The following is a 72,089-nucleotide window of genomic DNA, read 5'->3' on the forward strand; positions in this document are numbered from 1 at the left end:
TACAGCAGTTGTAGCATTTGCAATAATTGTTGTATCGAAAATGGACAGTAATGTACATGTATTACTTGCTTGGTATATGGGTTAAATGAGGAAAATCTTTCAATTTTTATTCTTTAAGGTAATCACTGTTAAAATGAAAACACAATATTATTTGTATAAAAAAATTCAAGGGAGAGAACCACATAAAATTACAAGGAGACAGAATGCCTGGCCAGGACTTATTCTTTGGGGATGAAATTTACATACCGTCGATAGATGCCCAAAAATACGAAAAACTATCCCAGATTTTCTCTGATGCCTCCCATTTTTCAACTCAGATCGTTCTCCCCATATGGGGAAGGTGGGGGGGGGGGGGTGGGGGGGGGGGTTCACCTCTCAACATGACACACACACACACACACACACACACACACACACAGTACTTAAAATTTTTCCTCCTGAAGGCAAGTACTTGTCAGCTATTTTGTCTCCCTGTAACAAAATTATTTTGTAATTATACTTACATTTATTAAACTATTTAATGCAAGATCTAAATCATTAAGAAATGTTGCACGAGTGCTGCTAGCTGAACTGTGCATATTAATGAAAAATGGTAATGTATTCTGCATTATTTACTACAGTTTTAATGGGTGAACACTCAGTTTTTTTAATTGTTGTGTTGTACTAGGTTAGCTTTATTCTACCCCAAGTTTATCCATCTCTCCCGTACATATTAACAATTACCATTATTTTTATAAACTGATCTACAAAAGTCGTATGATAGTTATAGTTTTATTGCCAAAATGAGCAAAAGGTGCTAATTACAAAGAAAGTAAATACTCTGATAAAAAAATATAAATTTATTTCCATATTACTGGTTTTACAATATGATCAGCACAAAAGTTTGTTAAAGCTTCACAATAATGATTTGTTTAACAGAACAAAATCCTTATTTGGTGGCTGAAAGATCTTACGATTTGCTTGGAAGTTTCACAGACACAGTCTTTACCTGCAGATATTCCTGCAGTGTGTCTTCTCCCCTGAAAAATATTAGGCATTGTAGCATAATCAAAAATTGTTTTACTAGTTATGTCATTTTACTTTTTAATCTATACTATTTACTTACAGTTCCCTGCCAATTCCAGACTGCTTGTAGCCACCAAATGGTGCTTGCGGTGTAATGACGTTGTAGCAGTTAATCCTATAAAAAAAAGGGAGTAGGTAAACCTTCAATTATTGAAGCTAAATTAATTACACAACTAAATGAAGAAAGTGGGTAGTGTAGTACAACACCTATCATTTCTTACTGATTTAATACGCTACAGTGGATGAACAGAGCAATGATGGTATGTCAAGAAAGTAGTATCTCTAATGCTAATCAACTATTTTACAAACAGTTTGTGCAATTACAATTTTAAGAAGTGATGGGAACACCTTAGTATTTCATCTCTTTAAGTCTATCACAGCCAGCTCTTATTTATTTCTTTATTTTTGAGTCATCAGTCTTCTGACTGGTATTATGCAGCCAGCCATGAATTCTTCTTTTGTGCCACCCTCTTCATCTGAGATTAGCACTCGCACCATATGTCACCAGTTATTCTTGTCATATAGTTTTTACCTTCTGCACCTCCTCCTAGAGCTACGTAAGAATTCCCTGATGTCTAATCACAAGTCCTATTATCTCGTTACTTCCTCTTATCAGTGTTTTTCATACATTCCTTTCTTTGCCATTTTGTTGAGAACCTCTTCATTCTTTATCAGTCCATCTAATTTTTAACAACTTTCTATAGCATCGCATCTCAAACACTTCGATTATTTTCTTTTCCAGTTTTCCCACAGTCCATGTTTCCCTAGCATACAATGCTGCGCACCAAATGTATGTTTTCAGAAATTATTTCCTCAAATGAAGGCTGACGTTTGAAACAAGTAAACTTTTTTTTGTCAAGAAATGCACTCATTGCCTGTTCTAGTCTACTTTTCCTGTCCTCCTTGCTTCATCCACCATGTGTTATTTTGCTCCCAAGGTAGCAGAGTTCTTTAACTTCATCTACTTTATGGTCACCAATTCCATTTACTCTGAATTCATTTTCTTGACTCTAAGACTGTTCATTGCAATAAACAGATCCCATAGTAATTCTTCACCTGTACTAAGAACGGTGATGTCATCAGTGAATCTTATCGCTCATATGCTTTCACCCAGATTTTCAAACCCACGCTTAAAACTTTCTTTTATTTCCATCATTTCTTCTTCAATGTATAGAGTGAACATTAGGAGAGAAACATTGCACCCCCATCGTAGATCCTATCTGTGCTCTTTGTTCTTGATCTTCTATTCATATTCTTCCAGCTTGATTCTTGTGTACACATATTGTATATCATCCATCTTTCCTCGAAGCTTGCTCGTATTTTTCACAGAATTTTGAGCCTATTGCACTATTTTAAATTGACAAATGCTTTTTCTAGGTCAACAAATTCTATGAATGAGTCTTGATATTTGTGAAGTCTTGCTTTCATTTTCAATCATAACATCATAACTGCCTCTCTTGTGCCATTACCTTTCCTCACATAGAACTAATCAACATCGAAGTTATCCTCAATTACCTTTTTCATTCATCTGTATATTATTCTTGCCAGCAACTTGGATGCATGAGCTGTTAAGGTGATTGTGTACTAGTTCCTGCACTTATCTGCCGTTGTTATCTTCAGAAATGTGTGGATGATATTTTTCAAGAAGTCTGTTAGTGGGTCTCCAGTTTCATTGATTCTACACACTTAGTTCAATACATCAATTACAGACATTAGAATGGAACTCTTGTTATTAAATTATTCATTTAACTTTTCTTTTTTTGTTTCCGTGTTTTTTATTGAATCTCAATTCTAGCCAATTCATGGACTATTTGATTGCAGGATCACAGCTACAGATTATTTGCAGTGAATTAGTTGTAGGGCCTGAAAGCATACATGCGTGGCTCAACCCTATGACTAAATTGAACTATTCTTTTTCAACAAAGCCATGCACAGCCCAGTACCTAAAGTACACCTAACTGCAGGTAAAGATGCAACTGGTTTGCTCGTATGGGATGCTGCTTGGAAGAGCAATGATACTAGCAGTAACCATTAAGTACCATCACACTTCTCATTGCTCTTAAAGTGGTGTTCACTCACCCAAACGTAACATCCTAGTCCATACTTATGATACTCCCAATCCAATCTCCTTGCCACGGCAATCGTATCTCTGTGGAAGACCAGGTTCAAGACCTATCCAGTCCAACCTGTGCTTCCTATTCCAATCCTGACACAAGCTTATCCAATCAGAGGTCGGGCCACCTGTGAAAGCAGCCATGTAATACCTGCTCTGCTGCAAACATAGCACAGCTTTTTATATTGGTATGACTACCAAGCAACTGTCCACCTGGAGTAACAGCCACTGCCAAATTGTGACCAAGAGCAAAGTGGACCACCCTGTGACACACCATGTAGTTGAACATAACATCCCTGTTCCAATGGCTGCTTTAGAAACTGAGCCATCTGGATCCTCCCCTCCACCACCAACTTTCTGAACTGCACAGATGTGAGTTCTTACAACCCATTCTCCATTCCCAAAATTATCCCGGCCTCCACTATTATCCCCAAACCCTCCACCCAACAGTTTCTGCCCCCTGTGTCATATCACCTTCTCCCATTTTATGTCCCCTCATCCTCACTGTGTGCCATTACCTGTCAACACATCCACCGGTCATTTCTCTTTCTCTACTCCTCTTATTTTCGGCTCCCAGTTTCCCACTCCCACACAGCCTCCCAACACTGTGCCTGGTGGTCTTGTCCCTTGTCCTGCTGACATTTAATCCCTGCAGGCTCCACCAGACAAATGTTCTTCTCTCCTGGTGTCAGTACCCTGCTGCCCCAACCATCTTCCCCACCCTACTTAGGATTGCTGCTTTCCAGCAATGCAACAGTTGCATTCTGGCCAGAGCAGCGAATTGTCTGTGTGTGTGTGTGTGTGTGTGTGTGTGTGTGTGTGATTTTCTGAAGAAGGTTTTGGCCAAAAGTTCAATATGTGACAGTCTTTTCATTTTGCCTATCTGTAACTCAATGTGTCATCCTTATGATGGGTAACAATCTATTCTTTTCATAATATTGCAGTTATGTTTTATTATTTAATACACAAAATAATCTATACCATGTTAATTAAAAAAATAAAAAACTTTAGAACTGTTCAGCATGTAGCCATATTTAAAAATTAAGTTGTGATATGTATGTAAAATGACTTGTCATTATGATTCATTGTGCAAATGAGCCATGGAGCGTATAACTAACTAACTTCTAAAGTAGAGGCCTGTTGTTACCAGCAAGACCAGTTAGTCAGTGCCAAGACTTGTCAAAAACAAACAAACACTGGGTAGATCTCAATCTCATAACAACCTGTTTATCACTCAAGGTCACGCAGAAAGAAGTGAATAAAACTGCCTGTCATGATAATATTAATAAATAACATAATCAACATCACCATTTTTGACAAGAACAGCATTCATTCATTATATCAACAGATACTGATAGTGAGAATAAGACTAACCAGACATTGCCAGCTTCCAAAGCATTTGCATACACCAGGGCATTATTAATATTTTTAGTCACAATTCCAGATGCCAATCCATAAGTCGTATTGTTAGCTCTTTCAATAGCTTCTTCCAGAGTTTTGAATTTTAGAATACTTTGTACAGGGCCAAATATCTGAAACATTTTTTGTAAAGCACTGTACTCAAACATAAAAGATACAAAGATCAAATGTAAAACATTTAATATTTTTGTTGAACTTTCTATAGTGTCTTGTAAATATTCATGTGTTAGAATTTATGAAAACCTATAGATTAATTGTTTGAAAAGGGAAAAATTGGCAATAATAAACAGAACATATTTTAGCAGTCCACACACAAGCAAATTTCATCTAGTAAAAAGGATAATGTTATAAAGTTCTTACCTCCTCTTTCGCAATTTTCATGTCATCAGTAACATTTGAGAACACTGTTGGCTTGATAAAGTAGCCAGCTGTACCTATACGTTCTCCACCACATTCAACACGAGCTCCTTCTTCCTTTCCTGCCTTGATGTAGCTCAGAACTTTATTCATCATCTTTTCATTAATCTGAAAAGAATTTATTTTTTAGGAAACAATGTTTCTATCAAACATAATTTTTTATCAAAAAAGTTCACCTTAAATTGTGTTTTTTTCTCAGTTTCCATATTACAATTTGTGATAATTTTTCTTGATATTTTAAAAATACATTGCACTGTACTGAAACAGGGCACAAATATTATGCCCAATTATGATACAAACTACAGTATTTGGCAAAACTAAGTGATTATTACAGTGGTAAAACCCAGATATATTTAACTAAAAGTGTGCATCATATCATAAGAAACGTGATTTACGTATCTCACAATATATGCAAGACAAATAAAGTGAAATGGTCTATTCAAAAATACATCAACATTTACTTCAAAGTTAAAGTATTTTCTGAATCGCTACTTACCATAAAGAAGACACATCAAATTGCAGACAGGCACAGTTACACACAAAAGCATCATGCACACACAACCGCCAACTCCAGCATCTCGGCATTTTGGCCCTAAATGCTGGAGTTGGGAGTCGTGTGCGTGAGGTGTGCTTGCTTGTATGTGTAAATGGTGTGTGTGTGTGTGTGTGTGTGTGTGTGTGTGTGTGTGGTGTGCGTTTTACTGATGAAGGATGTGTCCAAAAGCTTTATGTAAGTGTCTTTTAATTGTGCCTGTCTACAACTTGAAATGTCTTCTTTACAATAAGTAGCAATCTGTCTTTCCCTACATTGTTGGTATTCCTAGCTGAAATTTCCATTGTTTGTGTTTTCTGAATCGCTTCACTACTTGCAGCAGTAGTTAACTTTTCTCTGGAAAGAGCTAAAAAGATATGTACGTGTCAGAAATTATAATAACATTCAGTTTAACATTCACACAAAGATAATGAAAATGCCATAGAATAAGATGATGTGGAAGGATCCCATCTGCACACATCGAAAAAAAGTTTTGCATCACACCGGTTCCCAGAACTCCTGATGATAGACATTGACTGTGGATATTGTATCACAGACACAATCCCTCTGACTGTTCAGAGATGTCACTAAGCCCGCTGAAAGATGTAAACAACCATGCATGATGGAGGGGGTCTGACAGCCGAACAGTTCCAGTCATTCCACCTGGAAGGAGGTACATGGCTCATGTTGTCTGTAGTTCAACCATACCTAAACGGTCAGTACCATGTCTCGATCACATCCACGTTATCACTTTGTGCCAGGAAGGGCTCTCAACAAGGGAAGTGTCCAGGTGTCTCAGAGTGAGCCAAAGCGATGTTTTTCGGGCATGGAGGAGATACAGAGAGACAGGAACTGTCGATCACATGCCACACTCAGGCCACCCAAGGGCTACTACTGCAGTGGATGACCACTACCTACGGATAATGGCTCAGAGGAACCCTGGCAGCAACGTCATCATGTTGAATAATACTTTTGCGCACCCACAGGATGTCATGTTATGACTCAAACTTTGTGCAACAGGCTGCATGATGTACAACTTCACTCTCGACGTCCATGGTGAGGTCCATCTTTGCAACCACAACACCATGCAGCACAGTAGAGATGGGCCCAACAACATGCCAAACGGACCGCTCAGGATTGGCATCACGTTCTCTTCATCAATGAGTGTCGCATATGCCTTCAACCAGACAATTGTGGGAGATGTATTTGGAGGCGACCCAGTCAGGCTGAATGCCTTAGACACACTGTCCAGCGAGTGCAGCAAGGTGGAGATTCCCTTACGTTTTGGGGTGGCATTATGTGGGATACGATACGTGAATGTCAGCCTCCAACCGACAGTGCAACCATATCAGCAGCATATTGGTGAGGCCTTTGTCTTCATGGATGACAATTCGCGCCCGCATCACGCACGTCTTATGAATGACTTCATTCAGGAAGACGACATCACGCGAACAGAGTGGCCAGCATGTTCTCCAGACATGAACCTTATCGAACATGCCTGGCATAGGTTGAAAAGGGCTGTTTATGGATGATGTGACCCACCAACCACTCCGAGGTATCTACGGTGAATTGCTATTGAGGAGGGGGACAGTCTGGACCAACAGTGCCTCAATGAACTTGTGGATAGTATGCCACAATGAATACAGGCATGCATCAGTGCGAGAGGATGTACCACTGGGTGTTAGAGGTACCGGTGTGTACAGCAATCTGGACCACCGCCTCTGAAGGTCTCACTGTATGGTGGTATAACATGCAATGTGTGGTTTTCATGAGCAATAAAAAGGGCAGAAATAATGTTTAGGTTGAACTCTATTCCAATTTTCTGTACAGGTTCCGGAACTCTCGGAAGCAAGGTGATGCAAAACTTTTTTTTGGTGTGTGTAGGAAGTCTCCCCTGAAATGAGGTTCCAGTAAAATTTCCATCACTCCTCCCATTTCTTCAACCTCACTAAAGCTTTTCCTGCATCCCTCTTCTTTTCCCTTCCACCCTGCTGCCAGAAGAAGAAGCGACGCTCTGAAAGGTCACACATTTTTTTTTCTTTGTGTGTGTTTTTGTCCTGCTGCAAGTTGATGATCAAATTTTTTATCTGTCCATATCATACAGTGTTTTCAAGTATTGATAATTTTAATATTTGCATCGAAGGCACAATTCACTGATGAAACTGTTAACTTACATGGAAGATAAGTATTGGTCAGCTATTCATTGTTCTTGCAATTTTATTGTATTATTTATTAGAACTTAATGTTCCTCATTGTAAAAATATGTATTTGTTGTCCAAAAGGTGGATGAAATTCACAGGGAGTTCCAGAATGTAATGCTATACTTATTCTATATCATTGTTCATGTAATACAATTATTTGTTACCTGAGGACCTTGAAGAATGCCATCTGCCAGAGGATCACCAACTTTCTTTTCTTCAGCTCTTGCTTTTGCTTTCTTAACGAATTCGTCATATATATCTTCGTGCACAAAAGTTCTTGTTCCTGCACAGCAGACTTGTCCTTGGTTGATGAACAGTGCATCATGTGCTATCTGTACTGCTTCATCAACTGAAACATATGGTTATTGTGTTATTACTACTACTATTACAGTTTTTATTTTATTTTATTTTTTTTTTTTTACATTACAAGTCTCAGTTTTATCAGCAAAAGGCAATCTGAAAAATGTAACAGTACACCTGAAGTATACATGGAAGAACCCTGGAGATACTAAAAGGTATCAGATACATTATATAATGGTAAGACAGAGATTTAGGAACCAGGTTTTAAATTGTAAGACATATCCAGGGGCAGATGTGGACTCTGACCACAATCTATTGGTTATGACCTGTAGATTAAAACTGAAGAAACTGCAAAAAGGTGGGAATTTAAGGAGATGGGACCTGGATTAACTGAAAGAACCAGAGGTTGTACAGAGTTTCAGGGAGAGCATAAGGGACAAATTGACAGGAATGGGGGAAAGAAAGACAGTAGAAGAAGAATGGGCAGCTTTGAGGGATGAAGTAGTGAAGGCAGCAAAGGATCAAGTAGGTAAAAAGACGAGGGCTGGTAGAAATCCTTGGGTAAGAGAAGAAAGGAGAAAATATAAAAATGCAGTAAATGAAGCAGGCAAAAAGGAATACAAACGTCTCAAAAATGACATCGACAGGAAGTGCAAAATGGCTAAGCAGGGATGGCTAGAGGACAAATGTAAGGATGTAGAGGCCTATCTCACTAGGGGTAAGACAGATACTGCCTACAGGAAAATTAAAGAGACCTTTGGAGATAAGAGAACGACTTGTATGAATATCAAGAGCTCAGATGGAAACCCAGTTCTAAGCAAAGAAGGGAAAGCAGAAAGGTGGAAGGAGTATATAGAGGGTCTATACAAGGGCGATGTACTTGAGGACAATATTATGGAAATGGAAGAGGATGTAGATGAAGATGAAATGGGAGATATGATACTGCGTGAAGAGTTTGACAGAGCACTGAAAGACCTGAGTCGAAACAAGGCCCCCGGAGTAGACAATATTCCATTGGAACTACTGACGGCCTCGGGAGAGCCAGTCCTGACAAAACTCTACCATCTGGTGAGCAAGATGTATGAAACAGGCGAAATACCCTCAGACTTCAAGAAGAATATAATAATTCCAATCCCAACGAAAGCAGGTGTTGACAGATGTGAAAATTACCGAACTATCAGTTTAATAAGTCACAGCTGCAAAATACTAACACGAATTCTTTACAGACGAACGGAAAAACTAGTAGAAGCCAACCTCGGGGAAGACCAGTTTGGATTCCGTAGAAACACTGGAACACGTGAGGCGATACTGACCTTACGGCTTATCTTAGAAGAAAGATTAAGGAAAGGCAAACCTACGTTTCTAGCATTTGTAGACTTAGAGAAAGCTTTTGACAATGTTGACTGGAATACTCTCTTTCAAATTCTAAAGGTGGCAGGGGTAAAATACAGGGAGCGAAAGGCTATTTACAATTTGTACAGAAAGCAGATGGCAGTTATAAGAGTCGAGGGGCATGAAAGGGAAGCAGTGGTTGGGAAGGGAGTAAGACAGGGTTGTAGCCTCTCCCCGATGTTGTTCAATCTGTATATTGAGCGAGCAGTAAAGGAAACAAAAGAAAAATTCGGAGTAGGTATTAAAATTCATGGAGAAGAAATAAAAACTTTGAGGTTCGCCGATGACATTGTAATTCTGTCAGAGACAGCAAAGGACCTGGAAGAGCAGTTGAATGGAATGGACAGTGTCTTGAAAGGAGGATATAAGATGAACATCAACAAAAGCAAAACAAGGGTAATGGAATGTAGTCAAATTAAGTCGGGTGATGCTGAGGGAATTAGATTAGAAAATGAGACACTTAAAGTAGTAAAGGAGTTTTGCTATTTGGGGAGCAAAATTACTGATGATGGTCGAAGTAGAGAGGATATAAAATGTAGACTGGCAATGGCAAGGAAAGCGTTTCTGAAGAAGAGAAATTTGTTAACATCGAGTATAGATTTAAGTGTCAGGAAGTCATTTCTCAAAGTATTTGTATGGAGTGTAGCCATGTATGGAAGTGAAACATGGACGATAAATAGTTTGGACAAGAAGAGAATAGAAGCTTTCGAAATGTGGTGCTACAGAAGAATGCTGAAGATTAGATGGGAGATCACATAACTAATGAGGAAGTATTGAATAGGATTGGGGAGAAGAGAAGTTTGTGGCACAACTTGACCAGAAGAAGGGATCGGTTGGTAGGACATGTTCTGAGGCATCAAGGCATCACCAATTTAGTATTGGAGGGCAGCGTGGAGGGTAAAAATCGTAGAGGGAGACCAAGAGATGAATACACTAAGCAGATTCAGAAGGATGTAGGTTGCAGTAGGTACTGGGAGATGAAAAAGCTTGCACAGGATAGAGTAGCAGGGAGAGCTGCATCAAACCAGTCTCAGGACTGAAGACCACAACAACAACAACAACAACATACCTGAAGTCATATTACAAAAGAGATAAATGAAATCACTACTGGGTTGTACAAACAATTAGCTTTACCACAACTGGGAGAGAATTTCTTCAGTAGCCAAACTTACTGTTTGTCAAAACATAAAACTGTGATAGAATACACAAAGATAAAAGTTGCAAATAATGCAGTAACAGTCAACTTCACTCAATGATATCTCATTGGTCATTGATAAGTAGATACTTGGAACCTGATATGCAAACTTCATACAAACAGAAGTTACATTCATCTATTGATGTTTCTTATTTTACAGAAAATGGGGGCAGCCACACATCATTTCGGAGACAAAGTTATTTCCCTACTATTGTATGGGGGTAGAAGAAATACATGCTTTTGCAGCACACAACTTAATTTTTATGCAAGATAAAACATTTATGTATGTAAACTAATCTATCTTTTGGCTTCTCTACACTAACTATTTTAAGAGAGAAATCCGGAAACTTATCTGGAAATCATGTTTCCTCTGCAGTGCTCCTTGCAAGGTAGCAGGAGGTCTTTCCTTATTAAATTTCAATGATGCGATGCTCACAATGAATGTCTTTAAACTACTTGTATCATTTGTATTTAGGTATTTCTATTTGAATTAAATAGTTTACTTACTGTCAGCATCAGGAAGTATTATCAGTGGACTCTTCCCACCCAGCTCCAGTGAAACTTTCTTCAAGTTTGACTGTGCAGCCGCTGCCATAACTGCTTTTCCAACCTGGACACAATTTTAATACTTCCTAATACTCAGTTATTACTACAACATATCAGGCATAAAAGAAAGATTTGTTTTATTTTCCAGTGTGAAGGGCGATCAGAAGTTCATGTTGATGGACTGGTGGATCCTGTCACCAAAGTAAGATATTTCTCACAGTGCAAAGCATGCTGAGCTGTTTCTTGAACAGCTGATCAATTTCCTCATTCAGTTTTAACTGACTGCCCATCTGGATGCCTAGGAATTTTATTATGTGTGGTTTCATTAATTTTCTGATTGTTAATATTCATTTCAGGAATATGAAGTTTATTTGTTCTGTGGAACTGTAAAATAATTGGTTTTGAAAAATTTAGGAGTAGGCTATTGCTGTGAACTATTTGCAGGTACATAGTCCAATATGGTTACAAATAATTCTCATGTTTAGCGGATTTTTGATAAAATTTTATGTAACTGCATAAATGTTCATATAATACTGGCATATTATCAACATGCTCCTAAATACTGTGTATGCCATTATTTATTCACAGTTACACATTAATGAAGTTTGCTCAGAATTCCTATATTTGCTGATGGAGTGAAAGCAGTAGTGTGATGTTTAATATTTTCAAAATAATTTGTAAGATTTTATTTCCTCTTTTGAGAGAGATTTTGCTCTAAAGTTTTATTTATAGATGAGGTGTATTATCGACATATCTTATCAATGTTGCCTGTTATGCATGCATTATTTTGTGTCTCTTATAGGGACAGTTTCTCAGTTATTATTATTGCAATTAATAAAATGAAACAAAAACAATGAAAAAGTATTGGTAATGATTGCATGTGGCCAACAGTAGAATACCAAAGCCAGTATGACTTCTGTCAGTAAATGTTCATTATGACTAATCTGTCACGGCAACAAACAGCTGTTAGTCAAATTATTCAAGTCTTCTAACTAAACATAAAAAAGAGAGAGAGAGAGAGAGAGAGAGAGAGAGAAGAAGAATAAGAAGAAGATCCACCAGGGAAACAGCTTTCATCTCTCCTGTATTGTTGCCCAGACATGATTATGAGTGCAGTAAATGGTACTTTTTTTTGGTGGGGTGGGGGTGGGGAGGTTCTTTTCAGAAATGGAATGAGCTCACCAGCTCTAAAGGAATAGACCATGAATGTTATGTATACCTTTAGATACCTGTACACCATGCACTCCAATACTTAGGTGGTGCCATATGTTCACACGTCATCTCATTGTTGTCATGTCTTCAATCTGAAAACTGGTTTGATGTGCATCTTCATGCTAGCCTATCCTTTGCAAGCCACTTCATCTCTGCCCCTGCCTAACAACTGCAATCTACATCCATTTGAACCTGCTTACTGTTTTCAAACCTTAGTCTCCCTTTAAACCACCTTCCTTCCCTTCTCTCTCTGTCTCTGTCTCTCTCTGTCTCTCTCTCTCTCTCTCTCTCCCCCCCCCCCTCTCTCTCTCTCTCTCTCTCTCTCTCTCTCTCTCTCACACACACACACACACACACACACACACACACACACACACATAGGCTTCCTTTCACAACCGAATTGAAATTTTGGTGATGCCTCAGTATGTGCCCTATCATTCAATCTGTTCACTTAGGCAAGTTGGGCCAATCTGACTCATTACCTCATCAGTTATTCAATCTATTCATCTAATACGTTTAGTATTATTATGTCAAAAGCTTCTACTTTCTTCTTGGCTGAATTGCATATTGCCCATATTTCACTTCCATACAACATTTCACACAAATACCTTCAGAGAAGACTGTTGGGGGCAAAATTGTATCAGATGTTCACAAATTCCCCTTTTTCTGACATTCTTTTGTTGCTAATGCCAGTCTGCATTTTATATCTTCCCTAAGTCAGTCATCTTAAGTCTTTTTGCTGCCTAAATAATAAAACTCTTCTACTACTTTCAATGTGCCATTTCTTCATTTATGGTAATTACTTTGGCATTGCCTGGTGTACTTCGACCCCTTACCATTACCCTTATTTTTTTCTTATTGATGTTCATGTTACAACCTCTTTTCAGGGTGATATCTGTTCCATTCAACTGTTTTTCAGTCCTTTGCTTTCTCTGACAATTACAATGTCATTGGCAAATATCAAAGTTTTTATTTGTTCTCCATGAACTTTAATTCCTTTTCCACACTTCTCATTCATTCTCTGTGAGGCCAGTAGGCTTATTAACTTTCACTGCTGTTGTGGGTTTTGGCTTCACATCCATTTGGCTTCGATAATGCATTTGCTATGCTGTTCATAGTCGCTTACCTGCACTGCTGTTTTCTTACTCATAATTAGGCTTACTCTTACAGTACTCCTATTTTATTTTGTGATGATAACGCTATACTGACCCAATCAAAAGTCTTTCTTTCTGCCAGCACACTATGCTAATTCCCACTGTATCCAACTTCAACCTATCCATTTCCCTTTTTAAATTCTCTAATCTATGGAGGGATGTAACATTCCACACTCCAACTTGTGGTATGTCAGTCTTTATTTTCCTGATGAAGACATCCTCCTGAGTAATCCTCACCCAGTGATGTAATGGGGGACTATTTTTAACTCCAAAATATTTTACACAAGAAGGTGCCATTGTAATTAAGCCATAAATTAGAGCTGCATGCCCTCAGGAAAAAGCTCATGGCAGTAGTTTCCCCTAGCTTTCAGCTTTTTGCAGTTCCAGCACATCAAAGCTGTGTAGGGCAATGTTACAAGGCTGTATCATCCAGCCTGTTGCTTTAAGTGTTCGTGTATGTTTTCAACAACAGTGTCAGTGTTCCAATGATTTTCCAAACTCTTAGAAAAAACTTATTATGATATTTTTAATCAGACTTCCACTCAAATATTAGCACTCATATATTAAATTATGTTCTAGAAATAATTTTCTTACCGCAACAGAACCAGTGAATGCCACTTTTGAAATTTCAGGGTGTGATGCAATGGCAGATCCTGCAGTTGGCCCATATCCTGGGACAACATTGACAACTCCAGCAGGAAATCCAGCCTACAAAAGAAATTATGGTTGGCACCTGCTGATTTGATTTCTTCTTAGTCCTATTGATTACATGTTATACACGTAGTGTGCCAATAATACATGCCACATCAAGTGAAACAATGCAGTATTACATGAGCATTTTACATATCATATGCACAATATTTGTCTTATTTTATAAGAGGAATTAGTTGCATATAACATTGCAACTTGCAGTTTATTCACATACATTTAAATGAGTTCTTAAAAAGTAAGATGCAATGAAAGAACACAACCTTATCCTAATGACATAAATAAATAATAAAATTACATTTTTAACATCATAATTCAAATTAAAATACAATGCTTTTGCTTTTATGGGATGAGTGGAAGTATCATATCTTTTTCTTTTAAGAGTGTTTTTACCTACATGGTTTTTCTCTATTCTTACTCTAAGGGATTCCTTGTAACTCGAAGAATTACTTCTTTACTTCATTTTATAGCAGGTTCATCTATGAGGAATATTTGTTAGTTTTCTTTTGGATACCTGTAAATTATTAATTCCTTTTCTACATTGATGGAAAGCTTATTGCCTACTTCTATACCTGGCGCGCGAACTCCCTTGTGTACTTTCGTGAGAGTTGAGGAGCCCCCGGTGGTAGTTTTTCACCTGTCTTGTGACCTGGTTGTCAATGTCACACTTTATCTTAAACAGTTCCTTGTTATTGGCTGCAGAGACCATCAGTGAGTATATATACTGAGATACTTGAAAAGATCCCTATACATATGTTCATCTCACCACTCATTTTTAATTTTAAAATTGTTTTTCAATTTTGACTTTATTCCCCAGAAGATTATACCACAGGCAATTATAGAATGGAAAAAAGGCAAGATGTGACAATAGCATTATTTCTGTATCACCAAAGTAAGAAATTATTTACAGTGCAAAGCATGCTGAGTTAAGTTTCTTGAGCAGCTGATCAATTTGCACATTCCATCTTAACTTAATGTCCCTCTGGGTGCCTAGGAATTTTTGTGTGTGTGTTTCATTAATTTTGTGATTGTTAATGCCCATTGCAGGAACTTTAAGTTTATATTTATTGTCTGAAACTGTATATATTAGTATTTGGAGAAAAAAAACCAGGTTAAGCTATTTGTTGGAGCCATTTTACACTTTATTAGTGACTGATTATGCTGTATACTGCACTTTGGAGATAGACCCTCTGATCAGAATACTTGTATCATCAGCAGATGTTTTATTAATTGTAATTGGTAGATAATCAATGTAGATTAAGAAAATCAGTGGCTCCAGTCTGAATTTATTGTTACACCCGTCTCCATTAACAAAACTCTGTTTCCTGTTGTGTGAGTGAGACTCTAGCCAAGCCAAAGGTTTGTTGTTGATGCCTAGTGTGGAAGCTTTCAAAGTTCGTGTTAATGTGCACAGCCTACTGTCTTAGCAAGGTCACAGAAGATCCACATTGGATACCTTATGAAATGTTGTTCACCTAGAATTTCATCTGTTGAGGCTAAATATGGCTCACTCAGTGAAGAATCCTGTATGTAAGCTAAACTGTGTAGGTGTCAGTAAGCCATATTATGTAGTGTAGCCATAAACCCTATCATATAGTATTCCCTCGAATACCTTTGAGAACATACAGCAGAGAACTGGGCTGACAGTTAAATATTACATGCCTCAGGCGTCACTACTGCATGTTTTAGTCCATCTCAAAATACCATGCTTTTCATTGCATAGTAGCACATGTAACTGATTAAGCCTGCACATAATTTGAAAATCCTATTTAATCTACCATCACACACAGAGGATTGAGTGCTATTAAGTAATTTTACGATTTTTACAATTTCTTTAGAAGTTCTGCTTTTTTGAAATAAAGTCCTATGTCTGGCGTGTTTTCCATGTGTTTAAGCAGTTCTATGGGTTCTGTGGGAGACTGATTATTATGGTTCCCTGTATTTCAGTTACAGTGAGAAGAAATTTATTGAATTCTGAGGTTGGAACTTTTTGTTTATTCTAATGAGTGCCATTACCACACAGCTGTGGTCTTCCTGTTTGTTCTGATTTCATGTTCCTATTTGTCTCACTTTTTATGGTTTTTACTTTATTGTTTGGCTTGCTTTTTTGTGAATAATGCAATCATCCTGATTACACATGTATAAAGTATTTTGCAGTACTTCTTGTGATTTAATCGCTTGGTTTGTACTAGTCCTGTATTCTATATACAGATCCTCGCAAGTGCTATTTTAATGTCATTTGTTAACCACTTTCTGCTTCCAATACAGGTTGCTTTGATTTTAATTTGTCCTTGAGGGAAGTAGGTTTCAAAGTGTTTGACGAATATGTTCTAGAATGAATTCAATTTCTCATACACTGTGTCTGCCTGATATATTTCATCCTGTTGTTCCTGATGTAAACTATTTATAAACAATTGAGTAGATTCAAAATTTATTGTTCTAACATGTTTAACTTAGGTACGACCATGCACTGTTTATTCCGCAGGCAAGTTTCGAAGCTCTCATTTTAACATTGTGGTCAGACAGTCACTTATTACAGTCTGTGTTTTTACTGCACTTTAATCTGTGGGGTTGAGGAACACATCGTCAATCGTGATCTTGCTATATCCATATATTCTTGTTGGAAATGTTGTCCTACAGAGTATGTTGAAAGTAAACAATGATTCAAATTGCTTATGATTGTTATTATTTGAATGAAAATTTATGTTAGAATTACTGCATACCATAAAATTACTGTTATTACTTTATAGTTTTGTAAAAACTGATTCTAGCGGGGAAAGAAACTTATGAATGTTTCCCACAGGTGTCCTGTAAACTGTTAATATTATGAGGGATGGCTTTTCCAGTTTTAATTCGACAGCACAGCATTCAAAATGCTGCTCAATACAGTACTGAAAGATAAAAGTCTAAGACCAAAGAAAATAAAGCTATCAATCTAGATACATTTTTACATACAAAAGATGATGAGCATATCTGAACCTGACCTGAAACTTGCTGTCAAAATGAGATGGAGGTCTATTTCCTTTACAGCTGTGTAACATAAACTTTATAGCCATCTGACTTTATGAAATTCTCTGTCCTCATGGTCAAAGAAGCAAATTTTCATGTTTCTGGCTGGGTAAACTGCAGTGAACCATAACAAACTGCACAAAAAGCACTTGCACTCTCCTAAAGTGACTGATCTGGAGTTGGTGCTTTTGGAATTGTACACCTCTATTTCTTTGAAAATGAACAGACAGTGACCATTGATTCAGAAAGTACGTGACTATATTGGAAGGCTTTGTTGAAATAAAGGTAAGGTAGCTTGGCAGTGATCCTAAAAACCTATATTTCCAACAGGATGGAGCAACAGCCTACATCACATAATACAATATGTCTGTAGTTCGTAAAATGTTTGGAACTGTTCTCTCATTTCGGTGAACTTACTTGGCCTGTGGATGTTTCTGACCATGCATTCCAAAGGCACATCATGGGTATTAAAGAACTCAGGCAAGCCACTGGTGACAAAGTTGCAGCAATTGATGAGGACCTATGGAGGCATGTGTACAACTTCAAGAAACATTTTCATTTTCAAGAAAGGACTGATTTAGTTATAAAAAATAATAATAATAAAACTTTGTAATCAGTGGTAAATAAATGGCATCCTCCATTGTATTTACAGAGAGTTTTACTTATTTTTTCCCCTTCTTCCGTATATAATATATGAGTAGCTGAAAAACGTCAATCGACAATGCACCCATACTCTTACATAGAATGGCACAGCATGTATCATGATGTGCAACCACACTAGATGTCTTTATAAATCCATACTCTAACACAGGGAATTAGTATTCAGCTTGGGACAGTTTTTTTTATTTTTTTCCATATGTGTGGCATATTAATTGTTATTCAGCCTTGTGAACTGCCTTGTCTAACAATAATTAGCGTTACGAATAAATCCCAATACAATGGGCAAAACCATGAGTGTAAGATGGGAAGAATAATTATTAGTTTTTCAAAATAACTCTCTCTAGTTTTCGAAAACAGAGTTAGTTCTTCATGTCATTTACAGAAAGTTAATGGAGTGAGAATACCACCCCATTTACAGAAAAAAGTAATAGAGTCAATTATGAAAGGAAGAGTAATGATCTGTATGAATAAATACAATATTTTCAACAAAGCACTCTTTGGCATACAAAGCAAGTAAGTACAATTTAGACCACTACAGATTTTACAAAAGTAGTCTTGAAGATCTCGACAGGGATAACTGTGTACAGGCACATTTCTATAGCTGTCCAAGGTGTTTAACACTGTTGCCTATAAAAGACTACTAAATGAAGTGTTAGTTCTAGATATAAGATGTTACAACAGTAGGTATAAGGCTAATGAGTAGTGCCACTTTAACCTGGAAAATTAGACTGCAAAAGATAGAGATAACCCACACTTGAGATACTAATTTTTTTGTGAAGCAAGCATCAAACCCAAAACATGTTAACACAGCTGTCCCTAAGGATATTATATTAGGAAAAGTCTGCTCTTAATGTGTATAAATGAATATCTAGACAAGACAAGACATGAAAAAAAATTCTCCTTGCTCATGCTAGCAAGATTATAGTTGTTGATAAAACATCATAACTCTTAGTTTAGAAGGTACATGAAACCCTTAAGGATGTTTACAGTTGGGGTTGCATGTAATAAATTAACTCCGATCATAGCAAACAAACAGCATAAACTTCAGTGTAAAGACAGAAAACTGTTCCATCACATTAAACATGCATGAAAATCTATAGATTGTGTAGCAAAAACAAAGTTTTTATATTGATTGTCATCTGACATGGAATGAATGTCTGAAGATATTGTCAAAGAGAATGCTACAGAATGTTCCGTCTATAGGACCCTATCACCACTGTATAACAGGAAGTGACTTATGGCAACATACTGTTCCTATGTACACTAAATTCTTACCTATGGACTTCTTTTCTGGGTATCAAATGCATGCAAAATGGGAAAATCTGCTAAAACAGGCTATACAAATAATGAAAAAGTAGTAGTCAGGCTCACTGTAAGGAAATGCCTTTTTTTATGTCTTATGGTGCCAAGTGAGTTAATCTATCAGTCTTGTCACATGAGAAGAAAAATTAGTAGTATCATAAATAGTTCTACCCTTGCTCATGGAGCAAGAACCATTTACTAAGTAAAATCAAACATAAGAACTCTTTAATAGTATTTTCTATCAGAGATTGCCCCAGGAAACAAAAGAGATAACTAAAATACTTGTATTTAGAAAGGCAGAGTGTAGGACTTAAATAGTACACACTACACAATTTAAGATTAGCTACAGAACTGTGAGTATGGGTTCATAAAAAATAGTAATAACTAAATAATATCTTTCACACCATATTACACATCTAAAACTTAATGCTCTTTGCAGGAAAACCACACACACAAGTTAGGCAGTACATAATGCTAATGTCCCATCATTCTTACGAACTTAAAATTTCACTCAAGTTGTTTAGCTTTTCAGAAAGATAGAAAGAAAGGCAAAGATGTTACACAGACATGACAACATGATCATGGGCCTAAAGTCAGCTGCAACACTGTGTGGTGTGTCCTGCTGATAATGGCCAAGTGACTGAATGAACAGCTTACAATTATATTTTTCTGTTATCAAAATAACTTGTTCCAGGTATGTATGAAAGCCATCATTATAAGCTAGACATAAATGAATCAGGTACTGCATTTTTTATAATACTGGCCTCAGATTTACAAGGATGGAGGCTCATGCTCTGTGCAGCCATTCTGATAAAGGTTTTCCATTGTGCTCCTAAATCACTTCAAGAAATACCAAGATGATGCCTTCAAGGACTGGGCTGACCAACTCTACTCTCGTCATTAAAAACTTGTATATACTTTCATACATCTGTGTTTATGACTAATGTTTTTCTTTTGCATCAACCTGCCAAACACTAATTCATCATAGAATTATCCTTGCATGAATAAATTACTAGCACTAGCAATATTACACATAACCAAACAGATAGATTGCTGTTCACCACATAGAGGAGGTATTGAGTCACAGGCAGGCCCAATAAAAAGACTGCTAAAAAGTCCTAATTCAAAAATAGAAAACATGCACACACATAGCCACTATCTCCAGCCACAACAGCCAGAGATGGTGGTCATGTGTGTGTGCGTGTGTGTGTGTGTGTGTGTGTGTGTGTGTGTGTGTGTTGAGCTTGTGTGAATATGTGCATGTACTATGACTGTTTTGTCCGAAAGTTTAAATGTTTAGCAGTGTTTTCACTGGGCCTGTCTGTGACTCAGTGCCTCCTCTATGTGGTTAGTAACAATTTGTCCTTGTCATAATATTGTTATTCCATCCTGGACTTTCCACTGCTTAATACTAACACTAGCCATGGCTTTGCAAGAAATGGAGTCTGCAGTCAATAAGTGATTTAAGAAATCATGAATGGCCATCTCCAGATGTGAACTTCAGTTTTCTGATTAGAAATCATAATCACTGTACCCTGACAGTCAATTTCATTTTTTTCACTCACTCTATATTAAAATGTGAGCCTGGTCAGTGGTTTGGTCACAAACATTATATCATAATTTCCGTTTGCTATGACATCAGAAATATTTCACCTGGTTGTGATTAGTGGCACATAAATACCTCAAACTGACGTATTTTGTCTGTGAGAAGCCATCTCCTAATCTAATTGGGAGTCCCTGAGTTTGGCAAGCTATTGCTTCATTGTGACTGCAGATACTACTAGGAATTTTGCTCAGCAAGTGACACCAATGTCTCTATTCATATATGCTGTAATAGTATCCAGATAGTTTCAACCACTGTATGTATCTCAAAGAAAGACAAAGAAGCAAACAGACTCACTTCTTTGCACAGAGCTGCAATGTATAAAGCATTGATAGGCGTATCTTCAGCAGGCTTCAGTACTACAGTGCACCCAGTAGCGAAAGCTGGAGCTAATTTCCATACAGCCATCAGTACAGGAGCATTCCATGGTATTATCTGCCCAACTACTCCAACAGGCTCTTTCCGTGTGTAGGTGAAGTAAGGGCCATCTGAAATTTAAAAGACCATAACTGTCTTATTTTATCTTTATCCTTTGATCAACTGAAATATAGTACTAATTGATATGAGAAACACTATTACAAGTGTTAACGATGCCTGGGCAGAAGATAAACATTTATTTATGCAACTGCTTAAACTTTCATGGCCATTTCTTGATGTACAGCCTGTTGGCACTTATCTTGGGGTCTCAATTTCTCCAGCATGAGTGGGTAATATTGTTAAAGGTTCACCTTCTAGTCTACCACCAGCAATTCTGGATGATTATTTGACAGTGCTAACCACTCATTCTGGAAAAATGACAAAAAACACAAAATGACCATCAGTGGAAGATCCTAGGATGAGTGCCAAAGGCAACATGTCAAAAATTTCTTTCTTTCTTATTGGAACAATATCAGCTGATATATGGCTAAAAAATACAGGAAAGAAACAGAAATATGCTAAATCTACAGATTTCAGAGACTTTTTTTTCAAAAGTTCATCTTTTAGAAAGAAGCAGTAGATAAGAAAGAGGAAGGAGGATAAAAGGAATGATTTATAGATGTTGAGTTAGGAAAGTTGTTCTATGCCATGGACTGAGATAACTTCATGGTACATAAAAGCTGTTGTAGAAACAGCAGTAGTAAGGCCCTGGAATATTTTTAGCCTCAGGAGCAACAGTCATTTTTACTTCTGACTCTTTCTTTCATGTCTGTTTCCTCTTCCCAGTTATGGAGACAGTTAACCCTCTTCCATCTTGTTGTGCAGGTACTGTAACATGTTGCCAGAGGCATTAAAAATTGTGCAGCTTGTTGTTGGTATAGAGGAGTATTGTGTGGTAATTTGTTTTCTGCAATTGAAGAAGATCGATTGAGAAATAATTCTTGCTGAGTTGGTGTAAATGTATGGCTAACAATGCACTATAGGACAAATGTTAAATGGCACAGACACTTCAATTAAGGCAAAAAAGCCTGAAAGGCAAAGACGAGTTGAGAATCACAGGACAAGTGGAGGCCCATGTGCTGTAAAACCATCATACCACAATCAAGGTGTCAATGGAAAAACTGAAAACAGGTCCTAGTTTAGACTTCAGTGTCTGGCACAACATTATGAGCATGACAAAGATCACTGAACACTATGTTCCGTGATTGCCCAACCCCATTCAGAAAGCCCACCTAATTGTGGCAGCAGCAGAAATGTTGCAGCTGTGTTAGGCCACTCAAGATTACTTCTTTAGCTTCCTAATCACCAGTAAAGCATGTTGCACATGGATTCATCACCACTGAAAATGGTGAACAACCAATCATCTCCGGAGTAGTCTATAATGAGTTTTTTGGGATTGCCATGCTGTGATGTTAACTGAGTATGCTCGTTACTACCATAATTTCCAGGCTACTTACAGGAGATTGCCAAGGGAGTCTTTTTGGCTCATGACAATGCCCCAGTTAAGTCTGCACTGGCACGGCCACACATGCAGTGTATCTGAGCTATCAAATTGTACCTCTACCCCCTCCCAATTCTCTTTCTCCCTTCTTCTGAAATAATTAGTCATTTGCATATAACAATGGTGTTCTGTCTCTCTCTCTCTCTCTCTCTCTGTCTATGTATGTGTGTGTGTGTGTGTGTGTGTGTGTGTGTGTGTGTGTGTGTAGGGCAGGTACTACTAAAGTTTATCTTTTATGGGCAAAACACAGCAATTAAATGTTGCATTTGGCCTATTACACTGGTATGCAGTTATCATTCACTACTCTAGTTAAAGATATGAACTCTCATTACCTGTAGGTATGGTGTGACCATGGATTTTGTCAGCCCAGCCAGCAAGGTAACGTAAACAGTTGGCAGAAAATATGATTTCACCATATGAAGCTGGGAATATCTTCCCTCCTTCCATGCTCTGCAGTACAGCCAAATAGTGAATATCCCTTTCTATCAAGCCTGCTAGCTATAAACAGAATAAAAAACAAAAAACTAGATTAAGTGTGAATCATAAACTTGCATCTTTTAATGGCCCAGTGGAGGGAACATAGTACTCTGAAGTAAAACAAAAACTGTAATACTCCTTATCTTTTGCAACAATGACAAGAAACACACTATCTTCAGTTAGTTGGTGTTATTATATTGCATTACATGGTACATGACACCTCAGTAAGAAGAGCTGTGACATACAAAGCCTAATAATATAATCTAAGAATGGTAGGACCCTCTCACTATCTACCAAAACAGGAATAAATGGAGCAAGGCCACCACATGGCACAATTTTTTTTTTTCTTTCCTACTTCGGTAGTTCGTTTCTCTTGTGTATGTGTGTGTGTGTGTGTGTGTGTGTGTGTGTGTGGATGTGTGGATGTGTGTGAAATTAATGATAGTATTCCCATAAAGAAATGCAAAGTAATTAACAAAGGTTTCAAAACTAAGTTTCCGAACAGACAAAGTCCATGGTATACTAAACATCTTATTGATTTGCAAAACAAGGCTACATTGTTATCCAAACAGCTAAACAAAAATCAGGCAGATCTTATGTACTAATAGATAGGGAGCATTGAGAATCGCAGAAGGTGGTTTTAAAAAATTGCATGACATCAGCAGAAGGAATCCATCATGAGGTCCAAAGTGTTACCAGTAGCTCAGTTAGCAAAATGGGGTAGAACGATTGAGCAATAAGCGACACATTTCTGTAGTCGTTACTAACTGACACTTGAGACTGAGTAAAGAGCAATGCCACTGAGAAAGAGGAAGGAAAAAGAAAGACTAGACTGGAGTTTATTGTCCCATCGGACAGCAAAGTCAGGACAGATGGAACACAAGCTCAGATTATGAAAGGATGGGGAAGGAAATCGGCCATAGCCCTCTGAAAGAAACCATCCCAGCATTTTCCTGGAGCAATTTAGGGAAATCACTGAAAACCTAAATCATGACAGCTAGACACAGATCTGAACTGTCATCCCCCTGAATGCAAGTCCAACATGCTACCCAGTGTGCCACTTCACTCTGTGACACCAGTGCACCATGACTAATCAGAAATGAGTGATGAATCACACTATACCTTCAGGCAATCCGATGAAAGGGTTTGTGTTTGGCAAATGAACGGACACTGTTACTTGCCACCATGTGTAGTACCAACAAAGAAGTATGGAGGATGTAACATTACAGTTAGTATGGGAGTGTTTTCCGTGGTTGGTGTGTGGTCATCTTACAGCACTTAAGAAAATGCTAAATCTGCATCTATACCTATACTCTGCAAACCACTGCGAAGTGCGTGGCAGAGGATATGTCCCATTGTACCAATTATCAGCCTTTCTTCCCATTCCATTCGTGTTTGGAGCGTGGGAAGAGCGAATGTCTGAATGCCTCTGTGCATGCTGTAATTATTCTATCTTATCCTCAAAATACCTATGCATACATACCTACACACATACATACATACATACATACATATGTACATACATTAATCCTTGTTCCACAGATCATGAATACAACATTTCGTAATGTTGGGGAATGTGTCCTTTAACATAAGTTTTTTTACACAAAATAATTAATCATTTTTTTTTTTATTTTTTTTTTTTATAGTTACTACTTCATATCTAAGAATTCATGTGTTGAGTAGAAAGAGTTGTCATTCAGAAATTATTTTAATTTGCTTTTAAATACTGGTTGGCTCTCTGTCAGACTTTTAATACTATTTGGCAAATGACAAAATATTTTTGTGGCAGCATAATTCATCCCTTTCTGTGCTAAAGTGAGATTTAATCCAGAATAGTGAATATCATCCTTTCTTCTAGTGTTGTAGCTATGCACTTCACTGCCATTTTTGAATTGGGATGGGTTATTAACGACAAATTTCATAAGTGAATATATGTATTGCAAAGGTACTGTGAATATCCCGAGTTCCTTAAATAAATGTCTGCAAGATGATCTTAGGTGGGCTCCAGCTATTATTCTGACTACACACTTTTGTGCAATGAATACTTTCTCTCTTAATGACAAATTTCCCCAAAATATGATGCCATATGAAAGCAGTGAATGAAAATAGGCATAGTAGGCTAATTTACTGATATGTTTATCACAAAAATTTGCAATAACCCTAATAGCATAAGTAGCTGAGCCGAACCGTTTCAGCACATGATCAATGTGTTTCTTCCAATTCAATTTCTCATCAATCCGCACACCCAGGAATTTTGAGTATACTACCGTAACAACAGACTTCTGTTCATAGTCTATATTTATCAATGGTGTTATGCTATTTACTGTGCATAATGGTATAAACTGTGTTTTCTCAAAATTTTGTGAGAGTCTATTTGCAGAGAACCACTCAATAATTTTCTGAAAGGCGTTATTTGCAATTTCCTCAGCTGAATCTTGCTCCTTGGGTGTGATTATTAGACTTGTATCATCAGCAAAAAGAACTAACTTTGCATCTTCATGAATATAGGGTGGAAAGTCGTTAATATATATTAAGAACAAAAAGGAACCAAGACTGAACCCTGTGGGACACCATTCTTAATACCTCCCCAGTTAGAGGACTCTGCTGGTTTCTGTAGACTATCTGTACTGTTAATTTCAACCTTCTGCATTCTTCCAGTTAAGTAGGAATTAAACCATTTGTGCACTGTCCCACTCATACCACAATACTTAAGCTTATCTAGAAGAATTTCATGATTCACACAATCAAAAGCCTTTGAGAGATCACAAAATATCCCAATGGGTTCAGTTATCCATTGCATTTAATATTTGATCAGTGAAAGCATATATAGCATTTTCTGTTGAAAAGCCTTTCCGAAAACCAAATTGACATTTTGTCAGTACTTCACTTTTACAAATATGTGACGCTACTCTTGAAATACATCACTTTTTCAAGAATTTTGTATAAAGCTGTCAGAAGTGAGATTGGGCAGTAGTTGTTAGCATCAGATCTATCCCATTTTTATGCAATGTTTTAACAATAGCATATTTCAGTCTATCTGGAAACAGGGCAACCGAGAGCTACTACATATGTGGCTGAGAATCCTACTTATTTGTTGGGAACAAGCTTTTAGTACTCTGTTGGAAATGCCATAAATTCCATGTAAGCTTTTACATTTGAGTGAATTTATTATTTTCGTAATTTCAGTAGGAGAGGCGGGTTGAATTTCAATTTTATCAAATTGCGTAGGTAATGCCTCTTCCATAAACTGCCTAGCATTTTCTAATGAATAGCTGGAACCTATTTTCTCTACAACACTTAAAAATGATTATTAAAAATGTTATCTACTTCTGACTTCTTGTTAACAAACTTTTCATTGTGTTTGGTAGAATTACAGTCTTCCTGTGCTCTCGGTTGCCATGTTTCCCTTTTCAAAATATTCCAAATTGTTTTAATTTTATTATCAGATGCGCTAATCTTAGACATAATACACATACTTCTGAACTTTTTAATAACTTTTATTAGTACAGTGCACTAGTTTTTATAATGTGTCATTGTTTTGGGATCATTACTCCTCCTAGCTATAAGATACATTTCCCTTTTCTGTTTACAAGATATTTTTATCCCTTTAGTAAACCATGGCGTTTTACATGGTTTCTTACAATTATATTTCACTGTTTTCTTAGGGAAACTGTTTTCAAATATACTCACAAAGGTATCATGAAATAGGTTAAATTTTAAATTAGCATCATGTTCCCTGTACACCTCATCCCAGTGCAACTGTTGCAAGCTTTTCCCTAAAATTATGAAGTGTTAAATTGTTAATGGAATGCACTATATTGGAGGACTGTTTTGCATTACTGTATGGAGCTATATCATATACTGTAACTAGCTGTGCAGCATGATCAGACAGACCATTCTTCACAGGAAAAGTTTTTATTTGATCAAATTTATCTTGGTCTATGAAAACATTATATGTCGGTGTGCTGCTTTCCTGTAACACATGAGTAGGAAAAATAATAACTGATGTCAAATTGAAAGAACCAAGTAATACTTCAAGGTCAAGATTTCTATCTGACTCTCTCACAAAATCTGTTCAAATCCCCACAAACAATAATTTGTTTTCCTTTGTCTGACAGGTAGCACAACAAAGCATTCAAGTTTTTCAGAAATAGATGAAAATTTCCCAATGGGGATCTATACAAGGCTGCAATTATAAAAGTACCTTTATTTGGTTTAAGCTCACATGCACATGCTTCTATGTGTTGCTCTACGCAAAATTTTTTAGTTTCCAAATTTTTCACACTACGACTGATTTTAAAATATGTGGCAACTCCTCCTCTCTCAACAACGTCTCTACGTACATGAGCTGAATGCTTATATCCACCTACATTTACCATTTCCATACCTATGACTATATGATGTTCAGACAGGCATAGTACAGCTATTCCACCCTCAGTTTCTAAATCTTCTATACAAAGAAGCAGCTCATCTACTTTGTTTTTTAATCCACTGATATTCTGATGCAATATATTAACATTATTTTTTAGTGTGCTTTTATGTGAATCTTGCGACATACTAACATTATTGTTCACTGTACTGTTAGGAGAATTTTGTGATGTTTTCACATCTCTAGTACCTGCCTGTCTGAACGTTTCATTAAGCTTAATTTCAATCAATGTAGGAAGATTGGATACTGAACTTAGCCTATAAAAGAAAGTACTCCCATGAGTTTCAGTGCCTCCCCCCCCCCTCACCTTAAAGATTTTGTTATCATCCCAGCCAGTTTACCCTTCCCTTTCCTATTGAGATGCAGGCCATGTCTTGTGAAGTCCCACCTACCAATACCATCAACAGGAACCAAACCTATGCTTGACAAAGTAGCCATCCGAAGCAGTTGATGGGAACGATACATAGGGATGTTTCCAGAATGAGATTTTCACTCTGCAGCGGAGTGTGCGCTGATATGAAACTTCCTGGCAGATTAAAACTGTGTGCCTGACTGAGACTCGAACTCGGGACCTTTGCCTTTCGCGGGCAAGTGCTCTACCATCTGAGCTACCGAAGCACGACTCACGCCCGGTACTCACAGCTTTACTTCTGCCAGTATCTCGTCTCCTACCTTCCAAACTTTACAGAAGCTCTCCTGCAAATCTTGCAGAACTAGCACTCCTGAAAGAAAGGATACTGCGGAGACATGGCTTAGCCACAGCCTGGGGGATGTTCCCAGAAAGAGATTTTCACTCTGCAGCGGAGTGTACGCTGATATGAAACTTCCTGGCAGATTAAAGCTGTGTGCCCGACCGAGACTCAAACTCGGAACCTTTGCCTTTCGCGGGCAAGTGCTCTACCATCTGAGCTACCGAAGCACGACTCACACCCGGTACTCACAGCTTTACTTCTGCCAGTATCTCGTCTCCTACTTTCCAAACTCTACAGAAGCTCTCCTGCAGTTTTAATCTGCCAGGAAGTTTTGATACATAGGGAGGTTGTAATATATTCCTACAAGCATCATTTAAAGTCAGGTCATGTAAACTTCCTTAGTAAACTTTTTCAGGATAGTTTACATCTGTTTTGAAGAGTCTACCAGTTCAATTTCTTCCACATCTCTGTGACACACACATGGATCAAACAAACCTGTAACCATTTGTGCTGCCCTTCTATGCATATATTCAATATCCTCTGTTAGTCCTATTCGGCATGGGTTCTACACACTTGAGCAGTATTCTAGAACTGGTCACATGAGTGATTAGTAAGCAATCTCCTTTGTAGACCGATTGCACTTCTCCATTATTCTACCAATAAACTGAAGTCTACCACCTGCTTTAGCCATGAAGGAGCCCATGCATTCATTCCATTTCATATTCCCACAAAGTGTTACACCCAGTTACTTGCACGAGTTACTTAATTCCAAATGTGGAAGGGCGTGAACACATTTTACAGCATTGTGTGCTGCATACATTTGAGGAAGTGTTAGAAGATTGTATCAGGACAACAATTAAAAAGCACAATAGTTGCTGAACCAATAATATTTTGTTGTTTGTGATGGTTTCAAAGTAATTCCATCTTCTGGGATACAATGTAATGTTAGAAACAAAGTATTACAATTCTGGATAAGCAGTCATTCAAAAAATTAAAATGTAAGAGAAAACTCATGATTGGGCATTACTCACAAAAGGCACGAAAGAACTCTGTGGTCTGGCGAACAAAAGTTCTGTGTCCTGCTGTATAAAACAGTGTTCCTGATAAGTTAACAAAACAAACACTATCTGCAGAATGATGAAACACCTAAGAAATATTAAGAGTAGAAAAAGAACCACACAATATGGGAGAGAAACACAGGATCCCAACAGCAACCACACTCATGCTTGTCTTGCTTACTAACAGGAAAAATGTGAACAGCTGAGGGGACAGACCAGTGAGAGCATGTGCCTCATGTTACACAACAAAGCTGTTGCATGAGCTAAGGTAGGTGAAAGATTTAAAACTACAAGTGGAGAAACAAAATAAAAGAGTTTGGAGACTCTAAATAAACACTACGGAGGAAGAGATGTCACATAAAGTTGTGTGACCACCATATTAACCAGTTTTACTGGAAAAAAATCAGACCAGTTAACAAAATTATGTTTAAGAGAGGAAATGCTCCAACACAGACAAAACATTAAAAAAACAAACTTAACCTTTAACTTGATGTAAGTTGTAATTAGCTAAAACATTTTTTATGTCACAAATATGTACACTTATTAATAGTTTGACAGGGGTGAGAGTGGAGGCTGCTTAGAATATCTGACTCTGTAAGTACATTAAGTGTGGAGCCTATACCTTCAGTGTGCAAGACTACCACGTCACCATTAAACTGTTGTAATTCATATTGGCTATCAATCAAATGCATAGTCAGAGCTGACCTGGAGTTAGCAACATGTTTATGTTCTTTAAATCTAATATGACAGTTCCTTCCTATATGGCCATTGTATTTGTCCTGCATTACAATCAACATGATAAACAGCAGGTCCTTCTTATATGCTTCACAACTTATTAGCCTAGTGCCTGAACTTCAAGGTACAAAATATCAGAACAATATTGGCTATCAAAATTTTTCTTCCAATCTCCTGAGATGTGTAACAAATCCTACAGGACCTAACACTGCTCTTTCATTTACGTGTAATGAAAGGGGCACTTTCTTTCACACAACATACACTTAAGTTCTGTTTCTTATGTTTAGCCTGAGTTGGAACGTATCCTCGTCTATTTGTAGTTTTGTTAACAGATCTGATTTTTTTCTACAAAATTTTTTAAAGTGCTGGTTACGCATCTTTGTGTTTTATATCTAGATGTACAGGTTCTCTTCCTCCTAGTGTTTAATGGTATGCTTAGTCTTATTTGGTTTCCCCACTCTTGGTTTTAAACCTTCCACCAACCACAGCTACACACAACTTTCTTCGCGTCACATGTGGTGTGCATTCTCACTGGTCTCCTCTCTCATCAGTTTATGGTTTTCCTGTTAGTATGGCCAGATGACCAAGACAGTGATTGCTGTTGGGATCCTAAGTAGCTTTCACATATTGTATGCTGTTTTTCCTCTTTTCTATATTTCTTAAGTATTTTGTGCTTCTGTGAGCAATGTCTTTTTTTTCTTTTTTTTATGCATTTGTTGTTGTGGTAACTTCTTAGGTTCTTATTTTATAAAGCAAGACACATTACTTTTGTTCCACAGGCCACAGAGGGTGGAAGACAGCCTTAGTTTTTTATGCTTAAAGTGGGTAATGCCTGATCATCATTTTGCTGCTGTCCAATTTACATTTTCTGAATCGCTGCTTATCCAGAATTGTAAAGTATTGTTTCCATTATTGGAGTGTATCAGAAGATGAAATCATATTATTCCAAAATCATCCATAAACAATAAAACATTACTGATCAACAAATGTTACTGTTTTCCTAATTCTGTGAAAATGGACACGTACAGTTGCAGTTGCCCTGTGAAAAGAGCTCTGAATGTGCACTGTCATAAAGCAGCACAATTGTGGGGTAATGGTTTGTGGACAACAGCATTCATGAAATGCACTGGCCTGCCCAGAGTCCCAACTAGAACCCAATGGATCACTTTTAGGGATGACTTAGAATGTTGACTTCACTCCAGATCCACACATTTAACATCAATATCTCCTCTAATTTCAGCCCTTTAGGAAGAACAGGCTGCCATTTCTCCACATACATTCAGACACCTTACTGAAGAGTCCTCAGCAGAGTTCAAGCCACCATAAAGTCAAAAGCTGGACACACCTCATATTGATATCTGCTAAAAGGTGTCCAGATCATTTCGATCAGGTTTTATATATGCAGATCTGGGCCTCTCACACACAGAAAATCGCATGCATGCAAAGTAAGGTGCAGAGAGTGTTTGCATAGTGCATCGTTCCAAGTTGGCTCAATTCACCTCAGCTCAGCTTGCATGGTGAAGCTGCCAAATAGATTGATAGACAGATTATTCAACACTGAAATAGGTCACTTCATGACAGTTACTACAATAATGGAACAACATGATCCTAAAAAAGCAAATGTTTCCAAAGAACCATTTAAACTGGAGTGGAAACTTTAGTATTTTTGGTTGGTTGTGATGATAATGCCAAAAATAACTGTGAGTGTAAGAAAATCATCTACTGAAAGACACTACAGAAAATTGCATTCAGCAAAGTATAGTGAAATCGTATGGGACACCAGAGAGTAAAAATTAAGGAAGTTGCAAATCATTCAGAAGACAGGTCTGTATCCACAAATGAGATTTGTACGAGCAATTTAGCATGCCTGCCAACCAAAATATGTTAATGATCCTGCAAAACAAACTGAAGACTGTCTACATTCCCCTCAAATGTATATTTGTTTTTGTTTTTCCTTTTGTTATTCCTAACACACGATTTTTTTCCCTTCTAAGTTAGTACAAAGGAGATGACACGTGCTGTGAATGAAGTCTTAAGAGTTAGCTACACAGTTGTTCTACATTTGGCAAGAGCTGGGAAGCTGTTTGTGTCAGGGTCATTAATTAATCATATATTGTTGGTCGTGGCAGAGACAATGAATCCCACATTAGCTCCCACATATGGAAAAATACCACTTTCCAATACGACAGTATTGAATCAGTGACACTGCTAGGAATCTGCATGAACAATTTGCAGACAAAATTGAAAACCTCCTGTCAAAGCCCATTGCACTTGAGTCCATGGATATTAGCAACAAGGCTCAGATGATGACTTACATGTAATGGAAGAGTTCCTAGATTTCTATGATTTTGATGAAGGATAGTGCCACAGGAGCAGATATTTTAGAAGTGATCAAAACGGCAGCTGAAGGAATAGGACTCACTTGGGAAAAGCTGTTTTCTGTAACTGCATACGAATTGCCCGCAATGTGTGGTAAAGTAAAAGGGTTTATTGGCCTAATGCAGGAAAAAAATAACATTCCAAATTTACCTTATAGTCATTGTTTTGCACACCAAGAGGATCTTTGTACAAAAGTCGTCCAGCCTCAATATGTGATGAATGCAATGGTGAGTATCATGAACTATATTCATTCTCATAGGCTCATTCACCAGTTCGAAGAATCTTTTTATTTAATTTGAAGAGGAGTATCCAGGTGTCCCCTACCATGCTGAGGTGCACTGGGTGAGCAAACAAAGAATTATTTCCCAAGTTTTTCAATTACCACACCAAGACTCATTTTTGGTAGACAAAGGATGTCTGGAGCCACTTTTGCCTGTCCCTGCATGGGTAACTGATTTAGGATTTTTAGCAGACATTACGGCTCTTCTAAATATTTAAATCTGAAACTCCAAAATGAAAATAGTCTCATCAAAGATATGGTTGACAAAATAAAAGCTTTGAAATATAAACTTCAGCTCCTTGAAGACAACCTTTCAGAGAAAAGTACACATTTCCCTGAGCTAGGTAAGCGGGAAGGAGCACACTTTGATAAATACGTTGTGGTGCTACAGTCCCTTGAAAATTAATTTAATGACAGATTCCAGATAATGTACTCGTATGTTGACAACAGCAAAATAAAGCTGATTTTGTTAAATGTACATGGTGTAACATACATGAAAAACAATAGTCCACATTACCTGTGTATTTAGAACGTACCTATTTTTAGTACTTCAACTTTATACATTACTTTTATTTGTTAACATTTGGTTTTGTTTGTGTTACAAGAAATTACTAACTTGCAGCCAATACTTGATGTGTTTGTAATACTCTTTTCGATAGCAATTTAAAAACCACCTCTTGATTTACATTTTGAACTAATCAATTTGCAAACTGACAATAGCAGAAAGAATTTACTTTACAATATCAAAGATTTGGCCAAATTCTACCAGAATTTGGTGAAGGACGAATTTCCTAATCTGCACAGTGAAATAAAGATTATTTTTGTATCCACATGTGTAAATGAAAGTTTTTTTTTTAAATTAGATTTCAAGCAAGTATTTTTGATAGTAATATAAAAAATGCTCCAAGAATTTCTGTCAGTCAATCCCTTATTCCAGATCTTAATAGCAAAATGGCAGATAAAAACGTTTTGGTAATGGCAGGATAGGTGGAACGAGCGAGACAAATATAAAGAAAGAGAGAGTCAGCACTATTGCACAATGTCAAGGAGTGGAAGTTTGCACTATCATCAACATAGTGAAGTCATCTCCTGCACTCTTCACTGCACAATGCACTGCTACAAACATCCTGATGTCGATGACACAAATTTTCTTCACAGTGGTAATGATCAGAATGATACTGTGAGCTTGTCTCCAGAGCTCTGGAATGTTAAAGGTTTCTGAGCAGTTGGACATTTGGTGGTGCCAGTCAGTACCTCCTTCGCCAAGGTGTTTTGGCAACTTTAAATGTACGTTTTGTACCCCAACAGCTTTGCATTATTTCAGAGATCAGATACCATTAACAGTTTGTTTTGCAGTGCTGTTGCACAACAGCACAGATTCATGCAGGTCATCAGACAATTTCTTTACTGTGTATCTGGCCTCCTCGCTATTGTGAGTGAGTCGAGATCTATCATCAGCTTACATCCTCACCTCTGTGAGTGGACCCTGTTCTCTTCATTAGTCTCTCACCCAACTTCCTTATTACATCCGAGAAAGGGTATTGCTCTAGCCCATAAAATCATCAGATGACCTGAGAAATTTTTGGCCAATATCTTAACATTGCCAGTCATTCAGGCTATTTGAACAAATTATTTTGTCTTGGCTTATACCACTCATTAAAGATAAATTCATTAGAGGACAAGCTGGCTTTTGACAAGAGTGGTTTTGCACAGTGTGGGTGTACCCAGCTTACCCGGCTTTGAGAAAGGTCTTGTTAATGATGTCACCTGTTCTGAGTGCAGCCTATGACACAGTAAATATTGGGAGACTGCTTCCAAAGGTGTACAATACAGCAAAAGATTACAGCTTTATGAAGATCACTGCAGAGCTGCTGAGCAACAGTAACTTCTATGTTAGCTTTCAAAACATCAAAACATCAAAAAAATGGTCTTTCCCCAGGAATCTTTCTTTCTCCCACATTACTTAGCCTTTATACCAGTAACCAGCCACATAATAAGGGTTGCATGTCATTTGTTAATGCAATCTACCCCTCTCGACCTAAGACATTTGAGACATCGAAAGACAACTTTTGTCTGCTCTTAACTAACTGAGACACTATTAGGAAGTCAACATCCTGAAGCCAAATCCAACCAAAACAGTAGTCAGCACTTTCCACCTCCGCAACAAACAAGCCAACTACCAGTTAGAAGTCTTACAGCTCGGAACTCCTCTCAAACACAGCTCTACCCTTTATGGCAGATTGACATTCAAGGAGCAATGTGACAGTACCAGAATGAAGGACACAGCACAAAACAATGTCTTAAGAAAAATAAAAGGCACAAGTTGGGGAGCGAGCCCACATGTGCTTTAGATGTTGGCTCTAGCCTTGTGTTACTCAGCAGAAGACTAGGCTTCCCCTGGAAAATACCAATCCTGCCACCCAAAACAGGTTGACATTGCTCTTCAACAAACTAGCCACCAGCTGACAGGATGCTTGACACCAGTTCCAATTGAGAAGATCCAAATTCTGGCTGGAAGAGCACCACCAAACATTAGACGCATAGCAACAGCAAAATCTAAAAGGAGCAAAATCCACACTTATGATAAGACACTCACTTCATGTGTCACTGCCCAGTGTCTTTGCAGCAGATCAGAGCTAAAAGTGATTGGATACCACTGCTCGAGTAGCTACCCCCAGGAAACATCTGCTCATCACTCAGTTGCCGTCAAATGGGAAATGGCTGAAGTAAAACTGCTGTGTTAAAATGGGGACTCTGTGATAACCAAGATGAGTAGATGACTAGCCATTTCCTTCACTGCCCTGCATATGCCATCTCCTCAGGCATCATGGCACAAGAGAATGTGGCATCAGTAAGCCCAACAACACTACACACCCTGCCGAGGCACTACACTTCATTTATATGGTCATTATTGGCATGTGAAGAGAAGGAGCAGGAGTAAGTAATAATGTCAGTAGACTTAAAACTTGTGTTGAAAAGATCATCACTCAAACATCCTACTGGTTTAAAGGAAATGGTATCTTGCTGAAAGAAAACTAAACTCAAGATGGTTTTCTACTCTCAAAGACAGGCTTCCAGCAGATTATCTAAGTACGTTAAATTTTTGAGGGTATTTTTAGTTTATGAATTATCTTGTGGTCAGCACATAAAATATGTTAGTAGCAAGTTATCGAGAGTGATTTATTCATTTAGGCAACTTATGGGTTGGTATCTTATTTATTTATTTATTTTATTTTGCATCCAACATCAACTGATCACAAAAATTTTATGTTCCATCTTCTGGATTAGTCAAAGCTTTATTTACTAGAGTTACATATTATATACCTGGTATTATTATCTACACAAATTTTTCTAAATTCAGTCGAGAAAATAATGTTACATTTATGAACTATACATAAAAACAATTTGCTATTGCAATACACAGATTAAGAAATTTGCAGTTTGTGACACAGTCTTCAGATCTGTGATTCATATTTTTAGAAAAAAGTCTTCCATTGTACAAGGTACTAAGTCTAGAAATTAATCTATTGAATACACAGGATTGTTTGGGACCCTTAATTTTAATTTATTTTTTAATTCTGTTATGGGTAATTTGTGGATATTATGGTGGAAGCAATTTAGTAATTTAATGCCTGCATAGTGAGGGCTTTTCTTATAAAGTGTGGTTCTATGAGAGATATTGTGATGTTTATCTCAACCTCTAGTGTTGTGGTCGTGTATTTCTTTATTAAGTATTTTGTTACAGTTTACTGCCATAATCATACAGATTATGAACAGTTCATATTTTACATTCTTTAAACAAAATTCAGCAGGATTCCCTGGCACATTTCTTTCCTATAATTCTAAATGCCTTCTTCTGTAGGATAAGTACTCTTTTTCATATTATCTTTACTGCTAGAACCCCATATCTCTATCCCATAGCTTAGATGGGATTCAAATAGTGCAAAATATGTTTGCCTCAGAGTGGTAGCGTTGCAAAAAGGTGTCAGTTTTCTTAAAGCATGTATGGTAGTAGATAGCTTCTTGCAAATATCATATACATCATCATGCCAATTTAACTCTGCATCAAGTGTCAGGTCAAGAAACTTGGTTGAGTATTCTTTTTTAATCTATTCATCACCCATTAAAATTTGGTTTCCACGAGTTTGCCACCCAAGATAAAATTCAATATAGACTGATTTATTTGTATTTAATTTTAGTTTGTTTTCATTAAAATACTGCAGAATAATGCCTCCTGCAATATTGGATTCCACTTCAAGTTGTGAACAGCCAGGATTATGGCATATTACTGTATCATCTGTGTATAAGATAGCTTTAGTGGTGTTTGTTATAGACTGAATAATATCATTAACATAAATAATAAAAAGAAGTGGTCCTAATAATGACCAAAATTAATGTCAGTAGTGTTTGACTTATATGCTCCCTTTGTAGTACTAATAGTAACTAACTGCTTCCTATTTGTCAAATAGGATCTAAACACACCATGGGCTGTCCCTGAAATTATGTTACCACTTCCTGCTTTTTCATTTTTCGAAAGCATAGTATCATATGGTATTATTCTGTGGGGAAGCTGTTTGTTTGTAAGACATCTCTAACATTACAGAAAAAGTTATTAGAGTAGTAGTTACATCAAAAATGGCACATTGTATACCTTTGCTTTTTGAACAAAAAATCATGACAAAAACAGTTTTTTATATGAAGAAGTAGCTCCAAGAAGCAGTATGCAGAGAGAATCTACAATGTTACAACAATGATGAGTTATAATCCCTTCTACAGACTTTTAAAAACAATTAATAGTTATAAACTCATGGGGCACAAATTATTTAATAAGCTTCCACAAACTGTACAAGATATACCTGAATAAGCATTCAAACACTTCATGACTAGTTATTCACACTCCCGGGATTGGAATGACTCCTTACCCTCTCCCTTAAAACCCACATCCTTTCGTCTTTCCCTCTCCTTCCCTCTTTCCTGATGAGGCAACAGTTTGTTGTGAAAGCTTGAATTTTGTGTGTATGTATGTGTCTGTTTGTGTTTCTATTGACCTGCCAGCACTTTCGTATGGTAAGTCACATCATCTTTGTTTTTTATATATATATATATATATATATATATATATATAAAACAAAGATGATGTGACTTACCATACGAAAGTGCTGGCAGGTCAATAGAAACACAAACAGACACATACATACACACAAAATTCAAGCTTTCACAACAAACTGTTGCCCCATCAGGAAAGAGGGAAGGAGAGGGAAAGACGAAAGGATGTGGGTTTTAAGGGAGAGGGTAAGGAGTCATTCCAATCCCGGGAGCGGAAAGACTTACCTTAGGGGGAAAAAAGGACGGGTATACACTCGCGCACACACACACACACACACACATATCCGTCCACACATATACAGACACAAGCAGACATATTTAAAGACAAGACATATTAAAGACAAGAAACTCTTTGTCTTTAAATATGTCTGCTCGTGTCTGTATATGTGTGGATGGATATGTCTGTGTGTGCCAGTGTATACCCGTCCTTTTTCCCCCTAAGGTAAGTCTTTCCACTCCCGGGATTGGAATGACTCCTTACCCTCTCCCTTAAAACCCACATCCTTTCGTCTTTCCCTCTCCTTCCCTCTTTCCTGATGAGGCAACAGTTTGTTGCGAAAGCTTGAATTTTGTGTGTATGTTTGTGCGTCTATCGACGTGCCATCTTTGTTTTATATATATGTGTAATATCTGAATATTTGTAATAGGTACGATGTAACACCCAATATTGTGCCTTATTAGGTACAATGGTGCATTTGTATCATGTATATGTAATCACATATGTACATATGACTGTACTAAACTTGTAATAAAAAAAAAAAAAAAAAAAAAAAAGGAAAGAAAGAAAAAAAATGCTATGACGTTTGCAAAAGACACCAGTTGGTGTCTCCATGCAAAAAAATACAATAAATAAATAAATTGTTTATCACTTTGTGAATCAGCACGACATATTTATGGACTACACAATATAATACCAGCTTTTGAACTGTGCTGAAGTCAGCTATACAATCAAAACCTTGATGTTGGGAGAGGAGTTGTAGAAAATGTCAATAGTTCTGAATTGTAATATTTACCTTGTGCATCAGTACTGCTCGCTTTGAAGCATCCATTGTCCTCCATTCTGAACCCCTCTTGAATGCTGCTTTGGCTGCAGCAACTGCTTTGTCTACATCTGCCTGTAAGATTCGGTTTCATCACCAATCAAAGAAAGCTGTGTTTACGAGTTGAGTAAGCATTTTTTCGTAAGAATGAGAAAATTAAAATTTCTGTACCTTGTCACCCTCTGAAACATCAGCAATTTTTTCTCCATTTGTGGGGTTGTAAACAGGAAATTTCTTCCCGGAAACTGAATCAACAAATTCATTGTTGATGAATATCTGAAAAAAAAAGGATTATGTCTGTTACGTTGCCTTCAGACTAAAATACAGAAAACAACAAAGTATGAAAACTAAAATCAAAAACTGTTCAAGGATTCACTCTGATATTGCACACACACGCACACTTTTTTTTAGTATGGGGAATAACAAGTATCACACTTCCCCATTTTCTCGTTCCACAATCAGTACTACCGTACAGCGTACTGACGTTGTGTGTCTATGAGCGATGTCCAGATTGCTTGAAGTCTGCAATTATTTCGCTTCATCCGACCAACTGTAGGAGTTATTAGTTAACAACCTACGGGAACGGTTCGAAATCTGCCTTGCTCCAAGTGCAGCGGCTTATTTCAGTTTCTCTGTTTCAGCCAACATGTTTACAGTCATTCCTAATTTCATCATAGTTAGCCCTCTCTATCAACCCCCTGGCCGTCGCTTTTCCACATCTCCTAGATCTGCAAAAACCGGTTTTCGGATTCGGAGTGGTCACTATTCACTGGGAGTCAACAAAGCAAACATTAAACGAATTCAGAGACGTGATTATATAATTGTAACGGGTCCGTACAACCCATGTGATAGTTTAACAGATGCCCAGGGAACGTGAGGAATTTTTTGGAAGAAAGATGAGGTTTTTGCGAAATTGTCTAGGGACGAATTTGGAGAAATAGTACCCGAAGACGGCATCATTTATTCTACTCCACCGTCGCCAACCTCGCGTGGAGCCTAATAGAATGAAAGAAAAGAGATCAGGCACTTAAAGCGGCATAAAGACAGTTAACTTTCCTAGTTCCATACGCGTATGGAATAGTATATGACTGTCGCTAATACTGGTACGAAGTACCCTCGGCCATGCACCATACAGTGGGTTCCAGAGTGTAACATCATTAATACAGTTCCCTACAGACAATACAAATTTCTATGTAGTCCATTCTTGCGGCATTTTCTTCTTTAAAAGAAAGCACTGTTGGCGACAGCTATGATCTTGACACTTTGTAAATCCAGCACTAACCTGTGTGTACTTGATGTCCACTTTTTTCGCCATGATGTTGAGAATTTGGTCCTCTTCTCTCCACTACCGGCCTCTTCCAGCAGATGACACAATGTAAACAGGGCGGGCAGCTTAACGCAGTATTTATCCTGGACCCGCCTTCTTCCCCTGCGCTACTCACACGCCCCCCACTCCTTCCTCTTCCCGTATCAGGCAGACGCCGCTTCCCCTCTTCGCTAACAGCCTTGGGTCCTAATGTGACATTGTATCAAACTGCAAGTCACTCTGTATGCTTCATTGTGCAATCTTCTGTAACAATGTTACCGTATTGTCTGTTTTTCCACTCCCACAATTTTGTGTGATCTGTAAGGGTATACAGATGAGCTGTTGTTTCCACAGTATGTATACAATGGAAACAACTCGGCTGTATACCCGGAAGCGTAGAGATAAGCATTATTTTGTGCTTTGCAGTCAAGCGCGGATCCAGGGTTCGGTTCTTTGGGAGTAGAGGTAAGAAGGCGTCACAATCTGTTCGTAATTTAAGAGGATTTTCAAAATACGTTTCGTCTTCGCCGTCTCTGACGACGTATGAGAATGACTCCTAAACCCCCTTAAGAGTTTTTTGTTGTTGTTCAGTACGTAGGTTACTATCGCTGTGGATCACGGCTTCTCAAACTTTTTCCTCGGCAACCTCTATCGTACATGCGCGTTTCCTCACGATCTCCTCTAAGTTTCTACATTTACATCCACACTCTGCGAACCACTGTTAAGTGCATGGCAGAAGGTACATCCCATTGTAACAATTACGCGGGCTTCTTCCGTTTATAGAGCGTGGGGAAAAAATGACGATGCTATGATCTAGGGATAGAAAAGGGGGGGGGGGCGTGTCATGACCCAGAGTGGTAGGTTTTTGGGAGGCGAAAAAATCTTAAATTTTAAAATGGTTCCAAAAGGATGAATTATATAACACAATGGAATTTTTCCTTACATGAGAAAGTGTGGAAATAATTTGGAAATGCAAATCCCTGATAAAATATGGTTTCTTACGGTACTGGAAATTATCTACAATATTGTGAAACAGATCCCTTTGGTGTGTCCTTCAAAATAGCGAAGATTGTAGTGACAGCGTTGACAGTTTAATTTATACCATGTGCGCCTACTAACCACTTGAAATGTACCTACGTCTGCTTGAAAGCCCCTACAGATGTGAAAAAACTTTTAATAAGAAAATAAAGATAAATGTCGGTATTATGATGGCCTGACAGTTCCTATAAAGTAACCTTAAACTTAATTTTAATTATGAACAGCCTCAGTTGCACCGTTTACCTAGAATTTACCTAGGTTTCAGTCGGGATAGCCCAACTTTCTTCAGAATAACAGTATCTACTGTTTGTCCATAGTGGACATCGTCAAGCTAAAACTACAAATCCAAAAATTATCGTCAAACTGTAGAACTTATCTGGCACTGCCTCGGCCCCACTTCGCGACCGCGATGCGGCAGCCACGAGTGCTGTACTAGAAAAGTGCCAGATAAGTTTCACAGTTTGACGATAATTTATGGATTTGTAGTTTTAGCTTGACGATGTCCACTATGGACAAACAGTAGATACTGTTATTCTGAAGAAGGTTGGGTTATCCCGACTGAAACCTAGGTAAACGGTGCAACTGAGGCTGTTCATAATTAAAATTAATATTTATACAGTTGCTGACAGGGCCTTAAACTCCTATAACAATATCGCTGATAAAAACACTTTGTAATAAATAAAGAATAAGTAAAATAAGCACTGCCCGACTTATGCGATAGCCGGCCGAAGTGGCCGTGCGGTTAAAGGCGCTGCAGTCTGGAACCGCAAGACCGCTACGGTCGCAGGTTCGAATCCTGCCTCGGGCATGGATGTTTGTGATGTCCTTAGGTTAGTTAGGTTTAACTAGTTCTAAGTTCTAGGGGACTAATGACCTCAGCAGTTGATGAGTCCCATAGTGCTCAGAGCCATTTTTGAACTTATGCGAAAGTCGTTTGAACCCAGACAGTGTGATTAAGTGCCGTTTACACGTGGAAAGCTGCATGATATCCTTCCATCTGCTGTGGGTCTGCCATTAATACTGTGCCACGCACCTCTCAATTAATTTCTTCTGTTTTCTCTGTGACATATTTTAAGTTTTCCCTCAATCCCTTTTATTTCTCAGATTGAAGCCATAATCAGTAGATAATATTAAATCATAAGGAAAAAACCTATCAATCTCTATTTTGGACCTGAAGCAACTAAATTGTACTACACGAACTGTTATGCAGTTCCGCCGTATTTCACATCGTTTGCGTCCCAACAACTTTATTGAGGATTTAACTCTTACTTTTCGCTAAAAGAAATGAAAATGATTTCAAAATTGCTTGTCTTAAGCCATAAATCGTGGTCGTAATACGTCGGAAAGCACGCTGTCTCGATACCCGACTTGCTTAACATACTAACTACACACTAAATAAGCAGTGGTGATTTATACACTTTTTTCAGCAAGTAAAACATTTACACGTAAATCAATCGCTGTCGTGTGACCATCCAATTGGTAATGGCAGAGGCGCCGGCGATACTGCCGACAATACAGCTCTGACATGTCAGGTTGCTACATGTGGTCTCGTGCTGCAATTATTGTTTCCTCCAGAACTGCTTCGGCGGTGCCGTATCATAACACTGCTGTTTTATTCTAACCGGATGATGACCATCAGTGCTAAATGAAATATGCGAATGCAATTCATCTCATGGAAATGAAGAATGAAACCAGGGAACTACCATTGCTGTAAGAGACCGAGTATTGATCTTACAGCAGTGGATAATGTAGCTGGTTGTTAGAATTTATAGAACACAGCATTTTATTTACTTATTTTGTATTTTTTCTTTTTTAGGTGGAAGATCCTTATATTTCTTAATTGGGTTAGAAATCTGTCCCTACAATGAAAAGAAGGGAGCCAAAACTTTCTACACATAGGGACATACTCCTAAGCAGCTTATTCACTGCGCGTTGCTTCCAGATGCACACTATGTGATCAAAAGTATATGGACACTCCCAAAGACATACGTTTTTCATATTAGGTGTGAATTGGGCTGCCACCTACTGCCAGGCACTCCATATCAGCGACCTCAGTAGTCATTAGACACCGTGAGAGAGCAGAATGGGGCGCTTCGCGGAACTCACGGACTTCGAACGTTGTCAGATGACGGGGTGTCACTTGTGTCATACGTCTGTGCGAGAGATTTCCACACTCCCTAGGTCCACTTTTCCGAGGTGATGATGAAGTGGAAACTTGAAGGCACACATACAGCACAAAAGGGTACAGTTCGACCTCGTCTGTTGACTGACAGAGGGCCGGCCGAAGTGGCCGTGCGGTTAAAGGCGCTGCAGTCTGAAACCGCAAGACCGCTACGGTCGCAGGTTCGAATCCTGCCTCGGGCATGGGTGTTTGTGATGTCCTTAGGTTAGTTAGGTTTAACTAGTTCTAAGTTCTAGGGGACTAATGACCTCAGCAGTTGAGTCCCATAGTGCTCAGAGCCATTTGAACCATTTTTGACTGACAGAGACCGCCGACAGTTGAAGAGGGTCGTAATGTGTAATAAGCAGACGTCTATCCAGACCATCACACAGGAACTCCAAATGTATCAGGATCCACTGCAAGTAGTATTACAGTTAGGCGGGAGGTGAGAAAACTTGGATTTCATGGTCGAGCGGCTGCCCATAAGGCACACATCACGCCGATAAATGCCACATGACGCCTCGCTTGGTGTGAGGAGCGTAAACAGGACGACTGAACAGTGGAGAAACGTTGTGTGGAGTGACGAATCGCGGTACACAATGTGGCGATCCGATGACAGGGTGTGGGTGTGGCGAATGCCCAGTGAACTTCTTCTGCCAGCGTGTGTAGTGCCAACAGTGAAATTCGGAGGCGGTTGTGATATGGTGTGGTCGTGTTTTTCTTGTAGGGGGCTTGCACCCCTTGTTGTTTTGCGTGGCACTATCACAGCACAGGCCTACATTGATGTTTTAAGCACCTTCTTGCTTCCCACTGTTGAAGAGCAATTCGGGGATGGTGAATGCATCTTTCATCACGATCGAGCACCTGTTCACAATGGACGGCCTGTGGCGGAGTGGTTACACGACAATAACATCCCTTTAATGGACTGGGCTCCGCAGAATCCTGACCTGAGTCCTATAGAACAATTTTGGGATGTTTTGGAACGCCGACTTCGTGCCAGGCTTCACCGACCGACATCGATACCTCTCCTCAGTGCAGCACTCCGTGAAGAATGTGCTGCCATTCCCCAAGAAACCTTCCAGCACCTGATTGGACATACGCCTGCGAGAGTGGAAACTGTCATCAAGGCTAAGGGTGGGCCAACACCATATTCAATTCCAGCATTACCGATGGAGGGCGCTACGAACTTGTAACTCATTTTCAGCCAGGTGCCCGGATACTTTTGATCACATAGTGTAAGAGATTCGCTTGCGGCAGACCACTACGTGTTCGTCGCTTTTGTGTGTTGCACGTTCTGTGTTCACCCTTGGTCGACTGTGGACACATCAGTTCGCCACTCGTCGACAGCGTGGATTGTTCTCGTGCAGCGTCTGTCCTTATTTTGATGTATAACATAATCGAAATCGATAATAATCCAAAATGAGAGGCACGTGGCTGGATGTGAGAATTGTTGCGCCGACGGATGCAAAGTTGAAGCAGACTAATGCGTAATATGGTATTTGAGACGTTGGGAAATACGGTCAGAAGCCGTCGTTATCTGATTTCGAACTCTCGATTTCTATAATTGAACAATCGTAAAGATAATGGATACCCAATCTCGTTTTGGTATCTAAATTTCTTTTCTAATAATTTTCCATAAGTTCTCGCTCATACTTTTATTATTCAAAAGCTAAACTCTGTCCGAACAGGCCACAAAGGCCCAACGGTATGATCTGAACTTTCTTTTTTGGTTTCACATCACTTCTTTGCACTTCTGCAACTGTATCCAAACCCCACACTTTTCTCGCTATGGAATAAATATTGGAGCAGTCGTTACCATTAATTTTAGTTTTTATTTATTTATGTATGTTGTGGTTTTTCATTCATTTACTTAATAAAGACTTGTTATAGGATAGGCCTAAATCTGTTTTGTCTAACGGCGATACAGGTTGCCAAATGTCATCCGCCTTTGGAAACCCATTTTTGGAAATCCTATTTCTTCTACTATGGTGTGTTTACTTGTTCTTGTTCCCTGAGCCCCATAGTTCTGCTCGGAACTCGTTGACGCAACTCGGAAAGCTTCGTGGCTTTTGCATCTTCTGACAGTCTGCGATTTACGCCGCAGTGAACAATCGTTAAGAGTGCACTGAACAAGTGTGCGTTCATTTCTTTGCCTTTGTGGTGTGATATGAGTATGTACCGCATATGAATATAAGTGTCTAAGTAAATAGGCGATTTCCCGAAATCTGACTCTCCCGCGCGCCATTTATACAAGAACAAGCAATCGGTATGAAGTGCATACCGTGAGTGTGGGAGGAACAGCGAGAACTCTATTCGCTTCTACTTCCCTCTTGTTACTCCCTTGCGGTGGTCATGGTGCTTCTCCCTCGGCATAGCATGCTTCCCTCTGCCCAAGGAACGACAAAAATTAAACAGATTTTAGTAATGTACTCTGCGAGTGACGTAAATTTATTTTGGAGTTATAACTCAAAATGTAAATGCTTCAGTTTCACTAGCTGGTGTCCCATGCATGGCTCCGGGCTTTAAGACGTACTCACGTCAAAAAGACGTGTGAGTAAGTGTGATATGTGACAATAAGACGCCACGGACGAATGACATTGTGAAAAAGGTTAACTATGTCTGAACATGCAGAGAGAGAGAGAGAGAGAGAGAGAGAGAGAGAGAGAGAGAGAGCGGAGGTGGGGGTGAGGGGGGTGGAGGGGATGGGGATGGGGGGCGCTTAAAATTTTCGCAGGACAGCCAAATCCCTGGAGCCGAACCTGGCTCTAATTAATCTAATCTTCTCCACACGATCCACATGGGAGCGATATATTTTTGGTTGCAGTATATTCCTAGAGTCATCATTTAAGGCCGGTTGTTGAAACTTTGTAAGTAGAGTTTCTTGGGATAGTCTACGTCTATCTTCAAGAGTCGGCCAGTTCAGTTCTTTCAACATCTCTGTGAAACTCAAAACACATTTGTGAGCATTCGTGTTGTCCTTCCCTGTGTACGTTCAGTACCCCCTGTTAGTCCTATTTAGTACGAGTACCCTATACAAGAGCAATATTCTAGGATGGATCGCACGAATTAACTGTAAGCAATCTCCTGCGTAGACTGAAAGCATTTCCTAGTATTCCCGAAATAAACTGAGTCTGCTATCGGCTTTACCCACAACTGAGCCTATGTGATCTTCCCCTTACCATTTCATGTCCCTGCAAAGTGTTGCACTCAGGTATTTGTGTGAGTTGACAGATTCCACCCGTGATCAGTCATAGATTTCGTTTATATCCAATACGATCGTACTTTTGCTGTTTAGCATAGGTGTGGTACTGACAAGGGAACCTCCCCATCGCAACCCCCTCAGATTTAGTTATAACTTGGCACAGTGGATAGGCCTTGAAACACTGAACACAGATCACTCGAGAAAACAGGAAGAAGTTTATGGAACTATGAAAAAAATAAGCAAAATATACAAACTGACTAGTCCATCCGCAAGATAGGCAACATCAAGGATAATGAGAGCTCAGGGTCACCGTGGTCAGCGCGGGCAGCTGCGTAACAAAAGGTTCTTGGTTCAAGTCTTCCCTCGAGTGAAAATTTTACTTTCTTTATTTTCGCAAAGTTATGATCTGTCCGTTCGTTCATTGACGTTTCTGTTCACTATAATAAGTTTAGTGTATGTGTTTTGCGACCGCACCGCAAAACCGTGCGATTAGTAGACGAGAGGACGTGCCACTCCAATGGGAACCGAAAACATTTGATCGCAAGGTCATAGGTCAACCGATTCCTCCACAGGAAAACACGTCTGACATATTCTACACGACACTGGTGACGGCATGTGCGTCACATGACAGGAATATGTTGTCGACCCACCTAACTTGTACACTTGGCGAATGGGTAAAAAGATTCTTCTACCGTGCCCGATTTAGGTTTTCTTGTGGATGTGATAATCACTCCCAAAAAAGTGATCAAAACATAAGAGTTTGTTACATAAACTGCAACAAATGAATGCAACAGTTTCACAGTCGCTCAGTTTTCCCTGTACTCTGTCAAAACATATGTTTTTAACGTTTTCAAATTTTCCGTGTGTAGACCGTCAAATCCTGCATATGTCCAAACAAATCTGAACATGTCCTGGAATTTTGGAGAGCGAAGTTGATTTTGTGTGAGTGCCTGAACTTTGATAATTGTCTGAAAATAAAAAATTAAAATTTTCACTCTAGGGGAGACTTGAACCTTTTTTTTTTTTTAAACGTATATAGACTTTTATTTACAAAATAACAATTTAGTTTTACAAATACAGTTTAAATTTTACTTGTAAAGACGAGACAATCCATTCTTTGCTTTTATTTTTCTGTTACTGTACTGTCCAGGTAATTATTTCATTTGGTGTTTTTTTTTAAATATTTTTTTTCCTAGTTCCACACAACTTCTTCCTGTTTTCTCCATTGATCTGTGTTCAGTTTTTCAAGGCCTATCCACTGTGCTAACTTATAAGTAAATCTGAGGGGGGTGTGATGGGGAGGTTCCCTTGTGAGTGAAATGCTTGTCGGAAATTTAGGCATACAGCATCTGCCTGCCTTGATCCATGGCTTCCAGGATGTCATGCGAGAGAAGTCGCGCGAGTTCGTTTTCACAAAATTGATATTTTCGGAATCCGTACTGGTTGGCATGGAAGAGGCCCTTCTGTCCGAGACATCTCATTACATTGGAGCTCAGAGTATGTTCAAAGATTCTACGTTTACATCAAACAGATGTCAAGGATATAGCACTGTAATTTTGTGGCTCCCTTGTGCTACCTTTCTTGTAGATGGATGTGACCTGTGCTTTCTTGCAACTGGTGAGCATGGTTTTTTGTTAGAGGGATCTACTAGCGATTATAATTAACAGAGAGGCTAACTGGGTATAGAATTCCATGGGTCCCTGGGGCTTTGTTCAGTTTTAACGATTCTAGCTGTTTCTCAGCGCCACTGACACTGATATCTATTTCACTCATTTTTTCAGTGGCTTAAGAATTAAATTTGGGCAGAGCAATGCTCCTGGAGATTCCTTTTTTAAAGGAACATTTGAAAACAGAATTAAGTATTTCCGCATTTGCTTTGCTTCTCTAAATTTCAGTTCCTTCTTGCCCATGAGTGTCTGGACACTCCCTTTTGTGCCACTAACAGCCTTCACATACGACCAGAATTTCTTTGGGATTTGTGGAATCCTTGAAGACTTCACGCATTGCTCTCTTGACGGCAAAACACGCTTCATTCCGCATCTCTCTATCGTCTTTAGTACTGTTCCGAACTATTTGCTCCAGGTAGTTTTTAGGAAAAGGATTTGGTAATAAATGTTAATTGTAACCAATGCTGACAGCGAACACAAAGAATCAATACACTGCGTATGTTTCTATATGAACACTATCACAACGACACTCTTTTACTGAAATCCTGACCGAGTGAATTTTTGCACGCGGAAAATATTTGATAAAAAATACTTGAACTAGATAAGTAAATTATTAAAGAACTATGATTACAACATACTACGATCCAACCAAGGGAATGAACAAAAAGAATGTGATACTAAAATTTCAGAAAAACGCTATTAATTTATAAATACAATTTGAATATAAAAGGATATTTTACTGAAAGCTGAAAAAACATAAATTTGCCTTCAGTGCGATGGATGTGGCTGCTTATCCTGACACAATAGCTCGAATTTGGTTGCTGCTGCGAATCAGTGTGTTGCAAGAGCTCCCGAGAGTCGTGTACCTGTGATATCTGTACCAAAGTTACCTCAAATACTACCCTGTCCTGTAAATGGTTCAAATGGCTCTGAGCACTATGAGACTCAACTGCTGAGGTCATTAGTCCCCTAGAACTTAGAACTACTTAAACCTAACTAACCTAAGGACATCACAAACATCCATGCCCGAGGCAGGATTCGAACCTGCGACCGTAACGGTCTTGCGGTTCCAGACTGCAGCGCCTTTAACCGCACGGCCTGTCCTGTAAATTCTGTCTCCTCTGCAGAAAGTACAGAATCTCTTATCAACCGTCCACTTGATTGCGAGCGACGTGTCAGTGGTAGACTAGGCGTCCTGTACGGGGTGGACGGGGACCAGAGAGGACTCAGGGTGTTGCACCGATCCCCCAAACCAACAAGTTTAAGGTGCTGTCTTTCACTGAAACTGAGCCAATGGGACTCACTTCACCTGCTTTGGGGAAACCTGTTTTGTCCGGTGTCAGGACCAGGCAAACACTAAAGGACAGGGTATATTAATCGTCGGCAGTTCAAACGAATGGTGGTACTCCTTAGGAAAATGGCAGCAAGAGACAGAAAAGGGCACCAGGCGCGCTCACATGTTGAAGAGCCTATTCCGACAGCCATTGAGGGAACAGGGTCCAACCAACTGCAGATTGTGGCGCACCTTGGAACAAATGATGCCTGTCGTCTGGGCTCCGAGGTCACTCTTGGGTCATTGCAGCGACTGGCAGAGAAGGTTGAAAAGACCAGCCTTGCGCGCGGAGTTTCGACGAAGCTCACAATTTGTAGCGTTGTCTCGAGAACTGATCGTGGCCCTTTGGTTTTGAGTCGAGTGGAAGGACTGAACCAGAGACTTCGAAGGTTCTGTCACAAACTAGGCTTCTACCTCCTGGACTTGCGCCACATGGTTGAGAACTGTAGGGTTCCTCTGAATAGGTCAGGTGTGCACTATTTGTCAGAGGCTGCTACTCAGGTAGCTGACTGTGTGTGGCGTGCACACAAGGTTTTTTTTAGATTAGGTGACCCTCCATCCAATCCAAATAACGATAGCTGCAAGAAACCCAGAAGTATCAGTGTAAGATCGAAAGAAATGCTTCCCACAGGTGACAGTATTAAAATCGTAATGGTAAACTACCGCAGGATTCCCAACAAAGTGCCAGAGTTCGAAGTGCTCATGAAAAAACAGTGAAGCTCACATAACACTAGGTACAGAAAGCTGGCTGAAACCTGAAATTGATAGCAGTGAGATTTTTTGGGAAATTTTAAGTATATATCGAAAGGATAGGCAAATGAGAAATGGAGGGGGTGTATTTGTCGCAGTAGACAAGACACTCAAACCCACCGAGGTAGAAATTGAAGCTGCATGTGAATCTGTTTGGACAAGAGTCAGTATCATGGGTGGGCATAAAATGATAATTGAACCCTTCTATCGCACAGAAGACTCATTTCCTGATGTAACCCAAACTTTAGAGGAAATCTCAGTTTCTTGTATGTAAGTTCCCCAGTCACACTGTAATCATCGGTGGAGACTTTAATCTTCCAACAGTCAATAGGGGGAAAATTTCGATTTTGTTAATGGTGGGCTACAGTCGCAGGTTCGAATCCTGCCCTGGGCATGGATGTGTGTAATGTCCTTAGGTTAGTTAGGTATAAGTAGTTCTAGGAGACTGATGACCTCAGAAGTTGAGTCCCATAGTGCTCAGAGCCATTTGAACCATTTTGTTAATGGTGGGCGCTGTAGGACATTCTGTGAAACACTACTAAATATCTTCTCTGAAAACTAGAACAGATAGTTAGAAACCGCGCTCATGATGGAAATAATTCGATCTAATGGCAACAAACAGACCTGACCTCTTTGAGGATGTTCACGTCGAAACTGGTATCAGCAGCCATAACATGAGTATGGCAACAATGATTACCAAGGTACAAAGGACAACTGAAACAAGCAGAAAGATATATATGTTCAGTAAACTAGATAAAAAATCAATATTGTCTGTCTCAGTGAGGAACTTGAAACTTTCAGCACTGGTCAGGAGCATGTAGAGGAACTTTGGCCCAAGTGTAAAAGAATAGTTGTCTGGATAGATATGTACCCAGTAGAACAGTTCATAATGGGAGGGAACTTCCATGGTATACAGTCACTGAATGAAACTTTTAAAGACACTGAGATTACCGGGATTACTGAGCAATAGGTGTAAAACAAAGGCTGGGGCTATAGAGAGAGAAAGAGAGGTGCTGAATGAAACGCGTTTGACTGTCAAGACAGCAGTGCATAATGCCTTCAATGACTACCGTAACAGAATATTGTCAAGTGACCAAAGAAATTCCGATCGCATGTAAAGGCTCTTAGTGACACCAAAGTTAGTGTCCAGTCCCTAGCGAATGAGACAGGAACTGAAATTGAGGGTAGCAAGGCAAAAGCTGAATTGCTTAACTCCGTTTTCAAATGTTCCTTTACAAAGGAAAACCCAGGAGAACTGCCTCAATTTAATCCTCGTACCACTGAAAAGCTGAATGAAATAGGTATTAACGGCTGAAATTGTTAAAATTGAACAAAGCTTCAGGCCCCGATGGAGTCCCTGTTAGATTTTACACGGAATTTATGGCCCCTCTTCTGACGATAATCTATCGTAGATCCCTCGACAAAAACACTTACCCAGTTCTTGGAAAAGGCACAGGTCACACCCATCTACAAGAAGGATAGTAGAAGTGATCCACAAATCTGCCGTCCGGTATCCTTGATATTGATTTGTTGTAGAATCTTAGAACATATACTGAGCTCAAACATAATGAGGTATCTGGAACAGAACGGCCTCCTCAATGCCAACCAGCATTTCGAAAACATCGATCATGTGAAACCCAATTCGCACTTTTCTCACGTGACATACTGAAAACTTTGGATCAAGTCAACCAGGTAGAAGCAGTGAAATCTTGATTTCAGAAAAGCATTTGGCTCAGTACCGCATCTACGCTTGTTGTCAAAAGTACCATCATGTGGGATATCAAGTGAAATTTGTGAGTGGATTGAGGATTTTTTGGTTGGAAAGGGTATTGGGACCCTTGCTATTCATATTGTATATTAATGACCTTGCCGACAATATTAATAGTAAAATCAGGCTTTTTGCAGATGATGCAGTTTTCTATAACGAAGCGCTATCTGAAAGAAGCTGCATAAATATTCAGTCGGATCTCGATAATATTTCAACGTGGTGCAGAGATTGGTAACTTGCTCCAAATGTGCAGAAATGTAAAAGTTTGCACTTGACAAAACGAAAAAAAAAAACGTAGTATCCTATGACTATAATATCAGTGAGTCACTGTTGGAATCGACCAACTCATTCAAATACCAGGGTATAACAGCTTGTAGGGATATGAAATGAAATGATCACGCAGGTTCAGTCGTGGGTAAAGCAGGTGGCGACTTAGGTTTATTGGTAGAATTCTGGGACGGTGCAATGAGTCTACAAAGGAGATTGCTTACTCACAAATCACTCGTGCGATCGGTTCTAGAATGTTGCTCAGGTGTGTGAGACCCGTACCAGATAGACTAATAGGGGACAGGGGATATTGAACGTATACAGAGAAGGGCAGCACGAATGGTGACAGGTTTGTTTAATTCGTGGGAGAATGCCACAGAGATACTGAAAGAACTGAACTGCAAGACTCTAGAAAAAAGACGTGAACTATCCCGAGAAAGTCTATTAACAAAGTTGGCTTTAAGTGATTACTCTAGAAATGTACTACATCCCCTTACGTATCGCTAACATAGGGATCGTGAGGATAAGATCAGAATACTTACTGCACGCACAGAGGCATTCAGACAATCATTCTTCCCGCTCCCCGTACGTGAATGGAACAGGAAGAAACTCTAATAACTGGTAGAATGGGGCGTACCCTCTGCCATGCGCCTCACGGTGGTTTGCAGAGTAGCTACAGATGTAGATGTAAAAGTGTTGCTTAAAATGTCCTTCATTGTTGTTCTCGTGACACTTTCGAAGTTCTGCCGGACTGAGCGATATTCTGATTTAATGGCCACCATGGCTGAAAATAACTATTCACACAAATAAGTGGTACCAAATGGCTGAATCCGATAGTATCGTAATTTCTATCTCGACTCGTCGGGACACACTGAGATGGCGATGTTTAAACAGTTCCAGCATCGTACTCCTGGAGGAGTCTGGTATTTTCTCGACTGATAGCGCTAGAACTAGAAGGTGCTTGTTTAGTCGATACTGGATACGCAACATGCAACGCCATCTGTGAGACGATTTTATCGATATAAACATGTTGACACAAATAAAAACTAACTGAGGCTGCAGTTCCATGTTTCGCTAACAGATGGCGTTACGACTGTATTTGAGCCAAGCTAGTAACAGTTTTTTGCAAAATCGGGACAAAATTGGGTCTTATGGGGATGTCGGGACAACAAGGTCCATAATGGTGAAGGTCCAGATAAATCGAAACAGATGGCAACCCTAGTCTTGACACCAAGGATGTCCTCCTCGAAGACTGAAGTTCATTATTTGAGTCACAGGATAGTTCTACAAATTTTTCTTGAGATAATAGCGAGAGACATTTACATGTTCCGTTCCTGAGACAAAAAGATACTGAATCCAATCTAAGTGATCATCGTTTCATTGTGATAGAAAACATCTGAAAAAATTATTTTCCTGACATACCATATTTGAGTAACCAAATCAAAATCAAACTTATTAAATTATCTGTAAATAAAAACACTTCCAAGGAGTTGTTTTCCACCTTAGGCTTCCAAATTTTTAATTACTCGCATTTCATAACAGCCTAAAGATATTCGTATTCCACCCAAGGAGAGACGTTTTCAGCTCCTTGAGTTTCGCAAAGGTTCAAAAATGGCTCTGAGCACTATGGGACTTAACATCTACGGTCATCAGTCCCCTAGAACTTAGAACTACTTAAACTTAACTAACCTAAGGACATCACACACATCCATGCCCGAGGCAGGATTCCAACCTGCGACCGTAGCGGTCGCGCGGTACCAGACTGAAGCGCCTAGAACCGCTCGGTCACCCCGGACGGCTTTCGCAAAGGAAACAGACCTAATCTGAACGACAGTTCCACTGTGGAAGAATATGACCTTTTCAGAATTATTTTGAGACAAAAATACAGTATTACTTCGTTTTTTAATTCTAAGAGGTGTTTTATAGCTCGTCCCCGCGATAACAATCGCACTTCTCTAGCAGAGAACGTGTGCTGAAATTTGCAAAGAGATTATTGTGAAGTACCCGAATTTTAATCGGACTGACAAGTTTAACTGCATTTTTTACTACAGGGTCTGCAGAAATTTCCTTAACCACTGAAGTTTCCCGATGAATTATGCACTGAGTACGCGTGGTGCAACGGAAATACCCTCTGCTCTGCAATTCACAGTGGTTTGCAAAGTACTGACGCAGATGCAGATGCTTCTCCGACCTATTTGTTCCATTTCAGACATCTTCTCAGCCGCAAAATGCCCAGCTAAAGGTCAACTAGACAATACCTCTTCGTGCACACTCTCATCGCAGTAGTAATTATATGCCAACAGCTGCACGAAGTTTGTAGCATTATTCGATCCATGCAGCCGAAATGCAGATTCGCAGTTCTTGTTATTCTTGCAATAAACTGCTCGCATTAGTCATTGCTCATTTTAGTAACATTCAGCTTACTCTATTTGTAAGCGACTTTTCCTGAGATTCATTCGCGAGTTTTTATCCCAGAATAATTTAATTGGATTCTACTGTCACTGATAACACAAGATCTTCGCCTGTGGCCTATAAACATAAGCTATAGGCGAAGACCTTGTGTTATCAGACTTGTGTTATCAGACTTATCTTAGACTTCGCAATAAAGTATGAGGCCCGATAGGATGCTCTTAAGTGCTCCACATCGTCTAATGTACTAGATTCAGTTTTTTGTTTTGTTTTGTTTTTTCGTTAGATCAACAATTTCTTTTAATTTTATAGTTTTCAAGGATATAGGCAGGGTTTACTATTTGCAGAAATAAAAGCTAACCCATGTCGCAGAACCGTTTCATTGTATTTTCACTGTTTTGGCAGCGAAGACACAATGTCTGCAGTTATGCCTATCTGCAAATAACTCAAAAGCTGGACAGTCCCCAAGATGCAGGATCTGTAACTTCGGTACTGCATGTTACCTTTGTCTTTGACAAATTATAACCGCTTACCTACTGTTAAATTATTTTGGATTATTTTTGTCAATGAAACAGTGCTAACCCCTATTTTGTTGTTGTGGTCTTCAGTCCGAACACTGGTTTGGTGCAAAATGGTTCAAATGGCTCTGAGCACTATGGGACTTAACTGCTGAGGTCATCAGTCACCTAGAACTTAGAACTACTTAAACCTAACTGACCTAAGGACATCACACACATCCATGCCCGAGGCAGGATTCGAACCTGCGACCGTAGCGGTCGATTTAGTGCAGCTAGCCGTCGCTGGCCTATCCCGTGCAAGCCTTTTCATTTCTTCACAACTACTCAACCTATACGAATTTGCATATACTTACTGCATTCGTCCCTTGGTCTCCCTCTACAACTTGAACCCTCCCACACCAATTCCAAACTAGCAATTCCTTGATGCCTGAGAATGTGCCCTATCAACTGATCCCTTCTTTTGGTAAAATTGTGCCATAAATTACTTTGCTCCCTAATTCGACTTAGTACCTCCACATTAATTAGGCAATAACTTCAGTACAAGGTTACACTCCAGGAAAAAACCTTCAGAAAAGAGTTTCTAACACTTAAATGTCAAGAAATTCTTCTTTTTAAGAAATGCTTTGTTGGCTTTCCCATTTTACATTTTGATTTCTCTCTACTTCGGACATGAACAGTCATTTTACTGCCCAAATAGCAGATTTCACCAATTACTTTTCGTGTCTCGTTTCCTGATATGATTCCCTCAGCATCACTTGATTTAATTCGACTGCATTCCATTACCTTCGCTTTTCTTTTATTTGTCCTCATCTAATGACGTCTTTTGAAAACACTGTCCACTCCGTTCAACTGCTTTTCCAAGTCCTTTACTGTCTCTGACAGCCGGCCGGTGTGGCCGAGCGGTTACAGTCGCTTCAGTCTGAAATCGCGCGACCGCTGCTATAGCAGGTTCGAATCTTGCCTCGGGCATGGTAGTGCGAGATGTCCTTAGGTTAGTTAGGTTTAAGTAGTTATAAGTTCTAGGGGACTGATGACCTCAGATGTTAAGTCGCTTAGTGCTCAAAGCCATTTGTACCATTTGTCTCTGACAGAACAGCAGTGTCATCGGCAAAGGTGCTGATAATGGCGTCTTTGTCACCTTAAATGCGTTCTTAACTAACATCAACTAACCAAGTCCAAAGGTCACTAACGCTCTCAACTTTTTTTTCCTTTACTGCATTTCGATTTCCCCACCCTGGGGCGCGCTGGCAGCAGCGTAATAGGGCGCTCTACAGCCTGCAGAAAAGTTAAAAAACATAATGAGAATATAAACAAACAATAAAAACAGGCGATAAAAAGGTGACATAGCAAAAAAAAGTGTAAAATGGCGGAAAATTGTGGAATTTAAAATATAAAAACACGGCGTTGACGATGCGGATGAAGACACACAGCAAGTAGACAGGCAGAATTAAAACAAACGCAGCGACAGTCTGGTTTCTGATTGCGCGAGATAAAAAACACAACTAGCGACACTATGGTGGCTGTTCGCAACGCTGACAGGGGACGCACAGCTCTGAATATTCACTTTAAACAGCACTATAGAGGCGACACGGTGGCAAATGGGGGCGGGGGGACGCTCTCGACCATTACAGCGTGTATTTAAAGCGAGCCTGAATTGCATCCTAAAGCAGCGCTACTAGCACCACTCTTAAGCGACTAGCGTGAAATTTGAATAGACATCACTTTCAGATGTAGAAACAAGCTTACCAACTTTCGTTTATGTCGCGCAACTTCTTTTTAGTGTTGCGATTTTTCTCCGTCAGTGTAATTTAGTCACTGCTGGCTCTCTCAAGAATCTTAATAATTATGAGTAAATGTCGTCTACTCCATTGTTCTGTCAAATTCTTCTCGCAGTATCACATCTCATCCTCATCTACTTCCTCTTCTCTTTTCTATAATATTGTCTTCAAGTTGATTTCCTTTGAAGAGCTCTCTCTATATAGGATAAACTCAGGTGAATCGGAACAACAATTGCTCTGTAACGAATGACTGGGTCCCTGATACTAAAATACACAGAAAATATCCCCGAACAAATACCTAAGTTTTATCGGTGGTTTTCGGTTTCAACATGTGTTTAGAGTTAAAAAAAAAAAAAAAAAAAAAAAAAAAAAAAAAAAAAAAAAAAATCGAGAATCCAGTCCGCAAAACAACGTCGTGCTTCTAATGGAGGGAAAATTGATCCATCGGAATCTCATTCATCGTTGCCCTATTAGAATTCGAAAACGTTGCTTTTTTTAAAATTTGGGTTTAGTAAAAGTCGACTAACACCATGATTAAAAGTCAAGGTAAAACTGTAGGTCTCTCTGTACCTAGCTGGGTAAGACATTTCGAAGATCAGAAGAAGGCAAGAGGATAGGAATTTGCCTAGTGAAGCACTGCAGTTTCCAAAGTAATATTTGTAGTTGCTTGGTATGAACCGCAAGCCCAGTGTGATGTGTCATACGAAGTTCATTCAAGTGAAAGCATGCAACACTGTAAGCAGAGACACGGCTGAAAATGAAATAACACACCGGCAAGAAAAGCGATACAAGTCGAAAAACGGCAGTTTTTAGTTTGTCACTGAAACATACGTGTGAAGTGCACGAAAAAATATAGTGGGACTTACTGCCAAGAATACTTACTTAAAATTTAAAGGGAGTTTATCTATTTCACCATAAGTCTTATAGAATTTATTCTTTAAATCGAGTTTTCTCAAGTATTGCATTTCTGATTTGTGTCGCTGTTCTTGCCGGGGTCCGATATGATAAGTTAAAGATGCGTGATGGACTGAGGTTCGGAACGGGATCCCTACCTTCCGCAATGCAGTGCGCAACGAATTGTATTACGCGTGCACACCTCACGGACGGCTTCAAATTTTCTACCAGTCACTTGTTTCCTTCCTTCCTTGCCAACGAAAAAGTACACGGTCTGACAAAAAAAGCGAAGCGCCTAAAAGGAGAGGAAGAACCGAAATGAAACTTCGCAGGTTGAGAGGGTATGTGATGTTATTTCAATGATTATAATTTCGTGTCGACCACTTATCAGTTCAAAATGGTTCAAATGGCTCTGAGTACTATGGGACTCAACTGCTGTGGTCATAAGTCCCCTAGAACTTAGAACTACTTAAACCTAACTAACCTAAGGACATCACACACATCCATGCCCGAGGCAGGATTCGAACCTGCGACCGTAGCGGTCGTGCGGTTCCAGACTGTAGCGCCTTTAACCGCTCGGCCACTCCGGCCGGCCCACTTATCAGTATGGCGTTGGATTCTCTCTGGTCTGGATACATGCAAAGATTCGGTGGAGAAAGTGTCGAAATGCCGTTGTACCCTCTCCTGCGGCAAAACTGGCCCACAACTGTTATAAGTGGCCCTTGATATTCTGAGTATTGGCACCGCGATGGAGTTGGCAGCCGAGCTGGACCGACATACAGGATGACAATTATTGAACTATATGAAAAAAAAGTAAATTAGTTACAAACTACGGCTTGCACACATTTTATTCAACATGTAAACATCACTATAGATATTCGGATTTAGGTTATGATATGTTCGATATGCCTGCCATCCTTGGAGATGATATGATGCAGACGAATAACGATTGTGCATGGCCAACTGAAGTGTCGGAACATCAAAGATGTCGATGACCTCCTGAATGGCTGTTTTCGGATTAACAGCTGTTTTAGGGTTATTCTTGTACATCTTATCTTTAATATAGCACCACAAAAAGGAGTCGCACGTTTTCGATCCGGATAGTATGAAGGCAAATCGAGGCCCTTGCCAGTAGCCTCTGGGTACCCTAGAGCCAGAAGGCGGCCCCCAAAGTGCTCCTCCAGAACATCAAACACTACTGCATCGATGGGCACAAGCTGCATCTTGCATGAACCACATCTTGTCTAAATCAGGGGCACTTTGGGTAATGGGGATGAAATCATCTTCCAAAACCTTCACGTACCGTTCGGTAGTCACCGTACCATCAAGAAATATCGCACCGATTATTCCGTGTCTGGACATTGCAACGCCACAGTCACCTGTTGGGGGTGAAGAGACTTCTCGATCGCTCAATGCGGATTCTCAGTCCCCCAAATGCACCAATTTTCCTTATTGACGGACCCAACCAAATGAAAGTGGGTTTCGTCGCTAAACCAAACCGTGTATGTGCATACTAACTCCCATACGCCCCGCAGCCAACCGTGCAGTCTGAACGTCGTAACACAAACAGTCCAGAAGTTAGGATGACTTTATGTCATATAGTTCGATAATTGTCACCCTGTATGTTCTAGCGGGGATAGAAATGAGTATCTTGCTGGCCTCAGGATACCGCAATATCGTGCAACAGTTCGTAGAGACACGTGCTTTGTGCGGACGAGCATTGTCCTGCTGAAAAAAGGCACGACGACACTGTCGAATGAGAGGTAACACATGATGACCCACAATGTCTGTGACGTAACATTCTGGTGTCAGAGTTCCCTCGGTCATAACCAGCCATGACCTCAAGTCGTACTGAGAGCTCCCCACCCCATGACGCCAGGAGTAACACAGTGCACCTCCGAACCATTGGGCGGACCGCTGTGGCCGAGCGGTTCTAGTCGCTTCAGTCCGGAATCGCGCGACTGCTACGGTCGGAGGTTCGAAACCTGCCTGTTAGTTAGGTTTAAGTACACTACTGGCCATTAAAATTGCTACACCAAAAAGAAATGCAGATGATGAACGGGTATTCATTGGACAAATATATTATACTAGAGCTGACATGTGATTACATTTTCACACAGTTTGGGTGCATAGATCCTGAGGAATCAGTACCCAGAACAACCACCTCTCGCCCTGATAACGGCCTTGATACGCGTGGGCATTGAGTCAAACAGAGCTTGGATGGCGTGTACAGGTACAGCTGCCCATGCACCTTCAACACGATACCACAGTTCATCAAGAGTAGTGACTGGCGTATTGTGACGAGCCTGTTGCTCGGCCACCATTGACCAGACGTTTTCAATTGGTGAGGGATCTGGAGAATGTGCTGGCCAGGGCAGCAGTCGAACATTTTCTGTATCCAGAAAGGCCCGTACAGGACCTGCAACATGCGGTCGCGCATTATCCTGCTGAAATGTAGGGTTTCGCAGGGATCGAATGAAGGATAGAGCCACGGGTCGTAACACTTCTGAAATATAACGTCCACTGTTCAAAGTGCCGTCAATGCGAACAAGAGGTGACCGAGACGTGTAACCTATGGCACCCCATACCATCACGCCAGGTGATACGCCAGTATGGCGATGACGAATACACTCTTCCAACGTGCGTTCACCGCGATGTCGCCAAACACGGATGCGACCATCATGATGCTGTAAACAGAACCTGGATTCATCCGAAAAGGTGACGTTTTGCCATTCGTGCACCCAGGTTCGTCGTTGTGTACACCATCGCAGGCGGTCCTGACTGTGATGCAGCGTCAAGGGTAACCGCAGCCATGGTCTCCGAGCTGATAGTCCATGCTGCTGCAAATGTCGTCGAACTGTTCGTGCAGATGGTTGATGTCTTGCAAACGTCCCCATCTGTTGACTCAGGGATCGAGACGTGGCTGCACGATCCGTTACAGCCGTGCGGATAAGATGCCTGTCACCTCGACTGCTAGTGATACGAGGCCGTTGGGATCCAGCACTGTGTTCCGTATTACCCTCCTGAACCCTCCGATTCCATATTCTGCTAGCAGTCATTGGATCTCGACCAACGCGAGCAGCAATGTCGCGATACGATAAACCGCACTCGCAATAGGCTACAATCCGACCTTTATCAAAGTCGGAAACGTGATGGTACGCATTTCTCCTCCTTACACGAGGCATCACAACAACGTTTCACCAGGCAACGCCGGTCAACTGCTGTTTGTGTATGAGAAATCGGTTGGAAACATTCCTCATGTCAGCACGTTATAGGTGTCGCCACCGGCGCCAACCTTGTGTGAATGCTCTGAAAAGCTAATCATTTGCATATCACAGCATCCTCTACCTGTCGGTTAAGTTTCGCATCTGTAACACGATATCTTCGCGGTTTAGCAATTTTAATGGCCAGTAGTGTAGTTCTAAGTTCTAGGGGACTGATGACCTCAGATGTTAAGTCCCCTAGGGCTCAGAGCCATTTGAATCTTTTTTTTTTTTTTTTTTTTCGAAACGCTGGAAGGATGGGATCTCTCCTCAGCTCGCCGACATACTCGCCGACGTTGGTCTTCTGAAGCAACGCAGAACCGTGGTTCATCGCTGATCTCTGTACATAAGTCGACGCTGTTTATCAGTAGTACATGCTTTCCAATCACGACATCACTCTAGACACAGTCGATTGTGTTGCAATATTAATGGCTGCCTGCGCATGGACGGTAATTCCTTTGTCCGGCTGCTGCTGGACTCCGACCGATGGTGCGGGATGACACAGGATGTTGTAAGGAGCCCAACACTTGTCCACGGATAGCAGGTGCAGATATGAAGGGATTCACCGTGCTTGGTGCACAATACTGCGATCCTCGTTCGTGGTGGTCAGACGTGGTCGACCGGAACGCAGTCGATGAGTATGATGTTCGACCAGCTAGCTAAATGGAGGTCCATAATGAAGCCCCTTTCAAACCCTGTCAGGTGCTGACAACACTGTCTCAGTTTGCGGCATGTCCGTGTCCTTCACAGTGGTCACTGAACATCTGTTGCTGTTCACGCCACTGTCATGCTGGCTAACAACACCAAACACGAAAACCACTAATGCACTCTGGTGGCCGTTCTACTTGTCACAAAGAATTGAAGTTTACGTAACCACCGATGGTCACACTGGCATCCGTATGTTCTGAGTGCTTAACTTTTTTTGTAAGGCGGTGTACAACTGATGGTGCACCTACCGCGAGGAGTAGGGATCCGTTTTCAAGATCCTGCTCGGCAAATAATTTTAATTTCTCGCATTTTTGCGCTACTAAAGAATATAAAATAAAAACCCTTACGGTATTTTGGATATACAGGCTTAAGAATTTTCTTTCTTCAGACATATCTTGCAACGTTGAATACGGAAACCTAAATTGTTTTTATTGCTGGTGCAGCACTCACAATAACTACAAATGATTTGCAAGTTAATTATTTTGCAAGTATTTACAACTCAGAGATGAAGAAAAAAATTGTGGGTGCAGCCTTAATCCTTCTGCAGCGAACGATGAAAATAATATTTGAAGAGTTATTATAAATCCATAGTGATTCGGCGTTTCTCGCCGGACGGTATGTGACTGTAGTATGTCCGAGATAAAAGCGGCCCAGATCCGTAACTACACGTTGTGATTTTACTGTTTCCCTTTCGCCCTACCTTCCCATTGCCTCTTCTTCTTTCTCCTTTTTGCTCCAGGCCTTACGCCGTGACGCCACGGAGTTGGCAAGCGTTCTTGGCATTGTCAGTAGCTGTAGTTGGCTGGACGCCCTTCATCACGCCCCGCTTCCATCCCGAGACAATTTGTGTACCTCATCTGTCTGCGTCTCGTGTGATATCATGTTCTAGCGTGAGAACGTTTTCTAAATGTTCGCGAATCGTGTAAGTGACGCGAGATGTGGGTACCAGCCTAGTCGGATATGGGAAACGGTCTAAAAACAACACGGGGGATGAGCGGAACACCGGCCCCTGTCGATAATCGGTTGGACGGATTCTGTCGGAGGCCGGCGCGCCTCCGTGTGGCCCGGAAGCGAGCGGTTTAACGCGTTCGGCTATCCGGGCGGATTATCTCCCGATCACCTGACGGGCGTTTTTATTCATCACTGCTTCAGTTGTTGCTTGCAAGTGCTGTGAGTGTCTTTTCATCAATCTCTGAATCAATCAAGTAACATATGCTGTATCGTGCGACTAAAATTGTGTATGTAGCTGAATCTTGCAACCGTACTAATTAATTTAAGAAGAGCCGTGAAACTTTGCATGAACAATTACCAAACTGCAGTATTTCTGCAAAGTAAAGTATTCAGAAATTGACAACGAAATAGTGGTCTAGTGGCGATGTCTCTCATTATAAGCGTAACTGTACGCCTACAGTTCGAACTCCGGAAGCGGTTGCAAAACAGCATGTACAAAATTTCTGCTAATCCGAATTAAACCGTCAGGTAACTTCCACAACAGATAAGTATCAAACGTACAGCGAGTCATTTCTGTTCTGAAGTGATTACGTCTGGAACCGCAATTCTTCGATCTGTCTGATAAAGAAAATAGGGTTAAGTACTTCAGTTTTACTTTAAAAAAAATTGTGGATGATGAACTTGACCCTTATGAGTGATGAAGCTTGGTTTCACCTTTCTAGCCACGTGAATACCCAAAGTAAGCGCTACTGGACCGCAGGCAACCCTCGCATTATGCACCAAATGCCTCTTCAGTATACAATGCTGTAGATTGGTGCGCTTTTACTGAAAGTCGAATAATCGGCCGGACGTTGATTCAAGCCACTGTCAATACAGAAGTTTATTTATAAAATTTCTAGAACTTCTATTCTCAGTTGAAGATAAATGAAAGGCAGTACAGTTCTCTTACCAGAAAGAAGGAACTACATGCCACATGTATTCTCAACCGCTGCTTCGTAGTCATGAAGCCTTTACACAGGAATGTGCAGAAAGGTTCGTGACGCCTCGTTCGCCGAACTCGTCTGCTAGTCAATTTTAACTGTGTGGATATTTAGGAGAAAATCCAGCAAATAACCCTAAAACGGTAGACCAACTGAAGGAAAACATACGCCTTAGTACTGAAACATTCGACGTTACAGTTCTGTGTAAATGGAATCTGAACATAATTTCACAAACACAAAAGTGCATAGCGATATAAGGCGACGTTTTCAGCAGCATGTAATTGCGAAATTAATCTATTTTTTCGAAACAATTATCATTTTATATAAAACGATGCTTTTCTCTGACTGAATATGCGTATTATTGGCGCTGCGCTAGTTTTACCGTGAACATACTGTAGAATTACTAATCTGACGCATAATTTCGTAGAATTTTCACCTTTTGATAGAATAAAACCAGAAAAAGCTGAGAGATTGCAACACATGAAGTAACCACCAGAAAGAATATAAAATCTATGCCACGGATTACCAATTGTGATATAAGTAAACGATAATAGTAACAGACTACCGCAGCAAAACCTCTCGAGGAAAAAATACTGAAAAGAACGGTAGGTTTGTCATGACGCCACAAGGTGTAATAGAAACTTCTTTATGCCATGACATTCAGTTGCGAGGTGCTATCGGCCAGGCTATTTCTATCTGGGTCAATAAGTCATTGGTGGTGCTATGGTGGAAGGGCAGGGTTCTGATAGCCCGGTCGCAGAGTGACCTCGAGCGTACTCTATCTCGCTGACGGCTCAGACTGTGAGACAGGTCAGAGATAGCAAACAGCTGTTGGGACACGCACCATTTGCTATTGCCCGGATCGTGTACACACCCCAGTGACAGCTGTCTTTCATCCAGTACGTATTTTTAATTGTTAGTTTACCTTTATGCACGGTCCATTCCCTTGAATACTAAGTCCGTTTTTCATGGCCTCGTCTGTCTTCTTTTTGTTTCTAAAATGAAGCTGAATGCATTTACATTAGACCTTTTTTCATACATGGCGCGATACATTTTTATCATTATTGATGCTTGGGCCCTATACGATCATGCGATGCTCAACAAAGCCATTTCAGAATTCTCTTCTCTTTTCAGAAACCTCTTTTATTTGTGCCCACATTACTTTTACTCTCTCAAAACTGGTTCTTTTCCTACACTGTGCCGGCCGCTGTGGCCGAGCGGTTTTAGGCGCTTCAGTCCGGAACCGCCCGCCTGCTACGGTCGCAGGTTAGAATTCTGCCTCGGGCATGGATGTGTGTGATGTCCTTAGGTTCGTTAGGTTTAAGTAGTTCTAAGTTCTAGGGGACAAATGACCTCAGATGTTAAGTCCCGTAGTGCTCAGAGCCAGTTGAACCATTTGAGCCTACACTCTGACCTAGTGGTTCCGTTCTTGGATTTTTCTGCCTGACCGGGTGCACAGTCATTAACTTTATTGCTAAAAATATTTCAATCTTTCATTTCCCATTAGTCTGCCCTTGTCTCTTTCAGGCTTTCTTTTACTGATGCTATTTCTTTGTCTCAATCGTAGCTTTACTGTGAGTCTAACAGAACACCACAACATGTCAATTTAAGCCACTTGATTTTTAAATTATTTTTATTGGTTTCAGGCAAGGCTATTTTCACCACATACAATTATGTCACATAATGAAACTAACGGGGTATTTGTATTATCCCACTACATAAGATAAAACATAGCATATTACACCAAATCTTGCAGAGATAGGGGAACAATTATTATGTGTAATAATTAGTTAAAAATTACATTTGTCTGTGTAAACTACTTGGTTTCATCCTTTTAATATGACTAATAGAAAATTTTATACTCTTGTTTTTATGTTTTTAAATGTTGGTATACTTTTGAATGTCCCTAATTCCACGTTATCTGTTATAGGATTTCTCCAATATCCATTTATACTATATATATTTCAGAAGAATGTTCCATTTTTACTATTAAAAGCTGAAAGGGTGTGAATAGTGTTACTGTTGACATGTAACAAAAGATACTGAAATGAGAATTCTCACTTGTAGTTTTCTAAGATTCTTATATATTTCCTGAACGTTTCACGTGCCACAGTAAGATGGGTGAAGTCAAGTATTTGGAAAATAGTTTTGGGGCAAAGCAGATTGTCCTTAACTTACACCTTATGGAGGAGGTTCGGTTAACAGGCGTGTTATAGGCACATTCTCTGGATGGAGTACGGCGTTTGCTGCGATTCATCTCATAATACCAAGACATCCACAGGGTGAGATATTGTGCTCGTAAGTGCAAGATATTCCTCCATCGATCTTTGTTGCCGGCCGTTAACTGAACCACTGATCCTGAGCATGGTTGTTAATTAAAGGAGAAAAGCAGTATAAGGAAGTACACTTTGAAAGTAGACTTTTGTAGTATTCGCTTCGCTTAACGACTCACCATCTCATATTTATGGGTCCCAACATAATCCTTATCAGATTACCTCTTTGCTGCTTACCTTGGCGAAGAATATTCCATACAAAACATTTGTTAGTTTTTCTCCAGTTGTTGGGATTATCCAGTTTTTGTAATACAATTATAGGTGTGTTAGTATATGCTTAAGGGGGTTTGCGAACTCCCAGTTGATAATAATAATAATTATTATTATTAATGATATTATTATTATTATTTTAACATTAAATTAATCATATAATGCCCCGAAAATTTATCACATTATTTCCACAATAAATTAATTTTTACGCCGAATGCCTGATTTACAGTTATGCATTTGATTTTGTTACAGTGGAAATTTAGTCTGCCAGCTTCTTTGTGTTCTAACAATACTACCAACAGAACCAAGACCCCACTAAGGAAAGGTTACTTAGCGGTCATGCCTTTGATTTTCAACTGTTAAGGTACTTCTTCTTCCTTTGTGGCAAATGCAGTAAGTTGTCAGTTGTGAATCAGAATCGTTTCCGCCCACATTAAAGTAGGTAACTCGTTTAAAAGTGAAAATTTAAAAGGGAAACAGGGTTAAAGAAAATCAGAAGGTAGTATTGTGTCAACAGGTCGTTCAGCTTCTAGTGATGTGTGTCAATCCGACAAAAATGAACCGTGTGTAACAAAAGAAAGTACGATGACAATGACATTAAATTTGGATTTTCATATATAGATGACAAGGACTGTCCAAGACCACAGTGTGTTGCCTGTGGCGACATTCTTGCTAACACTAGTCTGAAACCTCCACTTAAATGCCATTTAGAAACGAAACACCCCACCCACGTAAACAAATCTGATTTTTTTACACGAAAAGTTAACGAGTGGAAAAACGATTTAACTACTTTTGTATCCGCTACAAACAGTGACAATGAGAATGCTCTTGAAGCTCGTGATAGGTACAAAACTGCTAAAACTGCAAGACCTCCTTCAATAGCTGAAGATTTAGTGCGGCCATGTATAAATGGTCAAGTACAGTGCATGCTTGGATAATGTTTCACAAAAAAAATCGATATGGTACTATTGTCCGACAATACGATCAATCGCCGGATTAAAGACATGTCAAATTCGGTCCAAAACGAATCTTTCGAAAGAGTTCTTGCCAGTCCTTCTCTTTCGATTCAGCTTGACGAATAGATCCATATCGTCGGTTTAGTCATTTTATTACTTTTCGTCCGTTACATTACTGGGGACTCATTCGGGAGGACGACGGCTCAATACCGCGTCCGGCCATCCTGATTTAGGTTTTCCGTGATTTCCCTAAATCATTCCAGGCAAATGCCGCGATGGTTCCTCTGAAAGGGGACGGCCGACTTCCTTCCCCATCCTTCCCTAATCCGATGAGACCGACGACCTCGCTGTCTGGTCTCCTTCCCCAAAAACAACCCAACAACCCAACTGGGGACTCTGTAAAGAGGAGCCACTATTCTGCAGATCCTTAAAAGAGAGAACTGCGGAGGAGATATACAGCAATTAAGCTAACCTACGAATACTTTCGTGAAAATTCGGTAGACTGAACTCGCTGTGTAGGCATGGGTTCAGATGGTGCGAAACCAGTGACAGGGCGTTACGCTTCGTTTGTTGGCAAAGTGAAATCAGCAGCGCCGAACGCTTCTTGGACACATTGTTCCTAAACTCATGCCCGATGGATTGAAATCTGTGAGGTATGATGCAGTGAAAATAATTAATTTCATTACGGCTCGCCCTACAAATTCTCGCATCCTTGCAGTGCTTTGTGAGGAAATCGGAAACGTTTATAAGTGTTTATGGTCTCACACTAAACTTAGGTGTCTATTTGAAGTAGAACTACTTGCATACTGCATGAGCTTAACCTTGCATTGGATCTGTTTTCGTGTCGCCTTTGGTATGATGGGTCTCTTAGATCCAATTTGCTTTTCTCTCCTATGTTTTAAAGACGTATTTTACGTTTTTCTCACCAATCTTGCCTTTCAGAAAATGCATAGAAGATGAATCCTGGCTTCAGACTTAAGTTTATTTGGCAGAAATTTTCTCAAAAGTTAACAGTTTAAACTTATCTCTCCAGATGTCAGATATAAACGTATCGAATCATTCATTAAAAAATTTAATTAAAATTTTAAATTTCGGGAAGTGTGTTTCAGTCGGAATCATCTTTCTTTGGACCAAAATATCACGAACATGGTTAAAAAACATTTGAAGGGATTTGGAATAGCTTTGAGAGAAGGTTATGTCCAACAATAACAATTGGATTCCCTGTCTCTTTGAAAAGTCAACAGGTGTAGCATCCACATTAAGCGTAAATGTAGAAGAGCGGCTTCTCGAAATTTCCACTGCTTTTCAGTTACAGAAAATTTATAAAGGTTCCAGAATGAGATTTTCACTCTGCAGCGGAGTGTGCGCTGATATGAAACTTCCTGGCAGATTAAAACTGTGTGCCCGACCGAGACTCGAACTCGGGACCTTTGCCTTTCGCGGGCAAGTGCTCTACCATCTGAGCTACCGAAGCACGACTCACGCCCGGTACTCACAGCTTTACTTCTGCCCGCGAAAGGCAAAGGTCCCGAGTTCGAGTCTCGGTCGGGCACACAGTTTTAATCTGCCAGGAAGTTTCATTTATAAAGGTTTTTGGTTAAGTTTAACGGAATTCCCAGTGTTATCGAATAAAGACGTAACAGCTATAACACCCTTTTCATTCACATATTTGTGTGAAAAGTCGTTTTCTTCATATGCCTACTTAAAACAGAAGTGCAGAGGCAGGCTTCGTGCTGAACGTGATTTTAGACTTTATTTAACTTCTGTGGTTCCTGACTTCAAAGGTCTGATCCACGGAAAACAGACGCAATCTTTTCACTGAATTCCAAGGAAATGGTGAGTAACTACAATGAAAACTAGTATTTATTATTGAACTACGACTACACATCAGTAGTAACGTAACAGCGGCGCTAGACCAATTTTGATATCAAATTGACACACAGATTAATTAAATAAATCAATTAATTACACCCCACCCCTTGTCCCACATGACGTCATGTGTTTTCCTCAGCTGGCATGTGGATCCCCGCCCTCTCCCCACCCCTGCCCCTCACCCTTCCCCACCTACCCTATTGGTGGGAATTTCCAATTTTGGTCATAATTTCTTTCTTTCAGGGCTGTGCTGACATCCCACGCACTCCCTTCCTCCATCCAGGAATGGCGGGAAACTGAAAATGGCAGTGCCCTTTCCGAGACTCAAATTATGGTCCTTCTGGGCAGAAAGCCCAAGTGCACCCCCCAAACACTAGGAAACTGTCCAGATGCAGGAGAGGAAGGATAGGTTAGTGTAATTAATTTATTTTTTCTGGGAAACTGAAGTAAAGATCGGTACCAATTACTTAATTAATCATAAAGGTCGGTCCTAATAACACAACTTGTGCATAGTGCTACACAAGGAGTGTCTAAAATCGCAATACAGCTCAAAAATTGGTGATGCCATACGACTGGTGCTATCCTGCTGGAAAAATTTTCACAATACCACTGAAAACCATTGGCACATGTACTACTTTCCACATACAAACGGGCAGGAAAGAGGCAAGAGTGGAAGATACTATCCTTATTTTTTGGTGGGAAATGTAGTCAACTGTTGATATGCTGGTGTTGAACAGACAGGAGTTTAGTAAGTGTATTACCTGTAAGCATACAGCTGAGGACAGTGTCTATCACTGTTTGACATCAGTGTTCACTACAGACGCCTATCTCTGCATTGCTCGATGATCACGCTGCAGCTCAGGTAATCGATGTCAATACACACTACAACAACTGGTGGAAAATGCTTCAGTGTTCTAATAACACATCGAAATTGTCGTGAAAAATACCAGCACTCATAACCAACAGGTCAAAAAATGGTTCAAATGGCTCTGAGGACTATGGGACTCAACTGCTGTGGTCATCAGTCCTCTAGAACTTAGAACTACTTAAACCTAACTAACCGAAGGACATCACACACACCCATCCCCGAGGCAGGATTCGAACCTGCGATCGTAGCAGCAGCGCGGCTCCGGACTGGAGCGCCTAGAACCGCACGGCCACCGCGGCCGGCAACCAACAGGTCATAATGCAAGACATTTTCTGGGGTCTGCGGAAAATCGTCATCTCAAAAGATTGCACCAGGAGAGAGAGGTGGCAGTTGACATGCGGTCTCCTTATTGTGCAGTCAGGAACTCACGAAATTAGAACTACTCTTACCTCCCGTCATCCCTTCCATCGTCCACTTATGGTGGGGATATAGGTTTCTTCAAACAGCTATCTGCCACCGCCTTTGCTGGCCGCTGCCCCTGCTGTATCTGTGGTCAGAGTCTTCAGCCAGCTGCAGTCAGAACAGCCTGCCCAGGTGGAGAACATGGCTGGGTGGTCAAGGCAGTGGCTCTTTGCTAACATATAAGACCATAACAACCACTAAACAATGCGAGATAAATGACGCGCACAGCTTGTTTGTTCGTCTAAAATGGCACTGCGCCCTGGTCAGAACACAACTGCCTAGGGTGACCACACATACACTGGACCCCCTCCCCCCCCCCCCACCCCAGCCGCTGTGGCCGAGCGGTTCTAGGTGCTTCATTCCGGAACCACATGACTGCTACGGTCGCAGGTTCGAATCCTGCCTCAGGCATGGATGTGCGTGATGTCCTTAGATTAGTTAGGTTTAAGAAGTTCTAAGTCTATGGGACTGATGACCTCAGATGTTTTGTCCCATAGTGCTTAGAGCCATTTGAACCATTTTTGGACCCGCACCACACTGCCACTGCAAATTCCCGCCATTCTGAGTGTGAAAACACTTCACTGTATTAATAGTATTTAACACCAACGCACATCCTATAAACTAGCACCTATTAAGAAAAATAAAACGCAATCATGACGATAATAAATGTCCACTTTGCGCCAAAACAGATGCAGTCCATTTCCTTTCAGTTTTACAAGCAAAATGGGTATAGTTTTTACATTTGACAACAGGATACAATTCGCATCTCTCTTTCCCCCTCCCGCTTCCCATTGTTTCGCAACATCCAACGAAGTGGGGAAAAAAAAACTACGACACTGGCACAGATTACAGATGCCCAAATTACAGAGGTTGGAGTGATTTCTTTCTGCTTGATGGACAATAACATTCAAATCAGTGTCTGTAAATAAACTGTCACACATGTGTGTATTACAAACATATCAGAGATGCAAAATAACATTACACAATACAGCCTTACACGCCATTTGCTCACATGTTGGAAAAACAACACAATTATTTTACATTTGACAACAACAAGCTAAAATTCAAGAGAACAGTGTTGTTTTGTAGACTATGACAGGTCCCATTTTACCAATGTAGTGTTATATCACACTGGCGTTTGCGAAACAAATCGTGAGAGCCTGTGCTGTAAATGAACCTCCTAACATCACCTAATAGAGAACCTTATAAGATTCCTCCAATACATCGAAATCAAATACCATTTCCATGATGACAGCTGACATTTTTTGCTCCAGAAGTCGCCTCCAGCAACCTATGTGTAAAAGCTTATGTCATCTAGCAGACAGTCATTTGCCATGTCAGTAGATTCTTACCTTCTAGTTCCATAATCAATTTGATCATCCCAGAACAGTCTGTTTCCGTAATCTACTCACATGTCGGGAAAAACACTCTCATTTCTAGGCTCCACAGCGAG

The 72,089-nt window shown here is 39.8% G+C and overlaps 1 protein-coding gene across 1 annotated transcript; it reads right to left on the reverse strand.

The window, feature by feature from the left end:
• Positions 1–824: 824 nt before the first annotated feature.
• Positions 825–40,380, reverse strand: LOC126481478 (aldehyde dehydrogenase 1A1-like). Its single transcript, XM_050105257.1, has 12 exons — positions 40,225–40,380; positions 39,114–39,218; positions 38,916–39,017; positions 23,079–23,244; positions 21,126–21,316; positions 14,141–14,254; positions 11,142–11,244; positions 7,912–8,096; positions 4,958–5,122; positions 4,553–4,710; positions 1,106–1,180; positions 825–1,019 (listed from the first exon to the last, which is right to left on the reverse strand). The coding sequence occupies exons 1-12, from the start codon at positions 40,255–40,257 to the stop codon at positions 950–952; spliced, it is 1,467 nt and encodes a 488-aa protein (XP_049961214.1). The 5' UTR covers positions 40,258–40,380; the 3' UTR covers positions 825–949.
• Between the last annotated feature and the right edge of the window lie 31,709 nt (positions 40,381–72,089).

The sequence above is a fragment of the Schistocerca serialis genome, chromosome 5 (genome assembly GCF_023864345.2).
Source record: "Schistocerca serialis cubense isolate TAMUIC-IGC-003099 chromosome 5, iqSchSeri2.2, whole genome shotgun sequence".
In the NCBI taxonomy this organism is placed as follows: Eukaryota; Metazoa; Arthropoda; class Insecta; order Orthoptera; family Acrididae; genus Schistocerca; species Schistocerca serialis.

What these genes read in the sequence shown, in the direction of transcription:
- LOC126481478 (XM_050105257.1), bottom strand. Translation starts at nt 40,257, where the DNA reads ATGGCGAAAAAAGTGGACATCAAGTACACACAG. An exon ending in TGGTCACACCATACCTACAG is followed by an intron (nt 21,317 to 23,078) that starts GTAATGAGAGTT and finishes TTTAAATTTCAG; the next exon opens with ATGGCCCTTACTTCACCTAC. An exon ending in AATACTTCCTGATGCTGACA is followed by an intron (nt 8,097 to 11,141) that starts GTAAGTAAACTA and finishes CATATGTTTCAG; the next exon opens with TTGATGAAGCAGTACAGATA.